Source organism: Macrotis lagotis, chromosome 8, assembly GCF_037893015.1.
Source record: "Macrotis lagotis isolate mMagLag1 chromosome 8, bilby.v1.9.chrom.fasta, whole genome shotgun sequence".
Lineage (NCBI taxonomy): Eukaryota > Metazoa > Chordata > Mammalia > Peramelemorphia > Peramelidae > Macrotis > Macrotis lagotis.
This window is the reverse complement of record NC_133665.1, coordinates 131705586-131777674: the sequence shown is the minus strand read 5'-3', so window position 1 is coordinate 131777674 and position 72089 is coordinate 131705586. Positions and strand designations below refer to the sequence as shown.

At 38.1% G+C, this 72089-nt stretch overlaps 1 protein-coding gene across 1 annotated transcript; it reads right to left on the bottom strand.

Annotated features, from left to right (window-relative positions):
* Positions 1-24438: 24438 nt before the first annotated feature.
* LOC141496155 (nuclear pore membrane glycoprotein 210-like) lies at positions 24439-62304 on the bottom strand. Its single transcript, XM_074198376.1, has 16 exons — positions 62288-62304; positions 60450-60530; positions 59400-59531; positions 58468-58627; positions 51783-51874; positions 48663-48837; positions 44080-44255; positions 42609-42829; positions 42141-42277; positions 40915-41038; positions 37789-37935; positions 35960-36210; positions 30738-30954; positions 30041-30136; positions 29878-29961; positions 24439-26386 (listed from the first exon to the last, which is right to left on the bottom strand). The coding sequence occupies exons 5-16, from the start codon at positions 51818-51820 to the stop codon at positions 26286-26288; spliced, it is 1767 nt and encodes a 588-aa protein (XP_074054477.1). The 5' UTR covers positions 51821-51874; positions 58468-58627; positions 59400-59531; positions 60450-60530; positions 62288-62304; the 3' UTR covers positions 24439-26285.
* Between the last annotated feature and the right edge of the window lie 9785 nt (positions 62305-72089).

Genomic DNA, 72089 nt, shown 5'->3' with positions numbered 1-72089 from the left:
TTTTTAAGGGTACTGTTAAGTAGAAGGGTGGATCCCATAATCTCTGAAGCCCTTTCAAAATTTTAGTGGCATGCAACTAAATAAAATGAAATTTTTTAAAATAGAATTTCAGGGGCAGCTAGGTGCCGCAGTGGATAGCGCACAGACCCTGGAGTCAGGAGGACCTGAGTTCAAATCCAGCCTCAGATGCTTTTAATAATTATCGAGCTGTGTAACCTTGGGCAAATCACTTAACCGCCTTACCACCCCCCCAAAATAAAATAAATAAAATTTTATTTTATTTCTATCTTTTATTTTAACATCACCATTTCTGAATATATCTTCTACCTCTCCTTCAGAAATTTTCATTATAATAAAGAATAAAAGAGGTCTGTATGTGTATGTTTGTGTGTGTGTGTGAGAGAGAGAGACAGACAGACAGACAGACAGACAGACAGAAAGAAAGAGACAGAGACAGAGAAGGAGGAGAGGGGAATTCAGCAAAACTGACCAACAAAGTAAAAAATTCTGACATTTTATGTGATACTTCAGACCCAAAGTCCTCCATTTGCATGAAAAATCATGAGTCATCCATTGTCTCCACAAAATGTTCATTCCTGAACTTTTTGTTTTGTTTTGTTTTGTTCTGCTTAGTTCAAGATTAAGTGTCCTTGGGGCAGGTGGGTGGTGTAGTGCATAGAACACCAGTCCTTGAGGATCTGAGTTGACATTCTACCTCAGATCCTCACTTCCTTTTTGATCCTAGTTTGCCAACATCCTTCTCAGAAGTCAGCATAAGGGTCCAGATATGATCTAAACAGAAGAGCACATATTAGGGTTCCATGAATGTAGCCCAAGATCACAGGAACTTTTGGGGGTCTTGCTAGATCACATAGTTTACTCATATTGAGGTTGCATGCCACTAAAACCCCAGGTCCTCTTCCATTGATCTATAGTCACACGTTTCTCATTCTGCACCTGTGATGGTTATTCTTTTTATACACAGCTGTAGGACTTTTCATTTATTCATATTAAATTGTTTTTTAATGATTATCCCTGTCTGGAAGCACCTTTTAAAAGTACTATTCTGTCATCTATTACCTATGCCTCTTAACTTCATGTCATTCAAAAATTTGTTAAGTAAATTCATCTAAGTCGTTCATAAAAGTGTTGAACAGAACAGAGCCAATAGCATAGCCTCAAATATTATCCCAATGACAACCTTCTTTCAAGAGGACTTCAATAATTTGATGGCTCTGTAATTGATCAATGTGGTTTTACCCTCAATCAATGAATATTGCAACCCATCTATCTATATCTTTGATTCTTGTCTATGTGTTGTCATTAATCTTTCACGAAATGTTCATTCTATATGATAAAACCATTCTCTGCCTCTCTTGATTCTGTGGAGTTACATGGAGCAATGATACTTGGAGTGCTGGACCAAGAAGTCAAGAAGTACCCAGTTCAAATCCCATCTTAGACACTTATTAACAATGTAATCACTAGTCACTTAATCCCTCTCTATCTGAATTTTCCTTTGTGTAAATTGGGCATAATAATATCACCTACCTTTCAAGACTGTTGTGAGAGCCAAGATAACATATGCAAGAGTTTTGCAAGCCTAAAAGCACTATATAAATGCGATCATCATCATTATTATTATCATCAAGAGAGCATATGCTCATTATGTCCATCAGTTATCCAAAGAGTCCATTGCATGATCAATCCACTTTTCTTGGTCATAAATACCTTTGGTAATGTCTTTTATACTGAAAGAAAGGGGCAGCTAGATGGCAGAGTGGACAGAGCACCTACCCTGGAGTCAGGAGTACCTGAGTTCAAATCTGACCTCAGACACTTAATAATTATCTAGCTGTGTGACCTTGAGCAAGCCACTTAACCCCAGTGCCTTGCAAAAGAAACAACAACAAAAAACCTTATACTGAAAGACAGCATGGCAGAGTAGAAAGCTTGCCTTAGAGCCAGAAAGACCTGGATTCTAGTACCACCTTTGAAATATGTTGACTGTCTAACCTTGGACTAATCAATTATCTTGTCATTACTTGCAGGCAATGTGCAGAGCAGGTAGTGATCTACATTGGCATTTTCATTTGGAATTCCCTGTATCCCTCACATTACAGATCTGAACCAAAACCAAATTATTTTTTTTTCTGCTTTGCTCAGATAATGCTTATTTGGTAATATGTCGCAGACTAATCTCACCAATTTAAGTCATTCTAGTGACCCTTGTAACTTTAATTCTTTGGAGACTAATATTCCAAGTTTTGCAGCTTTTTAGCTAGCATCAATAGAAGCAGACTGGTGTTTTATTTTTTGAGATGGCTCTTTGTTTAAGGAAGAATCTTTTGGTTGTTAATAAATAATTTCTTGATCTAATCCACATCAAGTCAAGTCAAAAAGCATTTATCAAGTGCTTAATAAGGGACAGATTCAGTAGTAAGTGCTAGGTACTAAGTCAAAGAAAAGTCAATCCCTAATCTTAAACAGTTTATGTTCTAATGGGGGAAGACAATACATAAAAGGAAAATGAAAAGGGGAGGAGATTGTGATATATGGCATGAGATGTGTTAGAGCAAGTTTGGAGAGTGAAGAGTGTAGTATGGAAGGAGACAAAGACATAGCTAGCCCAGAGATTCTTCTCAAAATGGAAATTCTGGAAGGAAGTAACCAATCAGAGGGAAAGCCTGTAGTGACAGAAGGTATTTCCAGTGTGCAAGCCTAACAGTGAAGTCATTTTCAAGGTGGAGATGCTTCTGTGGCAAGGCAGAGGAAGAAGCTAAGGCAGAAGAAGAGTCAGGATTACAATCTAGAGAAGAATGAGCCTCATGCTTATGCAGTTAAATTCTAGACCCAGTTAATGATGTAGTTTCAATATGTTCTTCAAGCTAATGCTATGGATTTTCTTTTTTGGTTTTTGCAAGCTAATGGGGTTAAGTGACTTGCCCAAGATCACACAGCAAGAGATTTATTAAGTGTCTGAGGTCAGATTTGAACTCAGGTTCTCCTGACTTTAAAGCTGGTGCTCTAACCATCATGTCGCCTAGCTGCCCCTGCTATGGATTTTCAATCTAACTGTGTATCACTGTCAACAATAGATAAGCTTTATCCACTTGACTTTTCTCATTTGGATATTTAAATCAAGATCTTTTGAATGGTGATGGAGACTGGTCCTGATCTTGATATCATAATGATAATTGAATAATCTCATTACTAAAAGAGAATCTCTCTTTGATTTGGATTCTGAATTGAGCACCATCTTCCATGACAATGGCAAACACATTTGATAAGTACATGTCTCTTTGTCTGATACCTTACTTGATATACAGGTCATCAGTTTTCTATTACTGTATTTTTCAGATAGCTTGTATCAGAATATTTTCATTGAAGACACTGTATTTGAGGAGACACTTTAAGATGGTATTTTGCTCTTATTATATTAAATGTTTTCTTATAACCAACAAACAGAGCACAGATGGAACTTGAATTCTTGTGCTCTCTGTAGTTTTAGTCAAATGTGTGACTTTTCATATGTGGCCTGCTATAGAAAATTGTACAGAGGTGGGAAAGCGAGCATATGGGTCTGTAGTTATTGATGTTTTCATGATTACATTTCATATTTATTTTCATAATTATATTTTATAATCATCTATCATATTGAATTACTACATGTATAGTAATATTATCCATGATTTTTCCAAGTGTTATTTTCCCCCTTTTTTTAGATATCCAGAGAACAGTCCAGCCTAGACCTCTTTTATATTTAATTAGTCTGTCTAGTTGCTGTGCCCATCTTTGTTTTCTTTAGTATCATTTCTATTTCCTTATTCAGCAAGCACATCAAGGGAATAAATATCCTTAGAGTCCAATTGTTGTGGTTCTACTGCCACTGATGAAAAGGATAGTTTGTTATAGTATTCCTGACATATCATTTCCATTTTTATCTGTTGTCCTCCTTCCAGTTTTATCCTTAAATGCTCTTGGCATGATATAGCTTAATTGGGTCTTCTGCCAAGGTATTTGTGAATTTATTTTTTTCCCTCCACTGCCACTGCCTCTGCCTCTTGCAGTTTTATGGAAATGATACAGCTCATAATTTTGCACTATCCTCTTCCATAAGATTTTACAAACAAGTTTATCATCTAAAACAGCATTGCTCTTAGCTCATTTTTTGTTTTTGTGAAAAAAGTGTTTGTTATCAGGAAATTTTTAGACTCTTTTAAGCTTTTCCCCTGAGACAACTGATTTTTTTAATCTGTTAATCCTTCTTGAGAAGTGGTAAGAGTCTATGTCAATGTCTATTCTTGTATCTAATTCCAATTTTTTTGCTTTTAACATTTTGTGGAAAAGGATTATGTTGTAGTTGCCTCAATTACTCATAGTATATATTTACATTTTTATTATTTCTTATAACAATATTGATTTTAGTCTTGGCTATAAAAAATCAATAGTCTGACTGTTCTACAGCCGATTGGGAATGATTCTTTTGTTGATACATTGCCATTTCCTGCCTATAAAGATAAAATAATTTTCATTTTATATAATGCTATTTGGTCCTTGTCATGTTCAGCACTTCCTAACTTTCCTTTTTGTAGAAAATTTTCATAATGCCATAGGCAATACACTGATGTGTAGTCTGCAAACTTGAGATTTTGGGTTTTTTTTTAATTTTTTAATCATATTTACCAATATATTTTTTGATCATCCTTTCCTATATCCAAATTTGTACTAAAGTCACTGAAGTATGTTGCTAGAATTGAGTAGTTTGTCTTGAGTCCTTTGGGACAGTTAGGTAGTTCATTGGAGAGTGTGTCAGGTATGAAGTCAGGAAACTTATCTTCCTCAATTCAAAGCCAGGTGCTAGCTGTGTGACCCTGGGCAAGTAACTTTCCTCATCTATAAAGTGAGTTGGAGAAGGAATAGTAAATCACTCTAGTATCTTCACCAAGAAAACTCCAAATGAGTCCAATTGTTGTGGTTCTACTGCCACTGGTGAAAAGGATAGTTTGTTATAGTAGCCCAAATGAGTCATGAAGTGTTGGACACAACTGAAATGACAGAATAACAACAACAACATTGAACTCCTTAGAGTGTTTCTAAATCTTTTATTCTGCAACAAATATGGGAGTAGATTTAACCTTAAGGTAGTCTTTTTACTAATTTACTTTAAAAGCATTGCATTAAAGGCAGCTAGGTGGTGCAGTGGATAGAGCACTGGTTCTGGAGTCGGAAGGACTTGAGTTCAAATCTAGTCCCAGATACTAATTGTCTAGCTGTGTAACCTTGGGCAAGTCACTTAACCCCATTGCCTTAAATAAATAAAAAAAAATTTTGAAAGCATTGCATTATGAAATGACAAAATATTGCATGAAATGAAATTTCTAATTATCTTTTGATATACAATAACACCAAAGTCAGCAATTCCTTTATTGACTTCTCCAAATAGAACCTCTGAACTATCCAAGGCTTAACATAGTGCCTGGCTCATGATGGAGCGGGGGAACATTTAATAAATGCTTGTTAATTGATTATCTTTCCATTTAGCTTCAACTTCCTTTGTCTTCCTACCCTCACAGTAAATGTGCAAATATTGATAATACTCATTTTTCCAGTATTATGTTAAATTCTCATCACTGGCTAGGTATCTCATAATTATAAGGCCACAATTTTTAAAAATTTTATTTATTTAAGGCAATGGGGTTAAGTGATAGCTAGGTAATTGTTAAGTATCTGAGGCTGGATTTGAACTCAGGTCCTCCTGACTTCAGGGCCAGTGTTCTATCCACTGCACCACCTAGCTGCCCAAGGACCAACAATTTAGTTTATGTTATTGGGAAATCTAAAAAATATATATCTTATGACTTCTTTCCTGCTACTACTGCCGTAAGAAGCAAAAGGGACCACAGAAGACTGCAAGCCATTTTGAATTCTACTTTGTTTCATAAACTGTCAGTCACCTAAATTTGTCATTTTGTACCAACATTTTGATAATGAATCTTTTCATTTTCATTCAGTATAGATCTTCAAAAGCAGAAACTGCATCAATAGGGCCCTAAGTCTTGCTGGTGTGTTGGAAGAATCTAGAATCTGTATTCTACTCACAGATTCCAGAACCACCTCTATACCATAATGAAGCATCAGAGTAAAACCTTGTATCTGGACGGACATACTCATGACTTTTGGTAAAGTGGAAGGGAGAGGTTGATCATTCAGGTATTTCCAAATCCATCTAGCTGCACTATTACATAGTCCACATCTCTTTATCTTTTCCACAAGTGAATAGAAATTTTATCAAATACATTATTGAAATGCAATTACACTTTATGGCAATCCCATGATAGCAGTCTAATAACCTTGTCAAAAAGAAAAAAAGGAAAAAAAGATTAGTCTACAGTGGCATTCTTAATTAACCCATGTTGACTCTTAATGATTACCACTTCTCATTCTAAGTGCTTACACAGACCATCCTTTAATAATGCATCTGAGAATTTTGCCAAAAAAAACCAAAGTCAAACAATGATTAATAGTTTGAAGAATCATCCCTTTTTATGAAAACTGGGTCACCATTTGCCTATTTCCAAACCTGCAATAGCTCTCTCATTTGCCATGGTCCCTCAGAGACCACTAGCAATAGTCCTGCTATCCAAAAGTTTTTTTAGGTACCACAGCTTAGAGTTTATCCTGATCTGGTGAATTCAACTTATTAAAAGTTACATGAAGAATGAATGGATTGCTCTATTTCCATAACTGGATTCATTTTGGATTTCAGTTTCTCATTCATAATTGAGTCTTCCAATTTGGAGAATTGAAGAATTACAAAAAAATTTCTTAATTAGAAGGGACTTCAGGGGTGGTCCAGTACATTTCATGTTGAAAAAAGAATCCTCACTAAAACATTCCTGACAAAGTGAATATCTAGCTTTTTCTCACAGACCTGTAATGAGAGGAATCTCTTATCAACTCCTGAGGCAGTCTATTATGATTTTTAAAAGGCTCTAGTTTTTAGGAATCTTCCCCCTAAATTGACTAAATGTTCTTCTTTTTTACGTATTGCTCATGGTTCTACCCTGCAGAGTCTGACAGAGCAAATATTTTTTGTTTGTATGTATTCATATACATGTGTGTATTTGCAAAATTTTTAAAATCTTTTTTATTCCCACTTTTTAAAATTACAAGTAACAATTTTCAACATTCTTTTTTAAGATTTTGAGTCCCAAATTCTCTCTCTCCTTCCCTCCCCTCCTTGCCCATTGAGAAGGCAAGCAATCTGATAGGTTATATATGTATAATTATGCAAAACATTTCTATATTAGTTATGCTGTGAAAGAAAACACAGATCAAAATAACAGAACCACAAGAAAAATAAGGAAAGTAAAAAAGTATATTTCAATCTGTATTAGGATTCCATCAATTCTTTCTCTGGAGTTAGATAACATTTTTCATGAATTCTTCAGAAAGCTAAGCCATTATGGTTAATCATCATTAAAATACTGCTGCTAATGTATAGTATGTTCTCCTGGTTCTACTCACTTCTCTTTGCACCAGCTCATGTAAGTCTTTCTAGATTTTTCTGAAGTCATTCTGCTCATCATTTCTTATAGCCCAATAACATTCCAGCACAATCATATAAGCAACTTCTTCACCATTTCCCAAATGATGAATATTCTCTCAAAAAGCTGTTATATTAAATATCTTTGTAATATAGTTCCTACCCCACCCCTCCCCTTTTAAATCTCTTCAGGACAGAGACCTCGAATTGGTATTGCTGGGTCTGAGAGCATGCAGTCTTATAACCCTTTGGACATAATTACAAATTGCTCTCCAGTATAGTTGGATCAGTTCACAACTCCACTAATAATGCATCAATAACTCAATTTAATAATTTTCTTTTTCTGTCATTTTAGACAATAGATGTGAGTAGGTACCTGAGTCATTTTGATTTGCATTTCTATGATCAATGTGACTTAGAGCATTTTTCTGACTATATAAATGCTTTGATTTCTTTATTTGAACACTGCCTCTAACCATTGATCAATAGGAGAATAACTCATATTCTTATAAATTTGACTCAGTTTTTTATACATTTGAGTCATGAGGCCTTTATCAGAGAAACAATATTAAAAAATACCCTTATCCTCTTCCAATTTTTTGCTTTCCTTCTAATCTTGATTGATTTAGTTTTATTTGTGCTAAACTTTTTAAATTTAATGTAATCAAAATTATCCATTTTACATCTGATAATGCTCATTACCCCTTTTTTGATAATACATTAATCCCCTATTCATAGATCTGTCAGGGAAACTATTCCATGCTCCCATAATTTGCTTGATATCTTCCTTCATTTCTGAATCATTTACCCATTTTGACCTTTTTTGTAATAAATGGTGTGAGATACAACTGAAAAATCTAATCCCATTTGTGTTTGACAGTCTTTCAAGTCCTTAATGAAATCTATCATATTCTCTTTGGTTGTTATCTTCTCTAGATTAACCATTTTTAGTTCCTTCAACTGGTTCTCCTATAGCTCAAGGCCCTTCACCAGCTCAGTTGTCTTTGATATACTCACCAGATTATAAGTATCTTTCCAAAACTGTAGCAACCGGAACGGAATGCAATTGTTTAGGGGAAGCTAGGTGGTGCAGTGGATAGAGCACCGGTCCTGGAGTTGGGAGTGCCTAAGTTCAAATTTGACCTCAGATACTTCATAACTGCCTAGCTGTGTGACCTTGGGCAAGTCATTAACCCCATTGCCATAAATAAAATTTTTAAAAATACCTGAGGAAATTCTGTCTCTCTTAATGTAGCCTAAAATCTCATTAACTTTTTTAGCTGCCACATCACACTGTTGCTTAATTGTTTTCATGTGGTCTTCCCCTTTAGAATGTGAGCTCCTTGAGGGCAAGAACCATATTTCTGTGTTTCTTTGTATCTCTGAAGCTCAGCACAATATCCAATATATACTAAGGAATTAATAAATGTTTGTTGATTGACTTGGTAGAAAAAAACAAATAAAATAAAAGTTGAGTAATTCAGCCTTCCCTTTTTCAGTATAAGCATCAGCCCATCCACCAACAAGAAAACTATTTCTTCTTTGATCTTCCCTCATCTTCAAGAAAATTTTAAAACCCATTATTACTATCATAACATTTATCAAAACTTCAGCTTATTCTGAGTTTTGGCTTTCTTGAGATCTTTATAGGATCACACTGTTCAGTTGATCTTCAGTTATCATTCAGCAACATCTTGTCATGGTTCCATGCTCTGTTGGGGATCCATCAAGTGTTGATTAATTTTCCTTTGACTTGTAATATTTATTTTTAGATATTGGGATTTTTTTAACCTGATCTGAAAGTCAACTTCCTTTCTATTATTAATATTTTCCCTGTTAATTTATCAGCTTATGCTCAAGATCTTTTCTTTCCTTCTCTCCAGCTCTCCTTTCCTTCCTTCCTTTCTCCCTTCTTTCCTTCCTGCCTTTTTCTTCCTCTTTCCTTCCTTTCTTTACTTCTTCCTTCTTTCCTTTTGCCAATACTGACTGACAAGGTAACTTTGGTCTGCTGTATTTCCAATCAAGGCCTGATTGTGCCCCTTAGTTGTCCTTACAGCTCTACCCTCCCACTCTATTTCCCCCCACACTTCAATGTTGGAGACTTACTATATTCGTTTCAGACAATGTAAAACTCATAGACTTAAGTTTTAGTACAGTTCAGAACTCCAAAGCTTTATTGATCCACCAGTCTTCACCTCCCCTGTGGCAAGGATTACAAGTATATGTAATCATATCTGACTTTGACATCATTTTACAAGTGGTATAACAAATGCTTTTGATACACTAATCAAGAAAAGTGAATATATATATAACATAAAAGGGTTATCTTTCCTCAAAACGAACACCCCACCCCCAAAGATTGTCTCCATCCAATATTAGTCAAATGTTATAAAGGGGATATATTTGAAAGTCAAAGAGTTGGTATTTGTAGTGGGAAAAACAATCCAAAGAAAACCCAGAGCTCTGGGTATCTAAGAATTGTGAATTGGGAAGGACTTGGTGAATGAGATGCCCAGATAGTTAAAGAAACTCCTAAAGTTCATAAATATCACTAACATCCTCTAATACCAAATTCATTGCTTCTTTCCCCAATGTTGTTGTGCGGCTCCCATCAACATCTCCTTCATAATCATTACCTTCAATGGTTTTGAGCTATAACCTTAACCAGGGAACCTTCCACCACTAACTGGAAAGTAGATATATGGGCCTTGTTCATGAAGAATCCTCTGATCAGTCAAGGCCTTATTTGTCCCTCATTCTTCTGAATCTGTCACCTATGCAGATAGCCAAGGAGGTGCCTGCTTGTTCTTGAAGTCAGAGGAATTTTTTCCTGCCATTGGTTTCAAGACACTGTTTTGCATCCTAGCTCTGACATTTGCTGCCTTTGTTTCCAATTTTGTACAATTTAATTTAACAAATATTTATTAAATGTACTTCCTTCCTCTCTCTCTCTCTCTCTCTCTCTCTCTCTCTCTCCCTCTCTCTCTCTCCCCTCTCTCTGACTTTCTGTCTATCTGTCTGTCTCTCTCTCTCTCTCTCTCTCTCTCACACACACACACATGCATGAATCTTTCAGTGAAGGCACAGATATATAATCACATCTTGATAAGAGCTATAATTAGAGCAATAACTGTGGGTACCACCTGACATCTGTATAGACTGCATAGTTCTCACAGCACTGCTACATCTAATATTACATATGAGCTTATGGATAGAAGCAATGGTCCTGTACATATTGTGCATTTTATATAATACAGCCTCTGCTAGAAAGGCTTGTGGCAAGAGCAGAGTTATAACTAGCAATTATAGAACCCAGAGCAAATATCTCAAAATACATCCCATTGCAGGTGGCAGCAAAAGCATTCTTAAATCAATCTTTTAAGAGAAATTCAGTGTGTGTATGTGTGTGTGTGTGTGTGTGTGTGTGTGTGTGTGTGTGTGTGTGTGTGTGTATTTTGTGACAGTGAAAGAGAATCCTAGGGAGAGATCCGGAACCTTGGAACTCAAGGCCACTTGGGGGAAAGTGAGACCCAAGGACTTTGACCCTCATGAATGGAGACTACAAGACACCAGAAGGATGCTATGGGGAGAAGAGCAAAGTGGGGCTGGCTAGAGAGGAGAAGGGATGATGCAATCTGAAGAAGGGAAGTAGATCATTTGTTCCCTTCCCTTTTGAATGAATTACTCCTGCTAACAGTGCCCAACCCAAATATTTTTTCCCTGTTAAAGGAATTAAAGTGCTGTCCACCTCCCTCTAAACTCCAGCATCTTTGTAGCAAAGCCCCAGTCATTCTGCCCAAGTTATATCTCTGAGCATGGACCCAAAGATGTCTGCCATCTAAGGAAGACCTACCTGACCAGATTTGTCCTTAGTTATTTTTAACTCAGCTCCAATTACTAAGAAAACTATTCATTAAGGCAAGCAAAAGTTGTGTATCAGAGAAGGGAGTAGCTATCTGACAATATCACACATACTTGAATAATGGACATGCTTTGCACAATGTTCAGAAACTGTCTATCTGCAGATAGAAGCCACAGCCTAAATGGGAAAACTTTATGGTCTTCTCTAAGGCTAACAAATGGGAAAAAAGATCATTCCAGCCTTCCCCTTCACTTACCTGTCCTTGTAAACAAGACACTAAAAATCATTAATTCAAAGAAATTGATTTTGATTCAACATTTCAACCTTTTACTAAGTACCTACTGTGTACACTATGTTAGAGACTGGGTCTGTACAAGAGTTAATAATACAGTCTCTGTTTTCATGAAGATTATACAGTAGAATGACAAAGAAGGCCAAAAGTTTTCACATTGGCAGGAGACTAATCCTATTTGTTTGAGGTTGAGAGTTAATAGTCCCACCAGTTTGTATAGGCCAGTTTATCCAGGTAGGTCCAGACCTGCCCCCTAGCTGTATTGCAACATCTTGAGTTTGGACAGTGACTTGATGGCAAGACTTAGAATGGAACTTAAAACATCATCTCGGGTGGCTAGGTGGTGCAGTGGATAAAGCACCGGCCCCGGAGTCAGGAGTACCTGGGTTCAAATCCGGTCTCAGACACTTAATAATTACCTAGCTGTATGGCCTTGGGCAATTCACTTAACCCCATTTGCCTTGCAAAAAAAAAAAAAAACCTAAAAGAACCCATCATCTCTCCTCTTCCCACCTCTTTTCATTCCCAACCTGATTTATGTTTCTGAGAATGTTGCAAAATACTCTATTTCACTTGTTGAAACTGCACTCTTCCTCTGAACCAAGAGAAGTTTATCCAAAGATTGAATTAACCTTGCCTCCATTCATGAATATTATAAGAACTTTTTCTTCTTCCTTCCCTCCTTCCTTCCTTCCTTCCTTCCTTCCTTCCTTCCTTCCTTCCTTCCTTCCTTCCTTCCTTCCTTCCTTTCCCTCCTTCCTTCCTTGCTGCTCTTAGAGGGGGGGTAGGGAGTTCCCATTTTTTAATTTTATAAATTATATGTATTTATTCTTAACATTCATTTTAAAATACTGCATTTTGAATTCCTCCCCTCTCTCCTGTCTTTCATCCATTGAAAAGCAAGAAAAATGATATCAATTATAAATGTGAAATCATGTAAAACATATTCCATATTATTCATGTTGCACAAAAGCAAGAAAAGTAAAGAAAGTGAAAAAAACATGCTTCAAACTACAAGCAGATTTCAATTTTCTCTCTGATGGTAGGTAACACTTTTCATCATGGGTCCTTTGGAATTGTCTTGGATCATTAATTGATCAGTGAAGCTAATTCATTCACAGTTGTTCATTGTTACAATATTGCTGTTATTGTGTATAATGTTCTCCTGATTCTGCTCACACCACTCTGCAGAAATATTCTCAGATTTTCTAGAAACCATCCTACCTGTCATTTTTATAATGCTATATCATTACGATTTCCGATTCCTTGGCACAAAAAGTTACTATAAATAATTTTGTGTATATAGATTCTTTTCCTTTTTTTTATCTCTTTGGAATACAGATGTAGTAGTGGCATTACTGCATCGACGGGCACAAATATTTTTCCATACCTTTGATCACATTTCCAAATTGTTCTCCAGAATGATTGAACTAATTCACCCACTCTGTATTAGTATCCCAAATTTTTCATTTTCTGCAATATTGGCCAATTTGATAGGTGTGAGGTGGTACCTCAGAACTGTTTTAATTTGTATTTCTTTAATCAATAATGATTAAGAGCATTTTTTCATATGGCTATAGATAGCTTTTATTTCTTCTTTTGAAAACTGCCTTTGACCATTATCAGTTGGTGAAGGGCTTTATTTTTTAACTACCCACAATATTATCTTCTTCACAGACAGCTCACAACAACCCCCGCTTCAAAAAAGAAGTTAAAACTTCTTACTTTCAACCAATCAACCAACTGTCCTTTGCTAAATATCTACATGTGCCAGGCACTAGAGATACAAATCTGCATTTTTGATAAAACAATATCCAGGTCCTGGAGATACAAATACAAAGAATGAAATAATCCCTATTCTCAAAGTATCTGCAATACTGTCATTCACCACCTTTGACACTTAATAGTTGTGTGATTGTTGGCATATGTCCCTTAGCCTCTCATCCCATTTTCTTTCCTGGCAAAATATGACTATACCTCCCTATTTAGAGTTATTCCCTATTTCAGATGTTAGTCAATTGCCTCATGGCACCAATCACCATTCTGCTGACTTCTTTGTCCAAAATGTGTCTTACGTACCATTTTTCCTGCTCTGTGTCTCCTACCCTATTGGATCGTGAGCCCTGGAAGTCAGGGATTGTCCTTTTTGCTTTTATTTATTTGCATCCCTAGGGTTTGGCAGATAGTATTTATAAAAAGCTTTTTTTTTCCATTCCTCCCTCCATTTGCATTCTCCCTCCTTCCCTTCTTCCCTCACCCTAGCCATTCATCCATGCTTTCATTCATCTTTGCATCTATTCTCTACTTCTCACAGGGTTACTATGAGGATCAAATGAATTCATGTATATAAAGCACATTGTAAGCTTCAAAGTGCTATACAGTTGCCTGTTAATAAACTAGGCAAGATAATACTTATACTTCCTGCCTCACAGGGTTGTTGGAAGAAAAGCTTTTATAAAACCGAGAGAGGCACATTGGCTTGTTGAGAGTTAGCTCTGCTCCTTTTTTCTGCCTGCTACTTCTTAACTAGCAAATATTCCGTTCTTATTCTCCTTCTGGAAGCCAGACTAGCAATTTGCTTGATCATGAAGAATAATACCTTGCATTTGCATAGTGCTTTTTAACTATTCAAAGCACTTTCCATTCTAGGGTTTTATGATTATAAAAAGAGGTTTCTGTGTTGCACATTTATAATTCCTCCTAACCCATCATTAAATCAACAAAATGATTTCCTTCCTAGTGCCTTATAAACAGGACTTATTTTAAGTATCTGCAATTTGAGGAGCCTGAGAATTTGGGGCCGTGGGAAAATTTAGCAGGGTTTGGAGTCAGAGGACATGGGTTCATACCCCAGTTTTGCCACTGACTATCTATGTGACTTCCACTAAATCACTTAGTCTCTCCTGTCTCCTTTTCTTCATCTATAACATGAAGGGTATTCTGCTCCAGGCCCATGTGGGCTAGTCCAATGATTCAGGGTCAGGACTTGAAGACAATGAGGTGCTTGGGGACCAGGAATGCAAGAGATATAATTCTACTTGTGCTAGGATTAAAAAGAATACAATTTTTAGTTAAATTAAAATAAAACATGCTACCTCTGCACTCACTAGTGTAGCACTTGTCCAAGGAAGATTCTCTGAAGGGCGGTGGGTATTCTGCTAAAAGATTCAGAGCACCAATTCTGTTGCTGGTGAGTCCTTTATGTGTCAGTGGGGCAAGGAAGTCAAGCAGCTAAATCAAGCCCTACTCCCCTGGGCCAACCATATTCTAAGGTTCGCTTCCCTGCCTTCATAAAGAGAGACCATCCCAATAAACATGACACAGGTACCCTTCTTGCCATGATGGAATTGGACTAGGTTCATCTCTATGTATTTTACCTTGAAACCTGTGAGTTATCTTTCCACAGGTAGAAGCTAAGATTCTTAAAAATCAGAAGTTCTTAACCTTGTGTGTGTGTGTATGTGTGTGTGTGTGTGTGTGTGTGTGTGTGTGTCTGTGTCTGTGTCTGTGTCTGTGTCTGTGTATGTCATGGACTCCTTTGGCAAGTTGGTGACACCTCAGAATAGTGTTTTTAAATATGTAAAGGAAATGTTAAATGTGTTATGGAAAAGTTTGCTTTATTCCATAAATTAAAATAATCTAAATAAAAAATTTAGTAAAAATATAAATTTAGAAAAATTTAAAGATGTAATTTTTTTCTTGCATCCAGACATACAAGTCTCCCCAAATCTGCTCATGGAACCATTGGACTTCAGTTTAAGAATTTTTACTTTAAATCTTATAAATGATTACCATGACTGAAGAAATAATTACCTTGTGGTCAACATTTTAATGGTGAGCTTCTCTGACCTTATCTTGGCTCATCCTTGGACGATACATAACATATAACTAAGATCAAATGCCAAATCTTTCCCACTTGGAAAGACCCGATACTGTGGAAAGTCAGAGCTAGAAGGAACCTTAGAGATCATATAATGTCTTTACTTAACAAGTTGGCAAAATAAGGTCCATATGAGAGAAATGTTTTACCCAGGATTCCATTCATAGTTTGGAACAAAGTTGGGACTAGATCCAAGTCATTTGACTAATAGTTAAATGCTCTTTGCACAATATCTTCTCCAAACTTGCTCTCTATTGATTTAGGTCTTACGAAAATGTTCTCCTTCACTATCTATTTGATGCTGTCTGTTCAGGCAAATCACCTTTCCTTAGGAGGACAGATAGAAAGAACTAGAATGACTGATGCTGAATCCTTAATTACTGCCCTTGAAGCCTGTCACCAAAGAGACTCTAGCAGTTTCAAATGCATCTTTTTTTTTAGGTTTTTGAAAGGCAAATGGGGTTAAGTGGCTTGCCCAAGGCCACACAGCTAGGTAATTATTAAGTGTTTGAGATTGGATTTGAACCCAGGTACTCCTTTATCCACTATGCCACCTAGCCGCCCCTTCAAATGTATCTTTTAACTTGTTTACCTATGACTGGTATATTCAAAGGAGAAACTAGGTGGTGGCACAGTAAATAGAATGCCAGGCCTGCAGTTAAGAAGACCTGAGTTCAAGTATGGTCTCAGACACTTAACTGTCTGGGTTGAGTCATTTAACCTTGTTTACTTCAGTTTCCTCATCTGTAAAATGAGCTGGAGAAAGAAATGGCAAATTACTCTAATATCTTAGCCAAGAAAGGGGTAACAAAGAATCAGACGTGACTGAAACAACTCAGCAACAACATTGGTATATTCAAAAAATGCTTGGTACCAGTTTGTCCTGGACCAGTGCTTTTGAAAAAGGTTCCAATGCTGTTTGCTTTCCTTGAGTCTAAGATTTCTAACATCAAATGTGTGTGTGTGTGTGTGTGTGTGTGTGTGTGCGTTCCAATGCTGTTTGCTTTCCTTGAGTCTAAGATTTCTAACATCAAATGTGTGTGTGTGTGTGTGTGTGTGTGTGTGTGTGTGTGTGTGTGTGTGTAATTTTAAAACTCAAATTGTATTCCTGGGAAGGGTTGGCTTTCTGGAATTGTTGCATATATTCCTTTGCTTCAGAACCAGTTGACCTGAATAGCTGCTAGAGCTCATAAGTGAAAGTATCATAGCATCCTCTTTTGTAGGCACCTAGAAAGCACAATAGATAGAATGTTGGACCTGGAGTCAAGAAGATCTGGGTTCAAATCCAGTCTCAGATACTTCCTCTATTTGCCTCTATTTTTCTCATCTGTAAAAAAAATGTGAATCATGATAGTGCCTTTCTGAGAGAGTTGTTAGGAGGATCAAATGGGATCATATTTGTAAATCAACTTAGTATAGAACCTAAGCATATATTAGATGTTTAATACATGTTTCTTTCCTTTATATGTATGTACCACCATTGGCTGATCTATGAAATGCTATAGTGGTTTGCATTTTAGATGCTGTAGTTAGATGTAATTGGTATGAGGTTGTGTTTTTAGTCTTAGAAATGTAAAACTGAACTAACTTCCTAGGGGCGAAGACTAAGAATTCAGGGAACAGACTGTGTTGTCATACATAGGAGGTAGTCTCTTAAATCAGTGTGGTAGACTTGGAATCTGGGGGTCCTGGGTTCAAGTCCTACCTCTGATCCCTACTGGATAGTAGGTTTGGTGACCCAAACAATTCTCTTTAGATGGTTAAGTTAAAGACAAACTGCAGAGCTGCAACAATGAAGGGAGTTTCCACTTTGGGAGTTGTGTCTGAATAACACAACTAAAATTTATATTGCATTTTAAGGTTTGCAAAGTGCTTTATGTATATTGTTATATTGTGATTCTTACAATCAACCTGTGAAATGGAAGCCATTATAATCTCCATTTTATAATTGAGGAATTTGAGGCAGATGATAAGTGACTTGTTCACCTCTCCCTTGATTATTCTATCACTTAACCATCTCCATTCCAAGTCTGGCTGACATCTTCACCCCATTTAAAAAGCCTTCTAAGGGTAAGAAGCACATTGGGATAATGCACATGAATTCTAGGTACAGGAAGATACAATTCCTTGGTTCCCTATAACCAAGTGAATTTAAAATTTTTGATATCTTTTTGCATGTATTGTTGATTGTTTTGGTTGTGTTTTGTGATAGGAGCTGGATGGATATTGGTGGAAAATGTAATGGAGGCAATAAAATCTTACAGTAAACATAGAGAGATCTCTGCTTTGAACAATGATGTAGAGATTTCAGTCAAGTTCAATTTGTCCATAAGAAGTTGCTTAGAGTTCAAGGAGAAAGCTCAGGAAATTCACAATGAAGTCCTCCAATCAAGAACCACTCACGGGGCAATTAGATGGCTCAGTGGATAGAGCACTGGCCTTGGAGTCAGGAGGACCCGAGTTCAAATTCACCCTCAGACACTAAATAATTTCCTAGCCGTGTGACCTTGGGCAAGTCTCAACCTCATTGCCTTGCAAAAACAAAACAAAAAACAAAGAACAAGGTACTGTATCCTGGACTTGAGAGTAGATAAGGCCAAGATGCCCATCCAAGCTTTGAACCCCTCACAAGACTAGTTAAACTTACCAGCATGAGAGATGAGAGTAGGAGAGAATAATCTGACCACTACTTCCATGAGTACTAGGGATGAAAAGCACCCTGATCAGCAAGCTCTGACCAGAAGTCAGGGTCAACCCCTCTCAGTTTGTCTCATATGGGAGGGACCACACAAAATAAGGAGGGTTTGGTAAGTCTGGTGCCATGTTTAATCTCTGGTTTCTAGAAATGGGAATGCGTGACTTTTTGTTTGAATGAGGGCACTTGGATTAATTTGCCTGAGCAATGCACTATGTGAGGGGAAAAGGGAGGAAAAGCATATGGCTTTAGGGACCTTACTCATAAAGGAGGTTGTGTGGGGGAAAAAGGGTAGTAAATTGGCAAAACCTTCAGGCTGATTCACCTATTAATATCTTCATTTGTGCAAATTCTAGGGTCAACTATGTGGTGCAATGGATAGAGTACCAGCCCTAGAATCAGGAGGACCTGAGTTCAAATCCTCCTATAATTGGCACTTATTAGCTGTGTGACCTTGGCAAGTCATTTAACCTGATTCCCTCACATCCAGAGCCATTTCCAGTCATCCTGATTTATATCTGGCTATTGGACTCAAATTATCTCCAGAGGAGAAAGTGAAGCTGGTGATTTAAGACAGCACCCCCCCCCCAATATCCAATTCACATGCATGTCATGGCATCACTTTTCTGTCATGGTCTAACATGGGCAAACATCATCATCATGTGTACAATATTCCTAGCCAGAGTGTACTGTGTGGAGAGAGAGAGAGAGAGAGAGAGAGAGAGAGCCCTCCCAGTTGATCTAGGAGGAAAGGTCAATTTATTTATTGGTAGATCCTAGACAGATTCCAAGGTCAGGCAATTGGTCATTTCTTACATGCTTACATTGTGCTGAGGATGCAAAGAAAAGCAATACATGTTGCCAAATCTCAAGGAGCTCCCATTCTCATGGGGGAGACTACATGCAAGAAAACCCATACATAGAAAATATAGAGGGGGCAGTGGATAGAGCACTTCCCCTGGAGTCAGGGGGATCCGAGTTCAATGTGGCCTCAGACACTTGATACTTACTAGCTGTGTGGCCTTAGGAAAGTCACTTAATCCTATTACCCTAAAAAAAAAAAAGCAAAAACAAAAAAGTGAAAAGAAAATATAGACAGTTTAGTAGGCCTGGGACTTGCTTGTCTTAGATCAGTGCATTTGAAAAAGGTCCCAGTTACTTTTGCTCTCTAAAATCAAACAGTGGGAACTTTCAATGTTGGGGCCACAAAGAATCAACCACAGTTTGGAAAAAGGCTGAATTTCCTAGAACAATCACTCAAACAGCTTTATTTCTCAGGCCCAAGAACCAGGTTTGGCGTGAGAGGCTGATGAAACATGAATACATGTGTCTTTGTATCTTGTTGTATAAGTGTACCTCTGGTGATTTGTGCATTATTTAACTAGCTTCAAAGGGGAAAGGAAAAGGAGGAAAAGAGTGAGCCAATTATTCAGTACCTGCTGTTTGCTGTCATTATTCCCATTTTACAATGAATGAAACTGAGGCAGACAGCAGTTAAGTAACACCAGTGTCTGAGGTACGATTTGAATTCAGGTCTTTTTAATTACAGTCCAGTACTTTATCCACTATGTTATCTATAAAGATAAAAATGAAATAATCCCTGCCCTCAAGGAGCTTACAATCTATTGATTAGAAAAGCATATTAAAGCATGATCCTTCCCAAAAGACCACCCAATTGTTATTTCAGGGCCTACAGCAGAATTGTACCAGTGAATATGCCTTCTTGCCAACCCAGAGAGCATTTTGGTTTACCTGGAGGAGATGAATCCTCTTGAAGGACCTCCATGTCCACCATCAAACCTAGGGGAGCAGTTACTCGACTTCTTACATGAAACTATTCATACTTGACATCTCACTCTTGCTCACATTCTATAGCTGAATGTATTCAGTCATATTGGATTCTTCATGACCCCATTTGGTTTTATCTTGGCAAAGATGGTGAATATTTGCCATTTCCTTCTCCTACTCATTTTACAGATGAGTAAACTGAAATAAAGGGAGAAGTGACACTGTCAGAGTCTGAGACCAGATTTAAACTCAGGGAGCAAGTCTTCCTGACTCCTGATCTGAAACTCTGTGCATTATGGTCCCACCTAACTGTCCAGTATTCAAAGAATTGCCAAAATCTGACTCTGCAATCTCTCTCCCACACACATTGCCTTCCCTTCATTCACACTCACAAACCCTCCTCAGGTCTACAAACCATAATAGCTTCTTATTTGGTCTTCCTGACTTAAACCATGCCCTACACCAACCCATCCTCCACTTAGCATTGCCAAAATAATTTACATCAAGTATATATATATATACCTACCATGCCACTCCTCTTAAAAATTCTGATGACTCCCTATTACCTCTAGGAAGACAGCATGGCAGGATCATAGATTTAGAGTTGGAAGGACCTTGGAGGTCACCAAGCCAATCCCCTTTGTTTTACTTAGAAGGAAACTAAGGTAAATAAAGTTTAGGCAGCTGGGTCACACAGGTATATCTAAGACTGGATTTAAACTCTAGTCTTCCTTATTCCAAGTCCAGGGCTCTGTCCACTTCACCCTTGTTGCATCTTTAAAATATCAAATCAAGTATAAAGTTCTTTGGCATCTGAAAGTTCTCCCCAACCTGGTGTCTTCTTACTACTCTATACTTCTCTCTCATTGATACACTCTATACTGTCATCCTATCATCAGTCATACTATCCTCCTTGTTCCTCAAACACAATGCTTCATCTCCTATTGCCATATCTTTGCCCTGGATGTACCCTGTCTTGGGCATCTTGCCCAGAGAGTACAGCATAACTCTTCATGCTGCTATTGACAGTCTCTCTTACACCTTCAGTGCATCATGGTTATATTATCTTTGAAAACTTAAGCTAGATTTAAGGATGCTGAGGCTGTCTGTACTTCTTGCGATAGGGCACCAAACTAACTCAGTTGCCAAAGACATAGGATTACAAGTTGATCAGAACAATAGAATTGTCATGCTACATATTACATTGAACAGAGGGTCACCTAGGAAATGGCAACATGGGATCTAAATTCTTGACTCTAAAGTCCCTCTTAAATGTTAAGCAGATTAACTCCATTGACCTCTCTCCCAAAAGCAGTTTTTTTTAAATGTCCCCCACAGCACTTTTCTGAGGCAGTGTCTATGCAATCAATTAGCCAAAGGGTAGAGTTGCTCTTTATTTCATGCGCTAGCACCTTTGAAAGTGGTTATTACATGTTTTTACAACCAGCTATGTTACATCCCTCCCATGGAAACCAAGATAGGCTGGGCAAGGTGGCATCTTGAATGATGGCAGGGAGGGCATTGGATAGACTGTCAGGAAGGTCTTATTCTTCCTACACCTGGGTAAAGAGCAGGGCAAGGGCGGCAGAACCTTTCTTTGGCTCCTTGGTTCTTCCCCTCACTTGAATTCCTTGGAAGCTGGATGACTCCCAATTTTGCTGATCTGCAGTGGGGAGAACTGACCGGTTCTAATATAGGAAGGCAGAGGAAATCAGCATTTATTTAGGGTTTACTATACCCCAGATATTGTACCAAGTGTCTTACAGATATTCTCTTTTGATCCTCACTACAACCCTGTGAAGTAGGTGCTTTTATGAACATCATTTTATAATTGAGGAAATGGAGGCAAACAGGTTAGGTGACTTGCTCAGAGTCACACAAACCAGTAATTATCTGAGGTCAGATTTGAATTCTGGAAGATGAAGCTTCTCTAAAGGGCCAGTGCTGTTTATTTTACCACCTTGATAGGGCCTGCTTGGTTAAAACTTGGTGAGGGTGAGGGAGAGGGAGAATGAAGAGAGAAACCATCAATATGAAAACTTTTTAAAGGCAGACAAGCTTTACTTTTTCATTTTATCTGTTTCATTTAGTATGCATACTGCCAGGAACATAAGTACTTAATATTAAAGTGACTGATTTCCTGGATTTGTTCTTTCATTTCACATTTGGAGGCGGGTCTAGAATCAGAAAGACATGAATTCAAATCCTTTATCAGACAGTTATTAGCTGTGTGACCTTGGTCAAGTTACTAACCTCTGCTTGCTTCAGTTGTCTCAACTATAAAATAAAATAAAATTAATTACAATACCTAGCTCTTCTGAGGTTATCTCAAATGAGATATTTGCAAATGGCTTAGCACAGGTCCTTCATAAATGCTTGCTTCTTCCTCCCCACTCCCATCTTCCACCGTTTCCCCTTTCCATTCTTCCTTTTTCCATCTTTCCCTCCCTTCCATCCCTTCCTTCTTCTACCCTTCCCTCCATTTTCTTCTTACTTCCTCCACCTCTCCCTCTCTTCTTCTTCTTCCTTCCTTAAGTACCCCAAAGGGATTTGTGATCTCAACATGAGGAGAGGCAGATGTCAGCCCATCCATTTCTGCTTGTTCACAGCTAATTTTGGCTTTCCACTGGGGGTGCATCCAAAGGACTAGAAGCCTTCCTTTTTTTCTCCTGACAATTGGGAAGACACTAATTATATCACACAGATGGTCCAGTGGTTATCCTTCATTTTCCCATTTGACTCATCCATCTTTTTCCTGTTCATTTCTTTGAAAACATCCTTTACTCCAATTTATCCCTGATTTGTTTAAGATGGGTTGTAACCTATTCACAATCATCACTCCAAGTCCCTTTCCATTGCCCTCTGGGAGGAGACTTTCAGTCCTGTGGAGGCAGTTGTGGTTGACCATTCCTCATTCCAGAATTGCCTCTTTGCCTCTGCCTCAGTCTTCCTCTCCATTTAAGATTTAGCCCAGTCAACATCATTTTCATGAAGTTTTTCCTGATTCAACTGCTAGCACATCCCTCTCATATTACCTTATAATTAACTATTTTGAATATTTATTAACTTTAGTTTTATAATGAATATATTTATATAAGAATTTGTTCCTTCCCATTAGAATGTATAATCATTTCTATTAGGGAAGCAAAAGCATATGAATAAGCCAAGAAAATCCCATATAGGGTCACAAAGAGTTAGACATGATGAAAAATGACTGAATAATGAGAATAAAATGGAAATTTGGTTGGTATCTACCATTCACTGAGCTAATAGTCTCATCTGATAGTATCAATTCCCTCTTTAAACTTGGATCTTCAGTCCCTAGCACATTGTAGGCTCTTAATCCTTGATGATTAGTGCTATGACTTGCAAGCCTACACAATCTTTAGAAACATAAAGTACTAGCTAAGTGAGTTATTTTGTATATATAACACTTTTTCCCCCAATTGTTTTCTGAAGTCTGAACAACTGGCAAAACAATAAAATGTAGACTTTTGTCAATTTTTAAAGTTTAAATGCTCACACTGAAAAATTAATAATTGGCTCTTCAGGCTAACTCCAAGATATCTCTGGCTCTTCTTCAAGTGAGGTCTTTAGGAAAGCTGATGATTACTTGGTAGCTGTTTTGGAAAGGAGACTCATTTACTGACTTCCACTCATCATGCCTTTGGTGAGGATAGGGCAAGACAGGTGATGCATTGGATTGGGTGCACAGACTAGAATCAGGAAATCTCATCTCCCTGAGTTCAAATCTGGCCTCAGACACTTACCAGATATTTGACTCCCAGACAAGTAATTTAACCCTATTTGCCTTAGTCTCCTCAGCCATAAAATGAGTAGCTGAAGGAAATGGCCAACCACTCCAGTATCTCTGCAAGAAAATAGGGTCACAAAGAGTTGGACATGATAGAAAAATGATTGAATAACAAGAGTGGAAATTTGGTTGGTAATGAATGTAATGCTTAGCTCTTCTTTAATAGCTTCAGAAATGCTCCCAAAGTAATAGGCAAAGCAAGTTAGAGATGACAACATGGTCTCACAGAATGAATGTTAGCTAGGAAGACCGACAACCTGAGCCTGGATCTGAGTGCCATTCTTGGCTACCTTTTGCAATTTAGACAAATCACAATTTCTCCGGTCCTGGTGGTGTGACCTGAAAGATTAAGAGTTGAATTTCCCAGTCTGTAGAATTGCTTTCAGCCCCAACCTTCTATGATAGTAGAATATGAATTTATCTCCTCAGTGTTTAGCACAGGACCTGAGACATGGCAGACATTTAATAAATGCCTTCTGATGGACCGATATGATCTTTGCACTTTGGCTCTCTGTTAAGTGCAGTCCATAATAAAGAGTCAGTAAGGATCACACCTGATTAAAGAATCTTTAATCCAGCTTTATTCAATAAAGCAAGTAGAAATGCTCATATTTACATCCAAATTGTCAGTTTCAAGATCATTTAGTACACAAGGCACAATTCTTCCTTCCTTATGCAATGGAAAATAAATTATTTAACCCAACTTTGAAGGAAGAGGGTGACATCATACTGCCTTCTCAATGGTTAATTAATTACTATATATATATATATATATATATATATATATATATATATATATTTAAGAAAGACAACAGAGAGTGTCACAGAGACCATCATTATATAAATCCATAGTTCTAAAGGGGACCTAAAAGAACATCTCCATATTTGGTACCTTCTCTACTGGAAAAGGATAAGTGGATTTTCTGACCATGGTGTGGTCACATTCTGAGAAAAAAAAATCTACTTTTAGAAGGGCCTCTGCCCACTCAGTCGGTGGTCATCACTCTATGGACAAAGACAAACATAGTCATATTTTAAAAACTCACAGTCTCAAGGATGAGTAGTTATATTTCTGAGTGCTTTATGTCAATAACTAAGAAGGAAATTTCTTCCAGGATCAAATTAACATTTCTAGCTTCTGAATGGGGTTCTGAATTTATTGCTGGGGTTGTCTTCCCCATACCCCACCAAGGTCCCTAACCCTTTCTCAATCTCCCCCCATTCCCTCAGGCTTTCCAGCCATTGTCTTCTCCCCAAGGGGCTTCTCTGGCCTGAAACAAATTGCCCCGCTCCCCTACTCCTCCTCCTCCTGTCCCCTGATCTAGAAGAGTTCAGTGCACATTGAAGGGAGACCAGCAAATCCCAGTAATTAGCCAGAGGCTCCCAGAAAAAGGATGGTCATCTTTTTACAGTGGAGAAAGGCAGAGGCTCAAGGTCTGCTGAGGTACTTGGATGGCTGAGTGAAATAAAAAAAATACAACTACAACTTTGTGCTTCAACTGGACAAAACAGCAACTTAAGTTAAAGGAAAAAAGCCCTAAACACAGGCCATCCTTCTGATCTAAGTGTTTCCTGAATAATGAAAGCACCATCCTTGTACTAAGAAGACACCAACTAAGTTATTTCTAGCATGAGATGCCTGCGACACAGGGCTGAAGATAACAGTGGTCACATTAATACTTATTTTTTTTCCCTTTTTAAACACAGAAGACAGACTCTATTCACATTTGCAAAGGAAAAGAAATGCCCATTTCCAAATGATAATCATTCTGAGTCACATTGTAAGGCTAAAATATTGAGAGCACCCAAGAGGGCAGTGCATTCCTGAGACTCAAAAAGAAAACTGAGGCCTTCAGAACATAGGATATTCACATTTTTTTTTCCATTTCACTACTTCTCTTACTTAGCAACCTTGCTAAGGGGGAAGTAGTTTTCACAGGGAGAAAATGAAATGCAAAAAAGTTCCTTCTGCAAGATGCATGCCCTACCACATTAGATATTTTTGCTTTCTCTACCAGACTTTAAATGAAGCCTCTTACTGCCCCAAGCATGTGAAATAGCACAATTTTAGTGACACGAGGGGAAAAAAAAGGAGCATCATCCAGGAACCCTGAGCAACCTGTGCCTAAAACCAAAGACTGATACAGAGAGTTTCTAAGACTTTAAGAACCTATGGGAATATGGAAAAGAACTATGCATTTTTTAAAAAAGGAAGCTAAAAAGCAAGGGTTAAAACACAGAACTATCAAATCCTGACATATTAGATCCAACCTGAGATTTACTCCAATCTCATCGGGATGTCTCCAGTGTGATACATTTATCTGATTAATATTAAAGGCACTAAATTCTTTCTGTGTTTTCTTCGAATGGTTGTCTTCTCTGGGGCCAGCTTCTTTCATCCGACTTTAATGGGAAGCGTAATCAGGGCTCCAGAGCCTGGAGGGTGGACTGGTTTTTCGATTGTGGGGCAGAGTGCTGAAAGGTATCGGAGGGAGAGCAACAAAACCTAGGATAAAAAGAGGAGGAGTGACTTGCTGCAGCAGCTGACCATACACAGGAACACAGAGGTTGAAGGAAATCAGTTGTTGAAAATTGTTTTCACTAATAGAGCTTTTCCTGGATCATTATTTTTATAATCAGATGATTTCCCTCACATTCCTCCATGACCTCATGAATTTATGACATGATGAAATGGCCAGATAGTATATGTTCACGGAAATTTAGCTCATGTAAATAAAAAAAATGTGATATCATTATCTTAGACTTCATTTATTTTATTAAGTCTAATAGGACATAACTTCGTATCATGTAGTCTCATACTCAAAGAAGATTCTGAGATGGTTTCCCCCAGTGTTGCTAATTTCAAATAGTATAAGATTTGCCTATTCAGGCAAACCAGACCAGGAGTCAGGAGATCTAGGTACCTTTCCCAGTTCTATCTCTAACTTGCTGTGGGAATTGGGGCAGTCACTTTCCTGTTCTAGTCATCAGATTCCTATATGTAAAGTCCTGAGCATAGTGCTAGGAGAACTTGTCTTAGTAGCTTACTTAATAAATAGTGGTTGCTTAATAAATGGTTAATAAATAGGTTGAATAAATCTAAGAGAGGTTGGAATAGATGGTCTCTAAGATTCCTTCCAGATCTTCCAGTTTGCAATTCCATGGCTCTCTTCTCTTGACCTCCCTGTCTAGATTTTGGCTGTGGTTTAGTATTGCAGTGTTCTGGAGCTAATGGGCCCAATTCATGGCTGGTCAATGAAGTCTGAATTCATTAACTACCTACTAAGAATAATGTTCTCCAGTCCACAGACACAATGAAAGAGAACCTTTCTCCCTGAACTTTAGAAACATTGTCATTTAGAATCATCTGATTATTAGTACTGCAGGGGCTTTTCTTGAGATCATCTAGCCCAGGGATTCTTAACCTGGTGTGTATGAACTTGCTTCTTGAAAATATTTGATAACATTTTCAATTTATTTATTTTTTTTAGTAAATCCTATGTGTTTTATTTTACACTTAAAAACATTGTTCTAAGAAGGGACCCATATTCATCAGGGAACCATGACACAAAGGTCAAAAGCTCTGAGCTATTCCCTCATTTTAGAGAGGGAGAAACTGAGGCCCACAGAAGGGAAGTAACTTGCTCAAGGTCACACAGAACTAGTGGCAGAGTTGGGATGAGACTCCAGGTTTCTTGGTTTCTAATTGCCTTTGTATTATACCATGCTGGAAAGATGCCAGAGAGTTGAACAAGATTTAATTTTGTTTCAAGCTGGTAAGTAGGCCTTCCCAGGGGAAAAGAACCTACATGTGGCTATGTTGGGGCTTCAATGTTTACTGGCATTGTCAAGCATTTTGTCAATTTGTTTAAGAATGATTCTCAGAAAGGCTCTTCTGCAAACATTTAATGTTCCTCATGAGACTCGGGCAGTGCCATGGAGCACCTTGAGTGCATGAGATACACGTCTCCAAGCAAGTCTTCCAGAAAGGCTGGCTTAAATATAACCACCGATCATGATAGCCTTCAGGGTGTGCTCAGAAGCTTCCTTTTGCACCATTTCTGAATTGTCCTATCCCATGAAAGCTCTCAGAGTTCACCAGATCCATTAATATTTTTCATTTTTTTGTCTTTCACATTTATTTTTCAAGGATTCTTATCAAGTTTGCATTGATCAGAAAGGTTCAACTAGTTCTCCCCTTTCATCTTCCAAATGACTTGGGTTCACTGAAGTCAGTCAGTCAACAAATCTTTATAAGGAATACAAAGAAAGGCAAAACAAACACACACACATACACACACACAACCCCCAATCCCTGCTCTCAAGGAACTATCAGTCCAATGGGGCAGAATACATGCAAACAATTACATACAGACATGGTACAGAAAATATAAATCAGAGTGGAAGGATATATTCAGAGGGATGGCAAAAGAAATAAGGAGACAGATGTCGGGAGAGGTTTGGATAGCACCAAAAGTAATAGTTAGTAGCATTTCACTAGAGGATATTAAGAGCCCTTGCACACTGTTTGAGGGAATCAGTCCACTAAGATGGAGTGGAAATCTAGTATTATGGAGAGAGTATTGTGGACTTAGGAAGTCTCTAGTTTAAATCCCTCCTCAAACACTTAATAGCTGTGTGACTTTGGACGAGTCACTTAAGTTTTTCATAGCCTTTGTTGCCTTATATGTAAAGTAGCAATAATGGTATTTATTTCTTTTGTTGAAGTTCAAATGAGATAATGTATATAAAGTATTTTAGGGTAACAAATATAGGTGATTATTATTATTATTTTAAAACAAAATACTTCTGGTTATGTTTTCAAAGAATCAGTGAGTACCTCAGTGACTCTACTAAGTGAAGTCTGTAATTGATACTTAAAGAAAAACCTCCACTTCCAAATATTCTGTCGTCTTTATTTAAATGACTAGTCTTAATTCTCAGCTTCCCTTCTTTTAGTTGCTTTCAATCAAAGTCAGGATGTCTGGAAACATTTAGCATTACAATTATACCTCTAGGTTCCACTATTCCCTTTCATGTAGAAAACCCTCAAACCAACCCCCAAACCAAACAAACCCAACCCCAAAATAAAAAAAAAAGCATTGACCAAGGTAAGCTGTTAAGCCAATTTCTTAATCATGGTGAGGTTTAAGATGACAAATTTTTAATAAAGAAAACTAAATTTGTACATTTTCAAATCCCTCATTAGCAGTGTAGATAAGCTGTGTTAAGCTGTTTCTGGTACTTTTTTGTATTTGGGGATCTTTAACAGTCAAGGACATTTTCTTTGGCCAGACTGATTGCTCTCTGATCCCCAACATACTCTATGCTTTCCTGACTTCATCGTTCTGTCTTTACTTTTCTTCTGGGTCAGGAGGGCCCCTTCTCTCTTCACTTATTAAATTCTTGCTCATACGTTAAAGCCCAATACAAATATCACCTTTTCTAGAAAGGCTTCCAGTTGTGAAGGTCCTTCCCCTAAGACCTTTGTTATGTGACTATTGTATTTTGATGTTAAATATGATATAGCAGTCTTCTGTGTTGGTGCCACGTAGACCCAGTAGATTATAAACTGTCTGAGGGCAGGCATCATAGCTTATCTAAACTGTATATCTCCCCTGTACCCAGCATAATGCTCTGCATGCAGGAGGTGCTTAACTAGATGCTGGATGAATATTGAATGTTGGCTAGGTGACCTTTTTGACCAGATGACCCTTGAAATTTCTTCCAGCTCAAATCCAAGGGCATTATTTAGCGATTTGAGAAAATAGGTGCTGTTTTTCTCTTGGAACAGCAAGTGATATATGTGCACATAACTAAATGTGTGTGTGTGTGTGTGTTGCTAAAGGTAGAATTTAGTTGCACAGCAATGAGGAAGGTGCCAGAGCTGTTGGAGAATAGATCTTGTCTCCTTTGTGGTCATTCTTCCCGTGGCAATGTCCACACTACCATACTTTTTTTCTTCCCATTTATCAAACTTACCCAGGAACTACTTACTGTTAGGACTATGTGAAGGGCTGGTTCTTGGGGTAAAGGCAGGGTGAGTATTGTGCTCTTTGGGTGAGAAAACTGCATGGTAAACTGAAAGACATGCAACAGTTTATATAGATTGGGTAACATAAATGACATACAAGTTGAGAAACATATAAATATATTTTACCTATGATCATAATAGCTGTCCCTGCCAGCAGTGCAAAAAGCGTGAAGAACATGACCTGATAGGAGTCAAGAAAGTGTTGGAATAGGCTGGCTCCTTCTGTGGAATCAATTGGAAAAGAAATCTTTGTAGTTGTACAAGTTATAAATAGTGTTCCAGCACCTTAATCTACTCAAACAAGCCTTCTTTCCCTGCCCTGGGCTCACAACTATCTCCTTTGGGTAAACGTGCCTCATTTGAATCCCTTGATTTGTTCAGATTACAAATGGGAAGCCATGTGCGCTCTGAATGTGCCTGTCAGTGATATAGCTGAGGATAGATGGAACTGCCACTGAGGCTGTCACCACAGTCTAGAAATGCAAAGCTATTTTGAAAACCTGAAGTCCTGGGTTAGATTCATGAAAAATTAAGCCATAGTAGGGAAAAATTGGCACCTTTGGGCAACCACAACTGGCTGAAAAAGGAAAGAAATCTTTAGTGAGGAAGAAAGCAATTCCTTTTTTTTTTTGCACTGGGGGAAGGAAGGGACATTGTACCTGGCATCCTCCTATCTCAGACTAATCTAACTGACTTCTAAATCAAAATTATTCCTGAAAATCTTTAAGCTTCACCTCCCTTCCCCTCAATCACCACCTTTATGCAATATAAATTAAGCAACTATCTAGTCTCCAAGGGTCACAAAGTTATGGAATGCACTTACGCTGGCCAGGGCCTCGCCTATCAGTCATATAGACCATGGTGACTGGGAGAGTGATGGATTGGTCCGTCATGGGGCTGGAAATAGTCAGTGTGGTAGATGAGGATCGTTGGCTGAGGACCATTGGATCAGAGATGCTGATGGTGTAGGTGACAAAGCTGGGCAATCCATATGATTTCTCCTTCACAAAAGCAACTACGGCTGGTGATCCAGATTTTATCTAGGAAAAGAAAAGCTTTTCTTGGGGAAAAACATATATCTTGAAAGGCATAAAATGGCGACCTGATATTCCAGGTTGAGGTTTTGTTAAGTTACACTTGTTTGGTGAAGATAATCAGATGCTTGTATTTTTTCCATCCAATAAAAAGTTCAGGATACTTCTTATCATCACCATTTTAATTAATAACAATACTAACATATAGAAATGACAAGTATGGCACAAGAAATAGTTAGCTGGGCTCAGAGTAAGAATGATACAGATTCAAACTGCAACTGAAACATATTGGGCCAGGTAAGCCTGGTCAACTTCCATTAGCTCTCAGAACCCCAGCTTAATTATCTTAAGAGAGAAATGTTACACTGAAGGAGGTAGAATTCAGAAACAAAATACTGGGGGAATACAGATAAAGGGGGGGAAGGGGAAAATAGAGACAGAGGGAAGATAGCATGGAGGGCAATAAAGAATTAGTAATCATAACTTTGAATGTGAATGGGATGAACTCTCCCTTAAAACTTAAGTGAATAGCAGAGTGGATTAAAAAACCAGACTCCTACAATCTGCTGCTTACAAGAAATTCATTTGAAACAGAGAAATACATATAGAGTAAAGGTAAAAGGTTGGAGCAAAAATATATTTTGCTTCAGCTGAAGTGAAAAAAAAGCAGGGGTAGCAATCCTTATTCTCAGACAAAGCAACTGCAAAATAAGATAGCTTTAAAAGAGATAAGGAAGGAAACTTTATCCTCCTAAAAGGTACCATGGACAATAGTTATTTCAATACTGAATATATATGCACCCAATGGAATAGCATCCAAATTCTTAGAGGAGAAGCTGAAAGATCTACAGGAAGACAAAGACAGCAAAACTCTACTAGTGGGAAACCTCAACCTCCCGCTCTCAGATCTAGATAAATCAAATCATAAAATAAACAAGAAAGAAATTAAGGAGGTAAACACATTGCTAGGAAAAACTAGATATGGTAGACTTATGGAGGAAATTGAATGGGGATAGAAAGCAATATACCTTTTTCTCTGCAGTACATGAAATTTATGCAGAAATTGACCATATACCAGGGCATAAAAACCTAATGATCAACTGCAGAAAGGCAGAAACAGTGAATACATCTTTCTCAGATCACAATGCAATAAGTCATATGCAATATTGGGCCAAGGAGATATAGACCCAGAACTAATTGGAAACTGAATAACCTCATTTTAAAGAATGAGTGGACCAATAAACAAATTATTGAAAGAATTAATCATTTTATCCTAGATAATGACAATAATGAAACAACATACCAAAACCTATGGAATTCACTCAAAGTGGCTCTCAGGGGATATATTATATCTTTAAATGCTTACATGAATAAATTAGAGAAAGAGGAAATCAATGAACTAAATATGCAACTAAAAAAATTAGAGAAAGAACAAATTAAAAATCCCCAATTAAATACCAAATTAGAAATTCTAAAAATTAAAGGAGAAATTAATAAAATCAAAAGCAAAAAACTATTGAATTAATAAATAAAACCAAAAGTTGGTTTTATGAAAAAATCAATAAAATTGATAAATTTCTGGTCAATTTGATTAAAAAAAAGAAAACCAAATTGCTAGTATCATAAATGAAAAAGGTGAACTTACCACCAATGAGGAGGAAATTAAAGTAATAATTTGAAATTATTTTGCCCAACTCTATGCCAACAAATTTGACAATCTAAGTGAAATGGATGAATATTTACAAAAATATGTTGCCCAGGTTAAATGAAGAGATTAAATACCTAAACAACCCTATCTCAGAAAAAGAAATTAAACAAGAGAGAAGTGTTAAACAGAAGACAGCAAGCTGAATGCATTCAGAAAAACTCCAAAGTACAATTCAAGCTAGACTGATAGGCAACTGGGAAATATCCAGTAAAATAAAGAAAAATACAACAGAAGATAGATAATGTTAATATGTGGTTTTCTGGGACAACATGGGCCAGTAGGGATTTTTCGAGAGTTTCTATTTGAGTTTAACTTCACTATGCTAAAACTGAAACTGTAGAGAAGGAGCTAATCTTTATTTATGCAGGAAGTTCTTCCTGAGGAGAACCTTACCTATAACATCAAAAGACCAGGCTAAACTGACTCCTCAAATCAACAACAATATCAATAGTTATAGCAGGTATTGATTAATGCTTTCGCCATTTATAAAATCTGTTTCCTCCCAAAATTGCTAAGATGCATGAATGAAATGTATTAAATGTTTGTTTTCTATCAGATAAAAGAAAATCTGTCTGTCCTCTGGGAGGCTGACTTCTAAGGAGATGAACTATACATTCTTTTAGGGAGTGGTGGCCAGGGAAAGACTTCACCAAGATGGAGGGTAATGAGGAAAAAAAAAGTCCAGAGACCTAAAGGGTCTTACCTATTGTAATCCAGTGAATAAGGAAACAGATGTGGGCCTTCCACCCAGCTTTTTTGACTTCCACATTCAAAATTCTTCCCCTCTATCACCTGATATACCATAACCCTTCCTCCCCCACAGTTAATTAACAAGTTATTGTTACAGTATTTTTACACATATGATCCCATTTTATCCTTAAAACAAACCCTGAGGAAAAGTAGACAGGGGAAGGATTTTCCAACTTTGCCCAGAGTGCCTGTCATATCACATGTCAAGTGGATGGATAGATGGATAGAGTTGCCATTAGAACACAGGTCTCCTGACTTCTTCCAGGGTTTTTTTTTTTGGATCCCATGCTTAAGAATCACTTTGATTGGAAGACGTTTCTCAATGTAAAGAATATGTCAGACTTAGTGATAGGGATAAACTTGTGTGTGTGTGTGTGTGTGTGTGTGTGTGTGTGTGTGTGTGTGTGTGTGTGTTTTGGGGAGGAGTGTAGTGTTGTCAATTTTTATTGTTTGTATTCAGATATTTTTCTCCTAGGCAATCTTATTATGGTCTAATATAATAAAGAACTATTTTAAACAAGACAAAATTTATATGAACTCCCCCAGAATAATTCCTTCAAGAAAATTCATTTAGTCATTCAATGTTTCTTAACTATCTACTGTATGTCCAGCATTGCAAACTGTGTTCCTTTTCTTTTCTTTCTTTTTTATCCCCGGCAAGACAATGGGATTAAGTGACTTGCCCAAGGTCACATAGTTAGGGTAATTGTCAAGTATCTGAGGTCACATTTGAACTCAGGTTCTCTTGACTTCAGGACCAGTGTTCTATCCACTGTGCCACTTAGCTGCCTCAACTGTGTTCCTTTTTTTTTTTTTAAGGTTTTTGCAAGGCAAATGGGGTTAAGTAGCTTGCCCAAGGCCACACAGCTAGGTAATTATTAAGTGTCTGATAACAGATTTGAACCTAGGTACTCCTGACTCCAGGGCCGGTGCTTTATCCACTGCACCACCAAGTTGCCCTACTGTGTTCCTTTTCGTGAGAGAGACTCATACTTGGGATGATTGCAAACTACAGCAGGGGGATAAATTGTTCAAGGAGATCAACCTCTATAATACATGTGGTGGGGGAAAGGATCCAGATCACTAAAATCAGGGATGCTTGAAATATTAAGCATCACATACCTCACAGGGATTAAATGAGATAATGTGTCTAAAGTCTTCTGCATTAATTAGTGGTCCCTGGATAGAAAAATCTTCTTTGATCAAGGCATCCCTTATCTTAAGCAATCTGGATGAGAAGAGAAATGATCTGCATACTTATGTAGGGTGATCCGTGGAATAGGCAGGTCTACTGTCTTCCCTTCCAGATTGGGGTGTATGTGTGAGGAGGGTGGGGTATGCGGTATGCAGTGTAGGGTGTATGTGTGTGGTGTGGTATGCAGTATGCAGTATGCAGTGTGTGTGTGTGTGTGTGTGTGTGTGTGTGGAGTGGGATACCGCTTTATCCAGCAAAGACCTGGTTCTTCCCCTTTAGCCCTACCTCCAAACCTCGAACACAGAACCAAAAAAAAAAAAAAAAAAAATTGAGAAAATAAAAAGATTTAAAAGACTAACTACTAAGAACCATTTAAGGAAATACTTTATCTTGTTATTAGATGTGAGCAAATGCTCGTTCCCTTCTCTTCCCCGTGTGGCTATGGGTAAGTCACTTTATCTTGATGAACCTCCCACTGTGAAATAAGGATAAATAGTGCTGATGCTATAACAACCTCTTGGGAGCTGCTATGAGGAAAGTCCTTTCCAAACAATAAAGCACTACATAATTCATATAAGTATGCATGCATATGTACATGTTACATATGACATGCATATGCATGTACCAATCATAATAATAATGACATTCAAGAATACTACAACATGCCTCTTTTCCTTCCTTTGTGTCTATGCAGAGTCTTTTGGTGGTTTATTGAGTAGCTACTCAAGAAATTCAATAAATTGACTATTACAAAGGTTCTTCTTAGCATATTTTGAAAAATTTGGTCTCAGAACAATCTGTACAGATTTGCATATTCCAAAAATAACTGAACAAGTTATGATATGTAATTGTAATGTCACATTATTTTGTGCTAAAAGTTAGACTGGATGTGAAGAATTTAAAGAAATAGAAGATTTGTATGACTTGATGCAGAGAAAAGAAAGCAATTCCCAAAAAACAATTATCCACCATGACTATATAAGTGAAGACAATGCTGGTGCAAACAAAATTCAGGCCATATGTAATGGGGAATATTGATCCAGATCAGTAAAGCATATATAATTCTGTTCAGCTGAGAAATGGTAAAGTAGAAAAACAGTTCCATGTACTGTCATGTCAGTTGCAAATACTCTATTATGTATTTTTGATCAACTTTTTATGGGAAGATATGGGGAGATGTCTTTTATTATAAATTATACATCAAAAATTTCACAACAGACATATGTAAAAATCAAGTGTGGGATTTTGATTGACATTAATTAAATATTCTAAAATTCCCTACACTTGCCTAAAATTAGAAATTCACTCTTAAAAACAAAAGAAAACAAAAGAACAGCAGAAAACCAAAACCCACTCACCTCAAGATTCTCAAGAATCTCCATGGCTCCAAATATTTTGACCTCTGAGCTCATATAGTGGTTACTTAAGATGATTTCTGTTTGGTCAGCATAAAGTCCAGGGTTGAAGGGTACTTCAGCACTGATCTGTTCTCCAGAGAAATGGCTGTCTTGGAGTGAAGCTGTCACCATAAGAGCTGTCTTCCTCATGCTGAGGTGTTTGAGCTGCTTGTCAGTCAGCCTGTGCATCATGATGGAACAGGTGTACTGGCCTGGAGCAATGAGAGTTTCAGACCTTATATGCAGCACACGCTAAATGGTTAGACACACCAGGTTTGAATCCCTGGCACCTTCAGTGGTGATAAGTCTTGTCATCTATTGCAGCATTTCTGACTGGTTAAGTGATTCTAGGCAACTCTCTAAGAGAATGTCAAATGGCTTTGGTAGATGGAAGTTTTCTCACATGGTAATTCTCTAGACTGAGAAAACACAGATCCAATCCTTCTCCCTCTCCTATGATGACATTTTTGATCAGCACAGTTCTCTGGCATAGACAGGAGCTGGTGCTTAATAAATGCTTGTTTACTGACTGGCTGCTATCTTGTCATCATGCCCAATTAATCACCAATTCCCAGCATTCCTACCTCCATTTATATCCACTCCTTTATTTCCACTGCATCCTATCAGGACTCAAAACCTTGAGTCCCTTACCTCTCAGACAGGAGGTAGATAGGACATTTCATCATTATCCTCTGCTGGGATAAAATGTTACACATACACTCTGGCCAAAAGGAATCTACACCCTGTTCTATGAGTACATGCTATCTTCATGTTTTTGACCATCTAGACTGTTTCCCAGTCTCTACTTAATGAAAGTCTACCTGTTTTATAAAGCCTAGATCAGATGCCACTTTACCTAGGATATCCTCTCTCTAATCCATTCAAATTGGAAATGATCTCTGCATCTCGAGAACACTTTTTGCACTTGTATTTGGATTCACTAATTATCTGTATAATTGTCTTAGTACCTTTCCCGGATTTTAATTCTCCTTGAGGATCCAGAGTATGTCGTAGACATCTGTATCACCCTTAAGGCTCAGCACAAAGTAGCCACTTAATAATTTCTGAATTAATTCATTTAGTGCCATGATATTTGATGGGTAGCTTACTGTCTGCCAGACTTGATGTTAGCTGCTGGGTAAATATGATAAAGTCCTTGGCAATCAGGAAAACCACTGAGAAATAAAAGTTTATGTCAAAATGACTTCTGTCCAGTTGCCAGTGTTGTTAAAGATCTGTATCTTCTGCCAGCTGAGGCACAGTGATGGAAGGGAGAAGCAGCCAGCTGCCAGGTACATTTCCATACCTAGACTTTCTAGGAGCTAGACCCTGACCTTGCTGAGTTCTCAGAGTTTGCTTGTGACTCAGCAAGAGTCAACTTTTTCCTTACTGGTCATCTAGGATTCAGATGTCACTAGGCAGATCCCAGATCTTCTCTAAGCAAGCTGGTAGCATTTATGCAATGTCTGCTGCCACTAGGTACCCCTCTAAACCAAGGTATTTTGGAGAATCACAGCAAGAGTTCTCAGACTAATTCCTCAGAATCACCACAATAGCAATGCTAAAGATGACAGAGTATCAGACATTTTAAGAAAAATAAATTCCCTATGGCAGCAGCACTGAGCCATGAACCCAAGTGCCAACATGAATTTCCTCAGGTTGAATTATCAGAAATATAGACCTATTTGGGTAGATGGTTTCTGTGAACAAGAAGTCCCATGTCTTGATATTTCCTCAAATTATAACTACTGCCAGTGACAATGTCAATGTTCAGAGTTTGGCAAGTTTACCTAGAGATGCATCAAATCCAGGTTCTGTAGTGAAAATGTCATATGCTGGAAAATCGAATACTTCCTGGTTGAACTGGAGCTGACAGCTGATGAGGGTTTCAGGGTGAAGTTCAACAATGGTTTCCACCTGGACTGGTGAGCATTCTCCTAGAGACAACAAGTTGGAGTATGAGAAGGAGACAAGAATAGCTCTGATGCTGGCAGTCTCCCTCCATGCATTCTCAGACTTGTGGGCTAACTCTTTCTTTATCTACATCCACTTCTCCCCATTCCAAGCTCATACTGTTTTCTAGATAAGGACAGGATAGGACCTCAGGTCTCCTAATGTAGATCAGCACTTTTTTTACATTTTAAAGTAGCAATCCTAACTTTTTGGTCTCAGACCCCTTTTATTTTCAGTTCCAGACTCTTTCTTCCCCTTCTCACCCTCCTTCACCCTTTGAAAGGCAAGAAACAATATCTACTACAAAAAGAAGTCATGAAAATAAATTTCCACATTAGCCATGTTCTAGAAAAAAAAGAAAAATATGCTTCAATCTGCACTTTGAGTTCCTCAGTCTTTCCTCTGAAGGTAGAGAGTATTTTTTTTTTATCATGTATCCTTTGGAATTGTGGAAGGTCAGTGTATTGATCAGAGTTATTATATCTTTTACAATTGATTAATTTTACAGAAATGCTCTTACTATAAACTCTTTAAACCTTTAAACTCTTAAAAATTACAGAGAACTCCAAAGAGATTTTGTTCATGTAAGCTATAATCAGTCATTTATTGTATTAGAATATTTTAGTAATATTTTGAAAATAATTTTGATCTCTCAGACTTCCTGAAAGGATCTCAGGACCACACACTTTGAGAATCACTGCCTAAGAGTCTTAGAAAGTTGCCTAAGCCCCATGTGGTTAAGTGACAGGGCCAGGGGCACACAGCTAGTATGTGACAAAGATGTTTTTTTTTTCTGGCTCCAAGGCCAATTGGCTCTATAGCTACTACATTCTCTTGTCTCCAAATGTTTTCTAAGCAAGTCTTATTTTTTAGAATTCATTTATTTATTTATTTTGAATTTTACAATTTTTCCCCCATTCTTGCTTCCCTCTCCCCACCCCCACAGCAGGCAATCTGTTAGTCTTTACATTGTTTCCATGGTATAGACTGATCAAAGTTGAATGTGATGAGAGAGAAATCATATCCTTAAGGAAAAAAAATAAAGTATAAGAGATAGAAAAATTATATAATAAGGTAACTTTTTAAAAAATTAAAGGTAATAGTCTTTGGTCTCTGTTCAAACTCCACAATTCTTTCTCTGGATACAGATGGTATTCTCCATTGCAGATATTCTAAAATTGTCCCGGATTGTTGCACTGATGGAATGAGCGAGTCCATCAAGGTTGATCATCACCCCCATGTTGCTGTTAGGGTGTACAATGTTCTTCTAGTTCTGGTCATCTCACTCAGCATCAGTTCATGCAAATCCCTCCAGGATTCCCTGAATTCCCATCCCTCCTGGTTTCTAATAGAACAATAGTGTTCCATCACATACATATACTACAGTTTATTAAGCCATTCCCCAATTAATAGACATTCCCTCAATTTCCAATTCTTTGCCACTACAAACAGGGCTGCTATGAATATTTTTGTACAAGTGATGTTTTTACCCTTTTTATAATCTCTTCAGGGCATAGACCCAGTAGTAGTATTTCTGGATCAAAGGGTATACACTATCACAGCTCTATTAATCAGAAGTTGTGATTCCAAATTTAAGCAAGTCTTATTATAACAAGGGTGAGCAACAGTATTACTGAAAGTTCTATAATGATAGCAGAGTTTATGAAAGGAAGGGATTAAATTGCTGTCAGGTGTGTAGGTCAGACTGAATCACTGATAATTTCAGCATCATTCTAGATCTTGTACCTCATGCATGAGGCTGTTCAATGAGCTCCAGTAATGCATTCTTTTTTTTCTGTCATCCAGAAAGAGGGAGAATTTATTTCTGGACACCAATAGGACAATAGTTCTCCAATAATACACTAAATATCATTTCAACAACAACCAAATGTCATGCACTTATACTATGTTGAAGAAAAAAAAGGCCACAGTGATACAATAAAGTCTGGTTCATTAATCAGAACAAGAATGATGATATTTAATTTTACCAGTTAAGTGACTTTGACAACAGTATTTTTTCCAGTTGTTGTCAAGGTTGGTGATCGGCAAGAGAGAACAGGTTTAGTGGTGGTAGAGTCACTTTAAAAAAAAGTTAATTATAAAAATCAAAAGTTGCTAGAAGCTTGTTGGTTTATTTCCAGAACCATCTATTGCAAGAAAGAGCTTTCCTTTAGCAGCTGTGAGATTGAAATGCATCTTTTGTTCAAAAGTGACAAATTTCATCCTATCCACTTGGTATACAAATATCCTGCCAAGTTTCCACATGAAACATAATATCCAATTAATCCAAAAAGGAGAACCAAAGCTAGCAGAAAGTTAGATGAATTCTCCAAGTTCTCTCTCTCATTCTCTTTGTCAATAGGGTCAGGAGATATCTGAGTTCTGCCTCTTGGGGTCTGGAGTCTCAGTTTTCTCATTTGAAAACAACTGATAAAAACCCTCCCATTACAAGGTTCATCAAATCACAAATTCAGGGCTGGAAGAAACCTTAGATAAGAAGTCCATCAAATCCAACAGCTAATAAGACTGAGACATCAAGAGATCAAGTAATCTTCACAGAGTCAAACAACTTTTAAATATCTAAATCAAAATTTTAACCCAGGTTTTCTAGACCATTCCAAATACAGGGTCCTATATACTATACAATGATGCCATTCAATCTTAACACATCTGAGCTGCAATCAAGTATGAGTTATGAGTATTCTAATTATTAATGATAATACTAAAACATGAATTCCTAGAAAATCACAACTATCCACCACTTTAATAGAACTTTATGGAATCCATCACTTTACTAACTGTGTGACCATATCCAAGATGCTTCTCTCTAAGCCTCAATTTTCTCCCCCCGAAATGGGGATAGCATGACTTGCATTATACAACTCTCAGGGTTATTGCAAGAAAAATGCTATATAAACATGATGGCACCACATAGAAATGTTATTCATTAGCATGAGCATTACCTCTCAGATTGGTGGTTCTTTCTCCAGTTACAACTATTACTTTGGAAGCAGTGATACCTTGAAAGTTGGTTGGGATGCCGCTGACATAGGTGGCCACAATCCTTTGAGGGGTACTAATCCAGACCTGGAGAATAAACCAAAAAAGCAAAGACCTCAACACCAAGCCACACAATTGACTACTGCAAAATCCACCTTGCCCTCTGAAGGCCACGTCAAACAAGCAGAAATTAAAGCAGGACAACTTTCTGTAAGGTGGAAATTGATTTTCACCAGGAATCATGGGTCTCCTAGTTTCTCATAAAAGTGATGTTTATTCAGTTTGGTAAATTGGTTTTCAACAAAGGGAAGAAAAGATCATCTTATTTTATTACCATTATTACCATAATTTGAAATAAGACAGAGCGTTCATGAAGTATGCAAAAGGCTGCATCCCCAAAACAGAGTGGGCCCTGTTACTTCTAAAGACAGATCACAAATATTTCAAAACAACAGTGTCATCCCTTTGGTTGCTATTAATAAGGACCTGAACTGAGTAGAGGTCAATTTGTGGGGCTGTTTTCCCAAAAAAGCATCTGAATTATTTTAGATCTTCCATGCAAACACTGGCAATTCTTTCACACAATCACAGCTCTATTAATCAGAAGTTGTTCAGCACCTGAATTTCTTATGCTGCAGAAAGGGAATTAAGTTGCTGTCTCACGGAAGCCAAGCTAAATATGCAAACTATTAGGTTAAACTTTCTTATTTAATACAGCACACGCTCACTATAAAAATGAGATGCATCTGGATACAGACCAGGCACTTTCCATTGATTCATTCTGGTTTGCAGATAAATAGTAAGGAAAGAGAAAATGACTTTGTTCACCTCTTGGAAGATTCAGAAGGTGACTTACAAGAGAAGTTTTTGCATCGGGAGAATATCTTGAATATCCTACCCCCAGCCCCTCCTAGCCCTTGATGGCTTCTCAGCAGATTTCCAACAGCAGTGATTCTAGGTTGGTTTGTGACTTGGCAGCAATAATCTATCAATTTTTGATTTCCAGCTCCACTACCAAAATCTTTAGATGGCAAGCTCATTTTAAAATGGAAGAACCTTCAACAGAATTTGACTTTCAATCTTTCTTCAGTCCATCTTTTCCCTTCTCTACATCCACCTGCAATAATTTGAGGTAAAAATACTACAAGGTGGAAAGGCAGATCTGGGAGCCCCTATCTCAGAGCCTTACCTCCTTATATGTTTTGAGAAGACCAGCAATTTCATAATAAAGAGTCACAGCTCCAGAGTCTCTGGCCACGGCCACACCAGTCTTGGGGTCAACTTGGAGAATATTGTTGGCTGAAGAGCTCCATGTTCCTGAGAGACCTGGGAAGGAGATCTCTCTTTGTTAGAGGCTTTAGGTGCCTTTCTTCTGGCCTAGCCCCACTGAAAACTCTGGAACATTTCTTAAATGTGAAATTCATGTCAACCCCACCACGCTACAAAGGAGGAAACTGAAACCCAGGTGAGTGATTTGCCCAACATCACATGAGTAAGAACTATTAGAAGTGAGATTTGAACCTAGTCCCCTCACTCCAGTTAGTGAATTTTCCCCTATATTATGCTGCTTCCCAATCCTCACAGTTACTAAGTAGTAGAAACATTCACCAAGTCAGAAATGAGAATTTGTAACAGAGGTATCTTGGGTAAGCCTTACCATCTGGGCTTATCAGGACAGTGCTCAAACAAAGGACATCGCCTACTACCACAGTCTCAGTTAGTTCTGGAGAGATGACCTGCTGGACAGGCAGAGGTACATAATCTGAGAGGCCAGTATGCTCCATGTCCCATACAGCAAGCAGAGTCAGTCCAACATTGACGGTGCGGATGATGCAGGTGTTATTGGTTGTTCCCTTTCCAATCTGGACGAAGTCATCTCTGCATAATGGAGGGGAGGAAAAAGTGTTTTCAAGTATGGCAGCAATACCTACAAGAAATCCTGATATATTAGACTATATCCAAAGAAAGATATTCCAGCTGATCCCTTTTGGGGGGGGGATAATTAGTTAATTGGATTATTTAATTAAAAAAGTAGGGATTTTTTAGCCTGTTCCTAACTGAGGTATGATAGACTCTAATAAAGAATACAACTGAAGAAACAGAACCCCAGGTTCTAAACCTGGATTCACCATTATTTTATTTCAGCTATAGATTTTTATGTCAATGTTCTAAGAACATTGACTAAACCATCTATGAAATAGACCTGAAAAGAGGCCAGATTGTCTGAACTGATATGATACCTAAAGGACCCTATATGTCCAAAGGGTTAGCTGAAGTCTGAGATGGTTTAGATAACTCCCTATCACTTATCTTCTAATTCTGACCCTAAGAATTAAATTATCTCCAGAGAAGAATTATAGGATATACAGCTAAGAAATCATTTTTGTTGTTGCTGCATTTACAATAAGGGACTGCACTGAAAATGTATTTAGTTAAAACCCGAAATCTATCCCTTGTATTCCAGTCTGAATTTATCTAATGAAATAGCTCCATTAAAAACTCCTAGTTTTGCTCTCATGATAAATTCAATGACAACAAGGCTGACACATCATACTGGTCTGCAGCTCAAGTTGGAAACTCTGAATAATGTCTGAAAGCAATCTGTTTCTTCAGACGCTCACAGCTTGTGCCCTCTCCTCTTCATCATCAGGGTTTTCTTTTTTTCCACCACATTATGTTCACCACATTAATCATTTTAGAGTCACAAAATTGTACACCTAAAAGAAGCCTCAGAGCATATCAAGTTCAAGGCTGATCTGGAAGATATATCTCTCCACCATATCTCTGGGAAGCAGGCATCAGACCCTGCTTGCAGACAGACAACCAGGAGTGCCATAGGGTCCCGAGTCAGGAAAATCTGAATTTAATTGGAACTTCAAAGATTTACTAGCTGCACGACCCTGGGCAAGTCACTTAATTCCTGTGTGCCTCAATTTCCTCATCTGTAAAATGGGGTTAATAATAGCACCCATCTTCCAGAGTCATTGTGAGATTCAGATGAGATAATAATTGAAAAGTGACTGTTCTTGAACACTCTTAAATTCCTCAAACTATTAATATAGATGGTTAGGAGGACCCTTCAAAGCTTCCATTACTCTTCTGGCTTGGTTAAGTGATTCCCTGGCTACCTGTTAGTTGCAAAGTTGAGGACGGAGTTATGTGCATGGAAAGTCTCCCCCGAATTGTCATGAAAATGCACGGTGAAGGTCAAGGTCATTCCCAAAGGCAGAGCTGTCAAAATCTCCTTATTCTGTGTATGCAGGACAGGGCTCACGGAAATCCTCAGGTATGAAACAGGAGACACCTAAAGGGCATTGTCCAAAAGGGAAAATAGGGCATGGTTAAAGCTGTGTATTTGACCTTCCCTGAGCACATTTAAGACAAACTGGAATCCTATAGTGAAGTACATTCTGCTTAATATGGAATAGGATAGATTATATAAATGTATATGACATGATGATATAGTATGCATATTCATATAATTTCTTCATATATAGAAGAAGATGGTCCTATTGCTGCTAGGGAGATGACATTTTTGGGATGGTATCATTTCCTTGACTTTGGTAAAATAGCAACTGACCTTCCCTTGAAGTCATGACAAAAAGAAAAGATGAGAGACACTGTCTTATTCCCTATATGATCTTAATAAAGCTTACTGACTCCTTTAGGTTTCAAACACAAAGGTCTAGACAAAACTCTAAGATGGATCCCAGTTTATAATGTTTTCTTATACAAAAATCAGGATAAACAAAACTACTAAATACAAGGCAATTATCCACATTTCAGGCGAATCTACAGGGATTCTAAAATAGGTCTTCCATGGCATCTGAAAATATGATTTTTGATGGAAAGAAATTGGAACTCTTCAATATGCAGAACTCTCCAAACTGTATATTTTTGTATAGGAAAAGAAGATTAATGTTAGGAAGAGAGAAGGGTCCTTGACTTTATGAGGTCTAAACAAGGATTCCAGGATCTAAGAGCTTACCACCAACTCACTGAATAACCTCAAGCAAGTTTCCTATGGTTCTGAAGACTGAGTTTCTTCCTTTGTGAAATGGATAGGCTGGATTAGCAAATCTACTGCTAATTTCAGCTCTATAATTAAAGTTAACCCATACCTACAGCTCTTTGAAGACAAATGAATACTTAATCAGTTCTGACCTGGATAAAAACTGGAAAGGGTGGAGTGGGGTGGGGGTGGGGGTTAGTTAGGAGGATAGGCCCTTAAAAGTCAACTCTCTTGAGAGAGGGATCAGTTAATTAATGAAATAGGCCACAAATATTACAGCAAATAGCTCAAAAATAAAATGAGTGTTTTCCCTACTGACCAAGATTCTAGAAAGTGATTAATAAAAAATAAGAATAAACAACTCTTTTGACATGCAGGGGCAGGGTTTTGAGTTATCTATCTACTTTAGCCTCCACCAGCCTGGAGTTTCCTTATAGAGAGGGATAGAAGGGCCTTAGAGGTCATCTAGAATGAAGTTCCACAGACAGGCTTCAGGAGAGGATGGTCTATGAATTTGTATAGGATGAAATTACATCTTTATTTTTAACCGTAATTCTTTTTCTTTATAATCCTATATGTTGTATTTTATGCATTTAAAAGCATTATTCTGAGAATTATGATTCCATAAGCTTCACCAGACTGACAAAGTAGAACATAACACAAAAAAAGATTTAGAAACCAAATCTCTAACAACTTTCTCATTTTACATGGAAGAGAAAAGAGGCCCAGAGAGTTGACAGTTTGCCTAGTCAGATAACCAGTAACTGTTGGAGGCAAGATTCAAATCCATAACTAGCAATTCATATTGGTAATTTAGTAACTCACAGCTATTAATTGTGGGAGGCAAGATTCAAACTCATATCTCCTGTTTCTCAGTTAATGGTGTGATTTGCTCCATGTTACACTGCTATTAAATAGTAGAGTCTGAATCAAAATCTATTTCCTTTGACTCTGAGTCTGGGGCTCTGTTTCTTTTCTAGACCCTGGAAGCCCCATCTTCTCTTTTGATTATCTCTCCTCTGAAGCACTCTGTTTGTACATCTCTTCTGACACCTACTATTCTGTTCTCTGCATACTTGTCTCACTCTCTATCTGAGACTTTTTTGTCAGAACACCATTTCTTAGCACCCAGCACAACAACCTGCTACTAGCAAGAACACAAAAAATATTCATCAACTTTAATCTTAAGACCCTCCCCAACATGGCTCCCTGTTGCCCTTCCCACCTCTTTTCATATTATTCCTTTTCAAGTATAGCATGTTCAGTCAAATTGGGTAGCTAGTCATTCTGCCACCTCTGAGGTCACTGTTAGGACATCTGCAATCCTCTCAGTGAATTCACAGAATCTATGAATATCTTATCAGGCACAGGGGAGACAAATGATAAGAGGAAACCTTTCTTATATGTCCATGAGACCCTAGAACCCCAAGGAAAGATGGCAGAGTCAAGAAAAGGCATCTGTGGACCCTAAAACTGTAATCTGTGGGTCACTGCCCACGAAAGCCCTCACTGGAATATATGGTATATGACATCATCAGGAGAAGAGCCTGGTGAAAGGATGATAAAATGGAAATGAAAAGAGATAAGGCTTTTTGAATGAATCTTGCCTGCTATGTGACTATGGTTCAGCCATTTAATATGTCTGGACCTTGGTTACTTCTTCAATATAATAGGGATTATAATACTTCTCAGGTGTTGTAAGGAAAGAACCTTGTGACAAAAATTTTGTAGAAAAATGAGTTACTATCATGAAAAAAGCAAACATCTGTAGGCCATGGAGAAATGAATTTCTGGTATTAACATTTCTCACTAGCTGTGTGACCTTGGGCAAGCCACTCAATTCCATTGCCTACCAAAAAAGAGAAAGATGATCCTTTGAGAAATTGGGCTCACTCTTTCTGGCACAACAAAATGCTGTTTGAGTGCACAGGATCACAGATCTATACCAGGAAGTCCAAGAAGTTAAATGACTTGTCCAAGGTCATAGCAAAATTAGAACACAATTCAAAGTCTACGGTCTTTTAAACTGAATCAAGCTGTTTAATTGTTCTGAAAAAATATCTTTCCTCTGGGAAAGAGAATATGTATCAATCTTTCCTTTTATCTCCTGATCCATCCAGAATATCTCCAGCATAGAAATATATTTATTTGATTATTAATGTGATAGGCCGCTTGGAGGGTAGAAACTATGTTTGTCTTAGAAACACTTAATGTGTTTCTCTGTCAATGTCCTCCTCTCTCAAATGGAAGTCATTATCAATGCATGAGGCCTTCTCATGTGAACACAAAGAGGTAGGCCTAAAAGTTTCCTCTGATTCTTCTAACTGCTCAAACCTCTCCACAACAGGAATTATATGCAAGAGATAAAACAATATCTTTGTCTCTATGGTTTAGGACACCAAACCAAGAATTCTAAGGAGGGAACAATTCAAGGAACTAGCAGTAAAGACCTCACTTAGCCCCTCCTCCAAAATCCAACATGCAGGTGAAGGGGCTATATGAGCAGACCTAGAGAGTCACAACAGAACTAAACTGTACTATGCCTACTCTTTCCATTACAAAATCAAAAAGCAAAAGCTTGCATAGGCCGCTGGAATAATGGCATGATAGCATTCTGTGCTGCCACAGAATTGGATTAAGACAGGGAGGTGTCTCTCTCCCTCCCTCTCTCTTTCTCCCCGCCACTTGGCACAAACAGTGAGCCTGGTGAAAAATGAATGACCATATGTGGGAGCAGGATGACATAGTTTTGAGCTCCATTCTCCAGGGAAGCTTCCATCAAAGGTGAAGGAATCAGAATGAGAAACAGGAGAACTTTAGGGGAAAAAAAGAGATTGAATTAAGAAAGACTTCAGGAGTAAGGAAACTCTATTAAAAGACCTTGACTATAAATAAACGAATATGAAAGATAGTAATAACAGATGGGAGTATAGTCTCTATATCAGGTAAAAGAGGCCAGATATCCATAAGGAAATATAGTGGGACAAATAAAAATGGCATATCAAAATATTTGATTAAGTAGAAGACCCTATAGATTCTCAGCAGAGAATAGAATTATAGCAGGATATTCCTGAGTCATTTAAAAGAGGAAATAAGAAATGTGAAAACAGAATATATGGCCCACAGAGAAAAAATAACTGATATAATAGAAAAATTCAAATCCATAGTACTAAGTCTCACCTAAGAAACCACAATGAAAATTAGGAATGTTAATACATACAAGTGAAGGACAAAAAAAAAAAATAGTGTTAAAAGATAATATGAACTCCACATAAATAAGAAAGTGCCCTTTAAAAAGTATGTATAGAAACAATATAAAGATCATAGGTTTGTCTCCCAGAAGAACATGAAGCCAAGTTAAAAAACTTTAAGACCATAATTCAAGAAAACTCCAAACTATTTGAACACAGAAAGCAAACTGCCTATTGAAAGATCAGATGATCTTGGGGGAAAAAAATCAATTTTCTACTTATTCTCCAACCGTGTGAAGGAAATGCTTTTAAATCATAAAACACTATAAATGTGAACAAATATTATTATTCATGTTTACCATTCAAGTATGAAATGGGTTTTTCTTTAAAAGTGCAGTCATCTGGTGTATAGAGAGGTTAAATTTCTGGTACTTGCAAGGGGAAAAGATGCGTAAATCCTAAAGATTTTATTATTCCAGAGAGAAGAAAAAAAATCATCTTATCCCACCTTCACAGCGACAATAATTGTCTGGTTTATTCCAAATGGCTCTTGTGAAATCACTTCGATTGTTGATGTCCCAATCAGTGACCCGGAGACCAGGAAGCCTTTTTCATCGATGTACACAACAGGAACCTTTTCTGGTCCATCCAGAATGCGGTAACTCAGAGTTGCAACTCCATCCCTCAAAGAAGTAAAAACAGACTCTCTTAAGGAAGGTATTTACTTTCACAGGAAACTGAAAAGGCAGAAGGGGTAAAATCAGGGAAAAGACTGTGTGGTTGGGATGCTAACAGACTGAATCCAAGGAGCTTTGGTATACAATCTGAGTATCTACTCTACAAATTCTAATTTCAGATTGCTTAGGGGAAATTAAAAAGCCTTATCTTGCCTCAGCCATGTATCAGGACCTACTTGCAGTTAGCTGCGCAGCAGCCTCATCATTCACTGATTGAAAATTTAATTTTGAAAACTAATAGTTATAGGGACAACATACTTTCTCAGAAGTTATTTGGTGAACAGTGTCTAATGGGCATTAATCAGCAAAAAGTAAAAGTTAAAAACTTCCATCAGACACTTGAAGATTGTTTTTATCACTTCAAAATACTTTTAAAGCACTTGCCATCCTGATGGAAAGTCACAATTGGATGCAACTCTCCCTTTCAGGTCTTCTATGGCTATTCCAAATCTGGCCTGTTTGCAAAAGAAAGAATGTATTTTCTGAATTTGATTAAGATGTCTGATCACACATTGGCTTAACTGGTTGTTTACAAGGTACTCCAAACTTTGGTTGCATTTCTTCACCCAAATCGTACTTACTTCCTTGGTCAAGTTCACTAGACTGAACCACCTAGCAGTGCTTTGCTAGTGAGTCAGGATTGTGATTTTTGTAGACATAATGGCCAAGCCTCACTAGTGGCTGTGTAGCTATCAAGCTGGAAGAGATCTTGTAAATCATCTAGTCTAAGACTCTCATTCTGTAGATTAGGGAGCTGAGGCCCAGAGAGGCAAAGTCTCATTCAAGATGACACCGGTAAAGAGGTAAAATTTGAGTTCAGGTACCATCCTTGCCTTTGAAGTTTCTGTATGGCCTCCTACTTCCTTTACCAGGTAGAAGCACTCCTCTAACCACTAATGCCTAGAAGCAGAAAGGCAGCAACATAGTATATGGAGTGCTAGACCTGGAGTAAGGAAGATCTGAGTTCAAAACTAGCCACAGCTAATTAGCTGCTACATTACCCTGGGTAAGTCACATCATCTCTTTCCGATTCAATTTTCTTAGCTGTAAAGTGGGAATAATAGCAGTATCTATCTTCCAGGGTTGCTGTGAGGATCAAATGAGATAATATTTGTAAAGAGCTTTGGAAAACTTAAAATTTTCATAAAGTTATTTTGTCAGAATTCTCTGTTCCTACTCTCTTCCTGTATGAAGGAGCCAGTTTGCAGAAGGAAATGACTAGAGTTCTTGGGTTAAAAAAATATCATCTACTTTTCAAGGAAGAGAACATGTAGCAATTCTTAAGATTTCTTTAAACAACCATATTTGAAACAAAGCAATTCGTCCCCAATTAGGTGGGGACAAATTCAACAAACAATTGAATATTGATCCAAGGGAATATTACTGTGCTGTAAAATGATGAGATATTATTCACTCATGCAATGTGAAGGAAGGAGAACTTCATGAGCAATATAGTCAATGATTATACTAATGCAAATGCAAAGAACGTTAAAAAGAAGTCAAACTCTGCATGACTTAAAAGACTCAATTTTTCCAGTAGATAGAGCACCAGCCCTGAAGTCAGGAGTACCTGAATTCAAATCCAGCCTTAGACATTTAATAATTACCTAGCTGTGTAGCCTTGGGCAAGTCACTTAAGCCCATTGTCTTGAAAAGACCAGAAAAAAAATCAATCTTGGTCTCAAAGAAAAGAGAATGAACATTATTCCTCTTCATAGAAGTAGGAAAGCAGGGATGTAGGATATAGCACACTCTGCCAAATATGATCCTTCTGGATTTTGTTTTCAATTAACTTGGGAAGGAGTTTAATGCTAAAGGGTGGGTATTTTATATCCAGAATTGACTGTAATGTAAACACAAAAGACAAAGTAAAACTAAAAAAATTCCCCAATAGCCAGGTTTTTCCCTGGCTCAGTTTATTCATCTATAAAATATAAATAATGATAATAATTTCCCTTCATATCTACTTCATGAGAGGCAGCAGGGCACTATGGACAAAGAACTAGCTTGACAACAATTATTTCATATGACCCTGCACAAAGCATTAACCTCTTGGTTGCCTGGGTAACTCTCAAAAATTATAAACTGCAGAGAAAAGTGTCAATTTGTATTGATAGAGGGGATTTTCTAATCTAGGAGTTATTCTGTATACCTAATTTCAGCTCCAGTCCACCTACTACACATAATTTTGAGGCAAGTACTTTGTAAATTCTAAATTATTATACAAAAGTGAGTAGTTATTTCTTTAACAAATTCATAAAATGAATATCAGTAAGCATGAGGTCAATTATTTTCTTTGAAAAGTTAGAAGCTAGAATACTGCAATGTAGCATTGCATTTTTTTTTTCTTTTTTATGTAGATAAATTTGACTAGGTATGCTTAATGTCTATTTGTTTCAAGAGACAGTGTTATATATGGCAAAAGAACCCTGGGTGGAGGATCAGAGAACCCAGGTTTGAGTTCCCTTTTCATCTTACTAGTACTATAACCTTGAAAAAGATTCTTTAGAAAATTTGCTCATTAAAATAGGTCTGTTCATATGTGCATTATACCTCAAAAAGTTATTAATAAAGATCACATGAGGCATTGTATGTAAAGAATTTGTACTCTAAAGCTCTGTGAAAAGATGTGCTATTCTATAACCTGAGGAGAAGAGAAAAGAGAGAATGAGTTTAAAGAAGTAGGGGTGGGGAAGAAAAAATGAGATGGACTGTGTGAATTTTTTAATGAAACAGCACAGAAAGTCGCATGAAGTATTTCAAATTTTCCACTTTTTAAGAAAACTCAAGCCAGAAAACACACACACACACACACACACACACACACACACACACACACACACACTCATAACCTCTGTGACCTTGTGAAGAACTTCATCTGAGGCATGTACCTGTTTGTCTGAAGCTTTATAAATGAGTTCGGTGACATTAATATTTGTTCGGCTTCTATTTCAGGATTAAGCAGTAGAAGCTTTTCAAATACCTGTGAGAGAGAGAGAGAGAGAGAGAGAGAGAGAGAGAGAGAGAGAGAGAGAGAGAGAATTTTATTACCTTCAGTAACATCTGAGTCACACACATCTGTTTAGATTCCCTCATGGGGTGGGAGCCAAGAAAAGTGAGAGAACAGAAGGCTACAGCAATTGTTGCAAGCTACTTACAACTGAGTCATTACTGAACTTCTCTACAACAAGTAAAATAAACTTTCAGATAGGAAAAAGACATGATGAAAACAACTGGATAAGCCATTTCCATCTGTTCTTATATTAAAATGAAGGTGAGACCAATACTACTTTAAGCAAGGACAAATCTGCTGACAATGCCCATTTGGTATTCCTACCTATAATTCTGTAGCTTTACTTAAAAACATGTCCAAGTGGAAGGTTATGTAGAAAGCCCTGGCAGAATGAGGACTCTAGTGCCATTCCAAATATGCTCCCAAGACCAATACTAAGACCAAGACGATTCTCTGTGTGTGTGTGTGTGTGTGTGCACACGCGCGCGCATGCACGTATCTGTCTCTCCTCTCTATCTCAGTCTTTCTTTTTAAGTTTCATTCCCTTCATGTTAACATCCTGATCCTCACCAACAGCTGCTCAGACTCTGATTTCCTGTTTAATCACTTCATTGCCTTATCTCATCCCCTCCCTATCTTGACACATTTTGACAGTATCTACAAAGATCCAGGGAAGTGGTGAGTCAAGCCACCATGAGATGAATTCAATCAAGCAGATAATAAATCTTAAAACACAGTCCCAAAGCTCTTCTTTATATGTCAGCAGCCTCACCTGGCTACATTCTAACTTAGACTATCTGGGGTCAGTGCTTGTTAAGACCTAGGGACCCAGTTTCTCTCAGTTGGCTCATCACATAGGGGGTACCACTGAGCCAATATGGTTCAATACAACTATGATGGAGAGACTACCATCAGCCAGAAGAGGTGGTATAATGGAAAGATATTAGATTTGGGACTAGAAGTTTCAAATTCTACTACCTATGTGATTTTTGGACAAGTTACCTAGCATTTTTTGGACCCTCAGTTTTCTTTATAAGTAAAACAAAGGAATAGAATTAGATAAGCTCTAATATCCCTTTTTGACTTTAGATCTCTGATCTTAGATAGTTCTGGCACCATTACCTATGATCTATGTGACCTTGGACAAGACAGAGACTTCCTGATCCTCAGTTTTGTCATCTATAAAAAAGACTGTTGTCACTTAGATGAACAGGTATGTTATGAAAATCAAATAAGATAAGTAAAAAGGCTGTTTAGCTGTAAAGAACTCTAAAAATGTCAGTTTATCACAATTAGGTCCCTGGGTATGGTGGCAGGGGGTTGGGGGGGTAGAATATGGGGCCTTCTGTCTCCCTCATGTACTATCTGCCCAAAGCACTTGCCTTTGTCTTGTTTCCTTTTTCAAGGTATCACCCTTCCTGAAGATCTTTCCAATAGACCACAAAGACATCTCAGAACAAGCAAAGGCATCTGCTTCCAGAGACTTTACTCAGAGGTCCATTCTCTTTATCTTAGTATATACAGACCCTGGGTCTTAAGAAGCCAAACTAGGAAAAACAGGGGGAGTCAGTTCCTATGAGTTATTGAGAGCTGACTGTTAAAACAGCAAATGCCACAGATCAGGGATAGATTTATTGTTTTGTTGATTGTCCAGTGATAAAGATAAGAAAGTGATAGAAAAACGTTAACAATACAGATTAAACCTAAGGATGGGTCATCTGAACTTTTTTTTCCCCTGAAGTGCAGAGTTGTTAAACATCTACCAACATATCCCTGGATACAAATAAAGGAAGAGTTCTAGACCCAAAGCTAGGGAGAGTCTGGGTTCTAACCTCAGTTTAGAAACTTGCAACCTGTCTGGAAACAGGCATATTTCATGTCCTTTAGCTTTCTGTCTTTTAGAACAGTGTTGTCTAACTTCTCATAATCCCATTTGGGTTTTTCTTAGCAGAGATACTGGAGTTTGCCATTTCCTTCTCCAGTTCATCTCACAGTTGATGAAACTGTGGCAAATTTAGTTAAGTGAATTGCTAAGGGTCAAACAACTTGTAGATATTTGAGGTCAAATATGAATTCAGGTCCTCCTGACTTCAGACCTTGAACTCTAGCTACTATGCCTAGGCATACTAGGCATTTCTACTAACCTCATAATGTTATTTTGAAGAAAGCACTTTGAAAACTGTTAAGGTAATAAGCATGAATGGAATTTATAAACTGTAAAACTCAAATATAAACTATTTATTGTTGTTACTGTTATCATTCAAGCCCAAGCAACCTATATAGACCTATAAGCAAAGCACTCCAAGGGGGCGTGGAACATTGGAGGGAGTTTCTGACAGAAGTGACAGAATCCATTTTGAGATTTTTTTTACCATTAAAGATTACAAATCAATTTCAACTGTAAATGGTTTTTATATATTGTTACATACAGTTGTTATTCTATAATATCTATGGATATATGTAAATAACCTCTTTTGAATTGCCTAATAACCCTGCAAATACTATGGTGTTTTGACATTGTTCTCATTTTATACATGAGGAGACCAAGGTCCAGAGAAGGTAAAATGCATTATCTAACCTCAAATAAACATCTAATAAAATGTAAGCTTTTTGAAGGGACAGACCATTTTATTTCTGTCTTTGTGTGTCTATGGCGAGGACCAGCAGACAGTAAGTACTTACGAAATGCCTGCTCATTAAGTGGCAGAACCAAAACACAAATCTGGGATTTCAAACTTCAAAGTTCCACATTCTTCCCACTTCTCTGGATGAAGGGTATTTCATAAGCCATTGGACCCACTGTTGACTGACATTAGATGCAGCCAAACTTTTGTTAGGGCCTGAATGGTATGGTCCAAAGTGAGTCATTCAAACTCAATGAGTCTCTTCTTCTTTTTACTGTTATTTACCTATCTATTTCAACAATATCTCTATTCCCAGGGAACAGAGGAACTGGTATCTATTTCTAGTAAAAATCAGTCTTAGGGAATGGGAGATCAAAATGAATCCTTCCCTAGAAATCTCCACTTGCAGCAGAAACCAATATCATTCCTCTTGAAGGGCCACTTCGGTTATGCTTTTTGAAACCTGCTTCTTTCCCTGCTTCAGTGAATATGTGATCTAAAGACCTCAAAATGAGCTGTTTCCATTTCTCTACTCCACTGACCCTGCATGCCAAGTGAAAGAGAGCCAGTTTATAGGAGCCCAAGCAGTGCTTGTTAATAGTCCTATGCCAGGAGATCTGGGCAAATGGCAGGGCTGAAAAGAACAGGGGCGAAGCTGCCCATTAGCCTCAGAAGTCTAGGTACTACAATCCCGAGTTGGCTGGCTGAGAGATACTACTTAGGAACAGTGTTTTTCCTTTTCCTGTTCATTGCTATCATACCCATCATTATCACCACCACTACCAACTTCAGGAACATCAGTGCTTCTTTGGGTATGGACACCCCAGAGAAGTTCTGAACACTCTCCCCCTGCTTTCTGGCCTGGCTCGGCTCAGTTAGGTGTACCTGCCTGCCTGGCAGGGGAGGTAGGGTGTGAGAATTCCCAAGCATGGTCTATTGTCTGAAGATTATTCCAAAATGACCAGGGAGGAGGACAGGCAAGAAGAACAAATGATGAAGCAAATTCTAGATGATATCTTTATTTGGGAAATCAGTATGTAATGGTGTAGGAGTGTTGAAGGATAAGGACCTATTGACATGCTTTCCAAGAAATACTGAAACCCAGCCAGGCTGCTTCAAACCCTGGGCTCTGTTCCTTTGTACAGGGGGTCCTTCCTGCCTTGGTTTCCTCCAATGGCCAGTTCAGGTGCAACCTCCTACATAAGGCTTCTCCACCTCCCCCACTTATTAGCACTCTCACCCTCCTAAAATTACTCTTTATATAATCAATCAACAAGCACAAATTAAGAATCTGCTGGGTACTGATTTTTATTTATTATTCATTTACTCTTTTTTTTATTGAGCATTTTGTTAGGCAGTGGCTAAAGAAACCAAAGCAAAAATGTTGACTTTTTCTGTCCTCAACAGAGGAGTACACTTTTAACTAGATTCTGGGTATGCAGTAAGTACTAAATACATGCTTTTTCATTCATTTATCAAGGGAAACAACAAAAGACTATGTAAAACAACTATCTAGTTAAAGTGATATGCCACTCTCTATGGCTCCTGGTAGGGGGAGGTACTAACTACACTAGATGTGTGTGTGTGTGTGTGTGTGTGTGTGTGCGTGCGTGCACACGCAGAGGGAGGTGAGAGTGAGAGAAGCTTGGAAGGGATCTAAGGATACTAAGAGGCAGAGGGGAAATACGAATATATTATAATCACTTACGTGTGTGTGTGTGTGTGTGTGTGTGTGTGTGTGTGTGTGTGTGTGTGTGTAGTATCCTCCCATGAAAGAGTAAAATTGAGGGCAGGACCTCTGGCTTTTGTCTTTGTTTCCCTAGCCTGGCACAGAGTACAGCTTTTAAGAAATATGAACTGAATCAGAAGAACAAGAAGCAGAGGGATAGATCCTTCTCTCTTCCTTCCATATGTCTTTCAACTTTTCAGGTTCCCTCTCCAGTGAAAGGTTAAGCTCTTTCAGGCTTAAAACCTATTTGTTAAACTGAACTGCTAACAAACGTCACCAGTTATTGAGAAGACTACTAAAGATTCCTTGAATAAAATTTACAGACTATTAAACCAGAGTCCAGAGATAAATTGACTTGGCCAAGTCTCAGCACTGGTTTCTCTTTCTAGGCTGACTACTCATTAGTCCCCCACTCTCAAGCTCTACATTCTGACCCATGAGGCTTTCTCACTATTCTCCCTACCCAGTGCTGTGCCTGAAATGCTCTTCCTCTTCACTTCCCCAATTTCCCATCAAGGGCTTCCTCCTTTACAATGCTTTGCTATTGTCCCTGAACTCTGTATGAATTATCTTTGAATTTGGTATACTCTCCAGTTGAGTAGAATGCAAGCTCAGTGAGGGCAGAGATGACTTCACTTATGTCTCTGTGTCCTCAGAAGCTGGTAATGTGTCTATTGAAGAGAATAGTGGTTTTTGACTGACTAGAGAGGAACTGAGTCCAGAGTCAGAGGCAACAGTATATAACAAAACGCCCTGCCTTCTGATCAGGTAGTCCAGATTCTAGGGTAGGATCTGATGATCCATAAGACCCAGCTTAAAATTTTGTGAGCCTAAGCTATCCTCTGTTGTTATTTTTTTCAGTTGCCTCTGACTCTATGACCTTTTTTAGGATTTTTCTGGGCAGATAGTGAAGAGCCAATTCCTTCTATAGCTCATTTTACAGATTAGGAAACTGAGGCATACAGGGTTAACTGATTTGTCCAGGGTCAAATTTGAACTTAGGTCTTCCTGACTCCAGAATAGTATTCTATCCACTGAGCCATCTAGCTGTCCTAAGCAATGCTCCATCTGAGGTGGCAGTCAAGAGGCAAACAGGTCAGTAAAGAACATCATACACTTGATTTCTATTTTCATTGCCCTTATTTCTACAACTTGTTCACTCTCTCTGTTGCCATAAGACAACTCTGAAACACAGCTCCTAGGAGCTTCGTCGAAAACTGCTGAGATCAGTCTTTCTGAGCCTCAGTTTTCTGAGCTGTAAAACTGGGATAATGATGCCTGTGGTTCCTGCTTCTGAGCATCGAAGGAGATCATATTTATAAACTTTTAAGCATTATATAAATATCAGCAATGATGATGATAATGTGTGCAGCAGTCAATAAGGCACTCTATAAGCCTAGAACTAAAATCTCACTGCTACTCAAAAAATACAAGTTATAGTGTTTGCTGAGAATATATTGGCTTCTATCCACCACCATGACTTATTCCTTTTAGACTGAGTGGGGGGCACAAGCCAAGAAATTGAACTGGTCTACAATGTCTAGATCTCTGTGGTTTCTCCTATGTTTCAGGACAATCGGGGAAGAAAAAAAACATAGACAAAGAAGGAAATGCCATTAGCCCCATCCTTCTTGTTAGTGGTTGGGTTACTGAAGGAATTAAACTAAAGAAGAGGGCAGCTAGGTGGCATAGTAGATAGAACACTAGCTTTGGAGTCAGGAGGATATGAGTTCAAATTCGGTCTCAGACACAATAATTACCTAGCTATGTGATCTTGGGAAAGACACTTAACCCAACAACAACAAAAAAAAAACCCGAAAAATAAAAAGTGGAAAATGGAGTCAGCCATAATCTCATTACCAAAGTGGGAGGAGAGCTATGATTGCATCTAGTTCCAACCTGAGGCAGGAATCATCCAGCTGCTGCTTAAATCCCTTGTGAAGGGGGATTCACTGCCTTCTGAGACTGCACACTGTGTAACCGCCTGCCCTCACTGTTAAGCAGTTTTTCCTTATATTTACCTAACTTTCCTCTCTGGTCTTATTTGGATATATGTTGTGATGCCCCTCTCCTCCTGCAGAACAAGTTTGCTCCCTCCCTCTTTCCCATTCTTGAAGTCAATGATCAGATTCCCTCTCCTCAGCTTCACAGACACCCCTAAATTGATTTCTTGTGCCTGATATTCCCCCCTCACATGTCTTCATAGTCACCTGGATTTGGATTTCATCTGAAAGTTCCCTTGCCAAGCCATAGAGCTGTCCTGTTGAGGGATCGAGGGCTTTGACCACAACCTTCAAGCCAGTTCTCCCCCTTCACTCGTCCATATACACTCATAGCGAAGTTATACTTGGATGGGAGCCGAAGAGAAGCCTGGAACATCAATATTCTTTCAAGTACAGCATCTTGTGGCTTCTGCCCGAAGAAGGGCAGTTCTAAACACTAACTTCAGACCCTTTCCAGGTGCAGCCCAGTTCCCAATGCCAAAGAGCTAGTCTGGTCTTTCCTTTCTGCCTCTCTTCTTTCTTTCTAGTTAAGATAGCTCAAAAAGTCATTAAGGAAAAAAAAACACTCCAAAATAATGAGAAACAGTGGTCACAAATAGAACAAATATAAAAAAAGAAATCCATTCTATATTATAGGTTGTCTTTTATCTCAAGAGATACCACTAGACTAAGATAAGTGGGATCATGAGACCAGGGACAAATCCTAACTCACTCTCCTTTATTAGGTGGTGTGACCAAGTCAGCTAACCTCTCTGAGACTTTTTTCCTCAGTAAGAAAATAGAGAATTATGTTTCTCCCAGCTACCTCATAGGCTTTCTGTGGGTAAAGGGCATTACAAATCTTAAAATAATTTTTTAAACTTAAATATTAATAGTAGCATTGTGGATTCAGTTTAAGAAACAAAGATTTTTTTTTGCCCAAATATATCTAATAATCTTCTCTAAAAAAGAAAAAACACAGCTTTTGATTCATTTGTACAGGTTATTTCTCTTTTTCTCTGATTTATAGGCAGGATGCCTCTAATCTCTCTAATTTCTACTCCTATGCTGGGAATTCAGCCTAAAGCTGCAGGGGTTGAGGTCCTCTTATGGGTCATCTTCTTGTAATATGGAAACCCTAGTGAATCATAGAAAAATACCTCATTATGTCTTGCCCTGATGTCCAGGATGTCTCTCTTGGTAACAGACCAGTGAAAAGTTAGCCCTGGTATGGCATTTCCAAAAGAGAAAGGACTTTGGCTGTTGGTGATACCTGTGACATAAACCGGCATCTAAGAAGGGAGAGGACGAGAAATGAAATGGTATAATAGAAGAGAAAATGTGCTCACAGCATTCACATTTGAGTATAACACAAAGTCATGCTAAAGGAAAGGTATGATGATCCAAGTGGATAGAAAAGTGGCCTTGAAGCCTGGGTTGACTAGACAAAATTACTTAAAACTCACAAGGAGCTAAGCAATTCAATCAGACAGCTCTGTTGACCTGCATTGGGAGAGGGTATTTCCACATTCTATATGGTTTCCATGCTTTTCACTTTCTCCCACCTCCCTTTAACAGAGCCTTCCCCTCTGCACTACCCCCACCCCCTGCCCAATGAGTGAGGAAATGGTAGGTATTCAGTATCTATTGGCTGAATTGAACAAAGGGTTTTTATGGGGAGAAGGGAAGAGGGAGAGGAAAACTTCACATTGGACATTGTCCCCTACTAAAATGAGAATCTCCTAAAGGAAGGAATGAAAGACAAAATCTAACTCAGATTATTTCCTAATTATGTTTTCATTTATTTTTGCTCTTATCTTCAGTCTAAGATCTAAGGAAGGTAAAAAAGGGAAGCAGTTTGGTGTGTTTTTTTTCTTAAGCCTTACTCCAGAGAAATTAAACACAAAATCCAGCAAGGATAGAAAGAAATGTCAGCCTACCCTATCTGAGTCCAATATGCCCAAAAGAAAAAGGAGGGTTACTGAAACTGGAAAAAGAAGGTTATGAAGATTCTCCAGTCATCATCACTGCCCACAGCTCCATCCTTTAGGAAGGTGAAGGTGGAACTACATGATGTTTGAAGGAAGGTTACATTTCTAATGTTTTATGGTTTTGTGCCCCAAAATTAATAGCTTTATATACAGGTTAAGATAGTGACCTAAAATAATGAAGGAATGAAGAAAATCAGCACCTAAATCCCTTCATCTCACCTGGGTCCCTGTCTTCATTCTTGTGATTGGAGCTCGAATTCTCACAGCCTTGAGATAAACCACCTCCACATCAACTCGATCCTAAAAAAAAATGGCTTAAAATATCAGAATAGAACATTGATCAAGAAAGCAAGTTTGAATTTTGCTCTTGGGACTGAAGAGTATAGACCTAACCATTCTAGGAAGCACTATGTAGATTCAGGAACCATGTGACATGGCAAAGTGGTGGCAGATTGGGGACAGTCCTCCATTATGTCATATTAACTGTCATTACTAATAGAAATACAAATGGGAAACAAGTTTAAGATTTCACTTCACATCTGGCACACTGCCAAAGATGACAAGATAGAAAAAAATCAATTTTGGAGGGGCTACAGAAAGTCCAGAATGCTGATCCCTGATAATAGAGATATGAATTTGTCCAATCACTTTGGAACATAATTTGTAATTATAAATATACATGTACAACCTATATAAAATTGCTTTCCATCTCTGGGAAGGTAGAGGGAAGGGAAAGAGGGAGAATTTGGAATTTAAAATAAAAAAAATTGTTATAAGTTGTTTTTACATGCAATTAGGATAAATAAAATACTATTGAAAAAGTGACACATGCCTTTGGATCCAGAGATGATCCTGATGGGCAAGCACCCTTTAGAGATTAAAAAAAAAAGTTCCTCTATTATACTCAAAGCAGCATTTTCCTTGAGATAACAAAGAACTAGAAACAATTGCATAACTAGTGACTAGAGAATGTTTAAATAAATTGTGGTATATAAATGTAATGAAATATTATTGGTGGAATATTATTGTTAATCTTTCTTGGAATATGCACACTATGGAAGAGAGATGTTTCCATTGAGAATGCTTTCATTTGGCCTGAGGAAAATCAATAAACAGAAGGTAGAAATGCAGCAACCTGAAATTTTCCGCTCTGATGCCATGTTACTCTAGAGGTCAATCTCTATGTCCCTCCTTAGTGAAATTCTTTCCCCTGGTGGAAGGAGACAGTAAGCTCAAGAGCTTCATTTCTGTGGCCCTATTTCAACACTAAATACAAAAAATTTCTACCTTTGACCAATTGAAAACCCATTTGCTTGAGAAGGAAGAGAGTTCCTAAGAATCCATTCAAATTATCCAGCTTCACTCCCCATCCCCCAGCTTCTCTAGAAAGAAAACTGGGTTATGATTTGGGGCAATCAGATGTAGAAGAGAAAGAGGATTCCAATTCAAGCACACAGTGACAGGAAGAATTTTGAGGAAATTTCTCAATGGATATAAAATCTTAATTCTTCTAGTGGCAAAGAGTTATAGCCCAAGTTCTTCCTAAACAAAAGCAGGAGATCGTTATGGGATGTTTCAGCCTCTAAGTCCTGAACCTCTAATGAATGCTAAGGTTGAAGGCTCACTAACTCTTCATTTTAGCAGGTACATTAAAGTACAAAAGTAATTTGGAATCACTTGGCTATTCTGTTTTTAGCAAATGTCATGTGTCTTTTGACTGACTAAATATTTGTTCAGGAAATACATTTTTTCCCCCACCAGTAGCATAAAACCAAGTATGAATTCTAGTTAATGCTCAATTACTCATGATAATAGTTGTCAAGTCGAGCCCTGATCAATGAAATTGTGTAGATAATCTATACAGCTTCCCATCAAAATTTTTCCTAAGACCATAAAAACCAAGCAAATCAGACAGCTGAATGTTGGCCTCTTTTTCCTTCCTCTGTCCAAGCTCATTGAAAGTGCCAATCACCCAAGGGTCAATTAAAGAAGAAGGGGGGAAAAGAACCAGAAATAGTAGTTACTAGATAAACAAAATTACGGAGGGGGTACATTACCTGAGACACTACGACAACTTTTCCAGTCTCTGCATCAACAGCTTGGACCAGCCCGGATACTGTCCCATTGCCCACAGTGAGGCCCCTGACCAAAACCAGTGCTGTTCACTGAAGCAATTCTGTCATTGCTGATGGAGAAAATGATGTTGGATTGAGGTTGCGGACCTCCCTCTGAAGTGATCTGGAGTTGTGGAAAACAGTAGTGATAATTAGCAGCATGTCCTCAAGTCTTGCTCTGCTCTAGTTAATACTTGTATATATTTCCATTTTGTGGAATGACAGGTTTATTCTGGACAGCAACTCATCCTCACAGAGCTGACACTTATTTTACTGAAAAGTATATTGACTGCATCCAATTCAAGCCTCCACTCTGACAACATGTTATAACAGAAAGGTGGCCAAATGTGGACACGTCTGAGAGTTGGAGAATCTGTGGACAGGGAGAACAGGCTTCCACAGAGGGCCATGGACACAATTCAATCTATGGTCTTTAATAGAGTCCAGCACAGAGAGACGAGAGGCATGTGAAGTATCAGGGAGTGGTATTCACTGACCCCAATGTCACAAGAATACTGTAGTACTGCAGTAGGATCACTTTAGAGCAAACAAAACAAAACTGACACTTACCTGCATCATTGCACCAATGATCAAAGTCACTTTCCTTGGTATCAGTCTGAAGGGAGGAAAGACCTGACAATGAAGAAAAAAATGGAAGCTGGTGACCTTATATTTCATCTCAAACCATTTTAGCCAAAGCCATCAGTCTGCCATTGAAAGTCCTTCAAAACAAATTTACAGGCACCATTCTATTGACATTACAGAAGGAAAAAGTAATGAATTTGGAGCCTTGGTTCTGCCATTTCCCATTTACTCTGTGAGTTTGGGTAAGTCACAAAGGCTGGTAAATGAATAATTTCATCTTTGTAGACCTTGGTTTCCTCTTCTGCAAAGAAGTGGGGTGATAGATCTGATGACTTCTAAGGTCCCTTCCAGCTCTAAATTTATGACCCTATTTATGACTTAATACATGTCACTCCCTTTCAAATAATCTGTTACAAAAACCAAAATGACCCACTCAGCCTCTGTGACTTTTTTACAGGATGTGATTCTCTCCTTCCTCTCATCTACCCATTAGAAGGTTTGGCTTTCTTAAAAGGTACAACTCATACACTATCTCCTATAGAAAATCTTTCCTTTTGCCTCCAGCTATTAGTGCCCCCCCCCAATGCTACATCCATGCAGTAGAATGGAAGGTCCTTGAGGACAGGGACTGGATTTCATTTTGCTCAGGTATTTCAAATGTCTAGAGAAGCAATATGGGGTAGTGGATAGGAGACCTGGGTTCATGTCCTGCCTCATATACACTGGCTATATGAATCTGGAGAGCCTCTTTGGATGCCAAAGCTAATTGATAGAAATTATAGAAAGGATGCTGTCCTGCATTACAAAAAGAAGTTTTCTCACTCGGAATCTTTTCCTCCTTACATACAGATGAAATCACAGATTTGGACCAAAATGAGAAACAAAAACACAAATGCTTAATGAAGTATCTTGTACATAATAGATACTCACTAAATGATGGCTGGATTGGAGGGATAATTAACAATTCCCTACACATACCCCCAAAGCAAAAGGAAGGTAATCTTTGCAAAATCACCCTGTCAGAACAGCTGCACGTTCCCAAATTACTTTCATGCTTCAAAAGAGAATAATAACAATCCTTCACATATACATAGTTGATAAATTACTTTGTATTACTTTTTTCTATAATTTGTATTTACTTCTTTGTAGACATGTATCACCTTAGGCAGGGATTGTTTTTCTTTTCACTTCTTTTTCCCCTTCTTTATTTCCCCTAGGTCTAGAGCACAGCGTTTGGCACACTGAAGGTCCTTAAAAACAGAAGCTGAATCGCTCTGAACTGATTCATGTCACATTCTTTTTGGTTCATTCCCTGGATCTTGTCAGGGACAACAAGCCAAGCCTCCCTAGGTTCTGGCAGGACTAGAACACTTGGGACAAGCAGAATGCCTATCACTGCACTATGCTCCATGATGACTTGGTCAGCAAAGTCTAGTCCTCTACCCCTACCTCCCACCCCCCCAATGTCTGTTGTTCTCATTTCCATCTCCAGTGCCTTGGAATCCAGCTCCCCAAATCCTCTCCAATAAAAATCTGCTCTATTCTTTGGAACCCCAGAAGAAAAATCTTTCCAGGCTCACTCTAACCTGAATAGATTTTCTCTTTCCTCCAATTCTTCCAGATTTTTATATTGATAGACAGTCTTAGAATTATTCTTTATCAAGCTCAGGAATGCAGGTTTTGTTTGCTTAACTCTGTGATCTAAGTTCTTTAGTAGCACTCTGGTTCTTATCTTTCTTTCTATTCAATCCAACAAGCATTTATAATGAGGAATCTACTAATGTGCAAAGGGGGCTCCAGATAAAAAGATAGAATTTTCAAAACCATCTCTTCCCTTAAGAAAATGGAATTCGACATGAGGAAATATGCCAAGCTTGTAAAGAGGTAAGCATAGATGTGAGTTTGAGTAGAGAAACAATGCTAAGGTTTTCAGAAGGAGGTAGCATTGATGCTGAGGCAAGGAGAAAGCCAGGGATTTTAAAAGTCAGAGGCAAAGAACTACATTCCAGGGATAGTGTGCAAAAGCAGGCTGATTTCTGTAGCTAGGAAACAGGGAGGTCACTTTGGCTGAAACAGGGTCTGTAAAGGGGAGAAATAACCCTATAAAAGTGGGCTGCTGATGTGAGATAGTGAAAGACTTTAAGTGCCAAGCTATGGGACACTGACTAGACCCATAATGTCACTGTAGAAGAAATGCTCAATTAAGGCAACTTATCCAAAAAAGGCCAGCACCATTCTGTAAACTCTAATCTGAGAGAGCATCAAAATGTTCAATGACTTTACCAGGGTCCCACTGTTAGTTCATGACAGAGAAAGGACTTGAATCCAGGTTTTCACAACTTCCAGGATGGCTCTCTATCCACTACACTATAATGACTCTTCCCAAGCTGAGGAGTTTCTAATTTAATCACAGAGGCAATAGAAAATCCTTAAAAATTCTTGGGCAGGGGAGTGATAAGTTAAGACAGAGGCATTGGTAGAAGCTTAATAAATGTGATTGTGAAAGAATGAATGAATGCTGCAGTATCTGAGGATTTACCTCTAGGAGATCATCTATCCATCCATCCATCCATCCATCCATCCATCCATCCATCCAAGCTCTTTTATGAAGGAAACTGAGACCCAGGAGAGAAAAGTAGCTAGTACCAGGTCACACTACTGAGTAGCAGAGCTCAGAATTTGACTCCAAACTGATATCTCTTCCCACTGTATTCTGCCCCCCTCACAGAAGGCAGCTGCCTTGTGAGAGAACACAGTACTTTGTATGCATGGGTTATTTATCAGGAGAAATGCATTTCATTCCACTAGGAATGCTTTCATCTGGAGGAGCAAACCAAATCAAACTGCTCATCAGAAAAGTCCAACATACATTTTGCAAGCTAAGAGGGAGGGAGGGAGGGAGGGAGGGAGGGAGGGAGGGAGAGGGAGGGAGGGAGGGAGAGAGAGAGAGAGAGAGAGAGAGAGAGAGAGAGAGAGAGAGAGAGAGAGAGAGAGAGAGAGAGAGAGAGAGAGAGAGAGCGCTGATGCAGGGGAGCCAGGCAGGACATGATGGGTCTAGTCCATTTCTGCCACTAACTCACAGGCTGACTTTGACTCAGAAGTGCCCCATCCTGGCGTCATGGTTTCTTCATGTTAAAAGGAGGGGGGGGAGCTTTGGACTAGATTCTCTCCACTGGACCTTTGGGAGCTAAGATTTTATGAATATCTTATGGTCAGCTTCAGACACTGAGATCCCCAAAAGATGCTGTTTAACAGTCCTTCTAAAAGTATATACTTAGAGGTGATTTCTTGACTGGTATCACTATAGCATTCAAGTATCTCTGGGGTCTGGAGGACCTGGAGGAACAAATGAAACAAAGCCTTAAACCTGAGACATCCATGGGTAGGCATGATTGAGGTCGGGGAGCTCCTCTTGGGTGTGAGAAGCTGTACAAATGCTTCTCCATCTCAGGGCACTCAATGCTGATAGCCCTGAAGGGTTACAGACATTAGAAGGGGTAGTTCTGCTCTGCTGAGATCTCAAGAAAGTGGACAAAACCAGGTCCCTAAATCCACACAGATCGCTTCAGCTCTGCCCTTTTCTATTTGGCAGACTCACAGAGCCTGCCAGTCAGAAAGTAGTATGTTTCTTAATCCTCTTGGGTCCAATCTGCCTGAACTGAAAAAATAACCTGCTAAATTTGCATACAAAGGGCCTTCTGCATTTGCTTATGCTGTGGGTTTTTTAAAAATCATTTATTAAGTGTCTGCATATTTGATATATGTGTCACACAGGCACATATGATAATATCCTTATCTTCACATACTCCTCCCTCTTTGGAGCTCACTGTCCTATGGAGACACACACTGAGAAGCAGAGCATCTCTCAAACCTAATGCTCCCTCAATTGAATTTCTTTCTCCTAAATCAGCCTTATTGCTTTCTGGCTCCAAATTCTTTTAGGGTCTATTAAAAGCCCACATTTTACAAAATGGACATTACCATGTACAGAGAACCATGCAAATGATGAATTGGAGATCATCTGTTCATGTCATTTTCTAAGTAGTTTCAATATTTTAAAAATAATAAAAACCTTATTCCAATTGACTTTTCTTTTCAGCCCATCCAAATAAGCCCTTGCTGAGGTGACAGCATGTCAAGTGCCACTCCTTACCTCAATTTGCTGTGGGGCAGAGTTGATTTTTTGCCCGACTTTATCAGTCACAGTTGCTGTCAGACTGGTTTGCCCAATGGCTGCCCCATGGACAAGAAATGTGGCAGTGTAGGCATCGAATGCTTCATCAAGGGCCCTGAAAAAGAGGAGATGGAGGAAGGAATAGGGATGGTTAAAACACTGGAATTCTCCTAGAGGATAGAGGGGTTGGCTGTGTCATCTATTCCAGGTGTCAGCTGGTATCCCTCCTCCCTAACTCAATCTTGCTGAATTTTCCCAGGTCCCACTCTCAGGAGCCAGTGCTAGGGATGATGCTTGGTGTCAGACAGTCAACAGGGTTCCAACTCTTCAGGTGCTTCCTTTGAGGAAAACTCACTCGAGCATAACAATCTGGGATGCTGCTCGGAGTTTCAAGTCCATGAAGGAGAAATACTTGGCCAGAAAAGGCTTCTTGGAGAAATCAAGCACTCGGACATAGGCCTTGACAGTCTTCCCAATCTCCACCTGAAATATTTAATAGCTAATTAATGATGCTTCCCACAGAAGAATTACAATTCACACAGTGAAGAAAATACATATCGTGAAAAAAACCAGATTTATCAAAGTAAACATGGAGTCATTTTTAATATAGATTTGCTCAAGACAGAGAAGTCACATGGCATGCATAGTGCACCCCAACCAACCCATGAAGCCCCAGCTTTATTCATATCCTTTCTCTGACACTTTGGTTTCTCATCCTGGACAAGTTACTTCACCTTTTGATTACCAAAATGATTCGCACACTGGAAGAGAATTTCCTCACCTATACTTTCCTTTAAAAAAAAACCATAGGTCCAGAAGGTGAAAAAATAGGAAGATCATTGAATGAAAGTTTAGGCTGTATTACAGTAAAGGTTCACTAATTAAAAGATGACAATTTGAACAATTTCTATAGTAATTATAATTCTATAGTATTTTATAATGCATTATAAAAACTTTTTTGAAAAGAATTAGTCACTCTGACTAATGCAATGATCAGCCAAGACTTAAGAGGACTGGTGAAGAAGTGTACTCCAATCTCCAGAGAAATGAGAGACTCCAGATACAGAAGGAAAGATACATTTTTAGATATGGCCAATGCATAGATGTGCTTTTTTTTAAAGCTAAGCTTAACTGTTAAAAGGATATGTTTTCATTTTTTTTTAATTGGTGGGATCAGAATAAGGGAGTTAATAAAAATAGTGGCAAAAACAAAAAGAAGAAAGATAAGGTCAATGAGCATTTAAAGATTCATAAAAGAGAACAGAAGAAAATCCAGAAACAAAGGCAAGCAGGATAGCTTTGAAAGTGATATGTTCAAGATAGCATTTTTTAAAGATAGATATATATATATATATATACATATATATATATATATGCTCAAAATTTTATGTATGATTAATTTTTATTCTAGTTTGTTCATGGGGATATTCATTTTTTGAAGTATTTGCTAGGTTCAAAATTTTTTAAAATGAATTAACACAAAAGAATGTAGGAATTTGTTGGAATTTGTTGGAATTTGTAAGAATTCCTCCGAACTGTTCTGTGACCATTTAGTGGCCAGCAGGCTCACCAGGAGTCAAGAGGATGAGAGTCAGATTAAAAGCTAAGGTTGTATCACTAGGAACAGAGTGTTCAGAACCAGAAGGTATTCTGAAGAAAGCATTCAAGATGGTGCAGGAATTCAAAACCATATTATAGGAAGATGAATGGAAGGAACTGGAAATATTTAGATTGGGAAAGAGAAGACTTCCAAGTAGAGGGTGCAAGGATGGCTCACATTTAAAAAAAATGTGAAGGAAGAAAAGAGGAGGAGGAGGAGGAGCAGCAGCAGCAGCAGCAGCAGTAGCAGCCTGTAGACTCAGAGGAAAGAAGTTACAGGGAAGAAGAGAATGGCACAATATGAGGAAGAATTTTCTAGTATTAGATTTGCCCCAAATAGAATGTGCTGCCTCAGTAGGTAATGAGATCTTCCATCATTGGAGGTTTTTAAGAAGAGATTGGATGACTTCTTTTTTTTTCCCCCTGCAAAGCAAAGAGGTTAAATAACTTGCCTAAGGTCATACAGTTAGGTAGTTATTAAGTTTCTGAGGCTGGATTTGAACTCAATTCCTCCTGATTCCAATGCTAGTGCTCTCTTCACTGTGCCACCTAGCTGCCCCTGAATGACTATAGAATAAATTATATGGAAAAAAAGAATAAATTACATAATAAATCATACAAAAACAACATACCAAGTGAGGATTTGCAGATGAAAACTCTTGAAAAAGTGCCCTTTGAGGATTTGAAATCGAGGAGAGGAATAATAGGTATAGTTCCAAGTATGTCTTAGAGTTCATGGGAATGTATTTTAAGAAAATTGCATACAGGATAAGTAAAATCCCATGACCTTAAAAGGGAAGAAGGCTCAAGAGAAACAGTCAGATTCTAGAATTTATCATTTGATAAGCACAAATGATTCTGCTGAACAAGAAAAATGAATGTCTAGAGAGTCCATTGCGACCAAATGATGTGCTCATTGACAAGCTCGGCTTTTCAAAGGACACGTTAAAATGATGGAAGCAAGGTCAGATAACTGAGGTCATATACCAAGAGTGGTACTTACATAGTCCTATAAAGACCAAATGGTTAAAGATCAGAATGAACTGACCTTATGATGAATGCTTAGCATGTTCAACAAAAGGGCTTTTTTAATCCATACTGGGTGAAAGAGGAAGAACAAAGGAGATCTAAGACTACCATTTGAGGTGGATAGTGGGATGATAATATAGATCATAGAATTCTGGATTCAGAAATCGAAGGAAAATCATTTCAAGAGTAATTGAGGTTCCAAAAGAGACTTCTCTAGAGTATGGTAAGTGTTTGAGGCAGGATTTGAACACTGGATATCCTATTAAGAAAGGATCATAAGATCACAAACTTAAGAGCTAGAAAGGATCTCAGGGCTTATCAAATCCAATATCTTCATTATACAGATAAGAAAACTAAGGTGTAGAAGGGTTAAATAATTTGCCCATAGTCAAACGATTAGAGTGTCAGAAGCAAGATTTGAACCCAGGCTATTCAGTGCCTTATCTACTACCATGCTACCTCCCAAGAAGGAATAATTAATCAAATATAATCTTATTTTTGTTTCAACCAATAAGAAGAATTTTCAGAAGGAGGGGGGGGAAAGAGCCAAAATGGCTGACAAGAGTCAAAATTTAAAATAAATGGAGAAGGAACAAGAGGAAATCATGGTAGGATTCTGTGATTCAATGATAGCATTATAGGAATTCAGAAGACTGAGAAAGACAAAACTTTTAGAACATATAGACAGAAAGTTTCATGGTGAAGCAGGAATTATAGTTTGAAAAGAAAATGTTTCAGCCTATGCAAGAGGACAAACTTTCTGAAAAACCTACAGTTCTTGAAAAGAGCAATAAACTGTTTTTCTATATTCATTAAAGCAATCATCCTAAATAATTCTACTGGGCAAATTCTTTGTTGGCCAAATTCCAGCAATTGTATGGATTTGCAAGGACAAAATTTCACTCCTCTAAAAATATTCCATGGTTCAAGGTTTGTACTAATTCAGTCCACATTATTATGGTTTATGCTATCACCATTAAAATTTCACTGAGAACCAACAATGCATCAGGCCCAGGGGAAAATAACCAGCCAAGTTCCCTGACCAGCTGGCTTACAATTTAAATAAGCTCCTGGACATAAATTCTCACTCAAGGCTAATAGGAGGGAGAACTGCAGAATTCACAGCAAAATTTAATGTCAACAGATATGAATAAATCTGATATAATACCATTTATTTGCATCAATCTAAAGGGTAAAACTAAAAAATAATGCCTGGATCCTAATGTCACTGCCAGGCAATTAAACAGTCTATCAAATAATTAACAGACATTTATTAAGTGCCTACTGTGTGCTCTGTGGTAGGTGTTGGGGATACAGAGACAAAACTCAAACAGTGCTTTCCCTCAAAGTGCCTCGTGTTCTACTGTGAAGGACAATATGTCACCATAAAAGATAAAAACAAAGTAAATACAAGGTAATTTAAAGGTAGAAGGCACTAGCACCTCTTTGGGGGTAGTGGATGAAGGAATGGTCTCATGGAGAAGGCAGCCCTTAAGTTGAGTGCCAAAAGACACTAGGTAGTCTAAGAAGTGGAAATGAGGACCGAGTGCATTTTAGGAATGAGAAACAGCTTGGGCAAAGATATGGAGACAGCAACAAGAAAGTTAGTTTGGTTGGATTGTAGACTGCACGAAGAGGAGTAAGGCATAATAATATTGGAAAAAATTAGCCAGGGCAAAAAGGACATTAAATAACCATCAAAGGAGTTTGTCTTTTATCCTAAAGATAAAAGCAACTGGAGAGCAACTGGACTTTATGGAATGGCAGGATCAGATAGGTACTTTTGGAAAAACTCTAGAGGAACATATGTGAAGGATGAATTAGAAAATGAAGAGCCTTGAGACAAGCAGACTAATCCAGGAGAGAGATGATAAGGGTGGTCATCATATGATTAGAGAGAAGGCAAAATAAAAGATCTGCCAAGTGAGTGGATCTACTGAGTCAAAGATGAAGTCATGGATTATTTCATCTTGAGAACTTTACTGGATAGAAGTATGTTGGGCAGAAATAGGGAAATCAGAAAAGGGAGTGTGTTTGGGGGAAGATCATGAATATAGCTTTTGAAATTTTGAGTTTGAGAAGATTACCAAGCATTCCATTTTAAATATCCAAAAGGCATTGGAGATACTCAACTATAGTTCGAAAGAGAGATGAAAACTGGTAAATAGATCTGGGATTCATCTCTACTGGGACATAATTAAACCCAGGGAAGCTGAAAAGGTTACTGAAATAAGAGTATAGAATTAATAGATAAAAAGAACCAGGACAAAGCCTTCAGTACAACCATCCTTAGCAAGTATGACATGGATGGTAATCTGGCAAAAACCATGAAGAATCAGTCAGAGAGATAAAGGGAAA

Excerpts from the sequence above, each read along its gene's own strand:
- LOC141496155 (XM_074198376.1), bottom strand. The coding sequence starts at position 51,820 with ATGTCACCGAACTCATTTATAAAGCTTCAGACAAACAG. Across the intron at positions 37,936-40,914 it reads AAGAACCACCAATCTGAGAG|GAGAATGCTCACCAGTCCAG; the intron begins GTAATGCTCATG and ends TGTTGTCTCTAG. Across the intron at positions 29,962-30,040 it reads GACAGCTATTATGATCATAG|TTTACCATGCAGTTTTCTCA; the intron begins GTAAAATATATT and ends CATGTCTTTCAG.